The sequence below is a fragment of the Aedes albopictus genome, chromosome 2 (genome assembly GCF_035046485.1).
Source record: "Aedes albopictus strain Foshan chromosome 2, AalbF5, whole genome shotgun sequence".
In the NCBI taxonomy this organism is placed as follows: domain Eukaryota; kingdom Metazoa; phylum Arthropoda; class Insecta; order Diptera; family Culicidae; genus Aedes; species Aedes albopictus.
This window is the reverse complement of record NC_085137.1, coordinates 147,793,710-147,859,324: the sequence shown is the minus strand read 5'-3', so window position 1 is coordinate 147,859,324 and position 65,615 is coordinate 147,793,710. Positions and strand designations below refer to the sequence as shown.

Here is a 65,615-nt window from a genome sequence, read left to right as displayed (position 1 = left end):
CACAAAGAATAATGTATAACTTTTGATTGCGTGCACAAAAATAGCTGATTTTTTGACCAGGAATAGTACATTATTTGTAGCTAATACCATAAAAATTTCATCAAAATCGGCTACGTGTTGGCGGAGATATCGTCGAAACAAGAGACTTACCATTTGAAAATCTTGGGCCAAACAAACACTTTTAAAAATATCATATATTTTACCTAAAACTGTAAAGCCAAAAATACTGAACCGATGTTTTTGGTATAGTGACATTAAAACTGCTTTAACTTTTAAAATGTTCAATCAAAATGGCTGAAATTTTCACTGAGAACAGATTAACACAACGATTTTACACTGTCAAAGTTTCAAAAAAAAATCGGAACAGTGTTGCCAATACTACAGTCAAAATAATGCACACTGATTTTAAAATGTTAAAAATTGCCCAAAATTTGAAAACTCCGTTATTTTGTTTGATTCGTAAAAAAAAAGTGCTGAACCGATTATAATGAATTTTTTACCACTTATTATGACTTACTTGAAGAACTTACAGCACAGAGAACAGACGTCCAAGCTCATGCAGTGCGGTTGTGTAAAGCATTGCAACGGTTGTTTTGAAATAACTGGGAATGTGGCCATTACGAGGCGCTGTCACATTTCGAAAACAGGTACAAATTTGCCGTTGTTTTACCTTTTAGCGCTAGTGTTGTCAAGTGTGCACCCCAATATAGATCCACCGAGAGGTTGTGTTGGATTTACTTGGAAAACAATAATTGTATTATTGTTCAACTCACTTCTAATTGAAAGCGATGTTACAAATTATCAATGGGTTGCCCAAATTTTGTTGTTGAATTAGTGAAATAATCATAAACATCTTGTAATTTGACCAAATACAGCACAGTCTCTGAGTAGGAACATTTAAAGGTGCGCTAGTGAAATATTTCTTTAGTAAGCGCCATCATGATGTCGAAACGAGTTTTTAGGTGGGAAAGTCACCGTCGATGCCGCTACTGAGCTTGTTTTTTTCTTTACACAAGATTTTCAAGCAATTTTGTTCGAGCATGTTCATCTGTTCTCTGTGCTTACAGTCAAATTTTCAGACGTTTTTATGAGCTAACAACCAATGTATAGTTGACTCTCTTCATCTCGATATTCAAGGGACCATCGAGATAGGGAGATCGAACACAAGAACCAACTTGCAATGCACACTAGATTGTAAAATCGTCCGTAACTAGGAAAAACCGTCAATAAACAAATGTCACTTTGCCTTCCCAGAATGTTTTGCACCTAAGAAACGAGATCTAGCAACCTGTAAAAATGGACATATCGACATATGGAGAAAAAATCTAGAGCAAAAACGAACAAGTTAGCATCGAGATAGAGAGATATCGAGATAAGGAGATATCGCCATGTAGAAAGCTAAATTGTATGGGACCGACCAAACCATCGAGATAGGGAGAGATATCGAGATGTAGAACATCGACATGCGGAGAGTCGACTGTATAGCCTAAACAATTTTTAAAATGGAAGCCCAAAATTTCTAAAATCACATTTTATTGTATCGACAATATTTGCGCCAATACTGAACCGATTTTGATGACATTTTTAGGGCATTAATTACACATAACATGCTATTCCTGGTTAAAAAAATCAGCTATTTTTGTGAACGCAATCAAAAGTTATACATTATTTTGAGTGTCTCATTTTTTTCGGGTCCAGTCTTTACATACTTGTTTTGCTGGAGTATTAAGATCGATATGTCGCAAGCCATGTTTCATAATTGTTATGGAAATGGCCACTTCCCCGGGTGGTTCTAGGTTCCCGGAACATCCGGAATTGTGGCCAATATGTCCAAAAACCTATGAATTCTCCTCTAACATACTTGTTTAGCAAAATCATGAAGATTGATATGTCGCAAGCCATGTTTCATAACAATGTGGAAAATGGCCACTTCCCCGGATAGTTGGAGGTTCCCGGAACATCCGGAATGGGGACCAATATGTCCAAAAACCTCTGAATTCTACTCTAACATACTTGTTTGGCAAAAACATGAAGATTGATATGTCGCAAGTCATGTTTCATAAATGTCTGGAAAATGGCCACTTCCCCGGGTGGTTCCAGGTTCTCCTTTGAATATTCCTTCAATATGCTTAGTATTCAAAATTATGAAGAATGAATCATGACAAGCCTGTTTTTTTAGAATTATGTGAGAAAAAATATAAGGTGTAGGGAACGTGTAAAAAGTGTTCTCCGAACGCACCTCAAACGCGACCCGGAACATCCGGAACCAAAACCAGACAATCCCAATTTACTCAAACTATGCGTCTGTAATAATGAAAAGATAATTGAACATGTTTGCTATCATATTGCATGTGTTTCTTACCAGTAATCAGTGGTTAAAAGGAAGTTGGTCCATTTTTTACCCGATTTGACCCATATAACCCCTTCAATAACTCAGACCCCTAGGACCAAAATACCATTTTAATATTTTTTTCCATACAACTAGAGATGTAGCGCGGTCGACAACGGACCAGATCTTCACCGTACGGCAAATCCTCCAGAAATGCCGTGAATACCAGGTCCCAACGCATCACCTGTTCATCGACTCCAAAGCGGCATACGACATTATCGACCGCACAGAGCTATGGAAAATTTTGGACGAGAACAGCTTTCCCAGGAATCTGACTAGACTGATAAGAGCAACGATGGACGGTGTGCAGAACAGCGTAAGGATTTCGGGTGAACTATCCAGTTCATTTGAATCTCTACGGGGACTACGACAAGGTGATGGACTTTCCTGCCTACTATTCAACATCGCGCTGGAAGGTGTGATGCGACGAGCCGGGGTACGATCTTCACGAAATCCAGCCAATTTGTCTGTTTTGCGGATGACATGGATATTATTGCTAGAACATTTGGAACGGTGGCAGAACTGTACACCCGCCTGAAACGCGAAGCAGCAAAGGTCGGACTGGTGGTGAATGCGGCTAAGACAAAGTACATGCTGGTAGGTGGGACTGAGCGAGACAGGACAAGCCTTGGCAGCAATGTTACGATAGACGGGGATACTTTCGAGGTGGTAGAAGAATTCGTCTACCTCGGTTCCTTGCTAACGGCTGACAATAACGTGAGCCGTGAAATACGAAGGCGCATCATCAGTGGAAGTCGTGCCTACTATGGGCTCCAGAAGAAACTGCGGTCAAAAAAGATTCACCCCCGCACCAAATGTACCATGTACAAGACGTTAATAAGACCGGTGGTTCTCTACGGACACGAGACATGGACGATGCTCGAGGAGGACCTGCAAGCACTCGGAGTTTTCGAGTGACGGGTGCTAAGGACGATCTTTGGTGGCGTGCAGGAGAAGGATGAACCACGAGCTCGCTGCTCTTTACGGCGAACCCAGCATCCAGAAGGTGGCCAAAGCCGGAAGGATACGGTGGGCAGGGCATGTTGCAAGAATGCTGGACAACAACCCTGCAAAACTGGTGTTTGTAACTGATCTGCTTGGCACAAGAAGGCGTGGAGCGCAGAGAACACGATGGGCGGACCAGGTGGATCTGGCGAGTGTTGGGCGTGACCGACGTTGGAGAGCTGCAGCTGCAAATCGACTATTATGGCGGCAAATTGTTGATTCAGTATTATCATGAATTTGATGTTAACTAAATAAATGAAATGTAGCGCGATCTTCGTTCCAAATTTCGTAAAAATCGGCTGGAAAATGAAGTCACAGTGATTTTTTGAAATTAAATTCCCAACTAGGACCGAAACGGGTTAAACTTCTCAGTCCGCCCTTCAAGTGAAATCCGAGCTTTTGGTTGTTTGGGTACTGAGCGCTGCCTACAAGATACTCTCTCAAATTTTATGCCGCTGTCTATCACCGATTGCAAGAGAGTTCGTGGGGCAATATCAGGCTGGATTCATGGATGAACGCGCTACAACGGACCAGATGTTCGCTATCCGCCAGGTGTTGCAGAAATGTCGCGAATACAACGTGCCCACACATCACTTGTTCACCGATTTAAAATCGGCGTATGATATTGTGGATTTAGCACCAAATTAGTGTCGGAAGTAACTTCATTGACTTCCGCTGCCTTTCCTATGCATTAAACATAACGTCGGAAGTAGTGCGCTGTATAGTAAATCTGATGCTCTTTACAGCGCACTACTTCCGACGTTATGTTTGACGCATAGGAAAGGCAGCGGAAGTCAATGTAGTTACTTCCGACTTAAATTTAGTGCTAAATCCACAATACAATCGATCGAGAACAGCTATAGGGCACTGCATTGTTTTGATTTTGTATGGAATTTAGAAGTTTCTTGGCCTTGTTGTTTACATAATTTCTATAAGAGTGAAAGAGAAGGAGAGAGTTTCATGCAGTGCCCTATGGCAGATTATGCACGAATACGGATTCCCGGATAAACCGATACGATTGATCAAGGCGACGATGGATCGAGTGATGTGCGTAGTTCGAGTATCAGGGACACTCTCGTGTCCCTTCGAATCTCGCAGAGGGCTACGGCAAGGTGATGGTCTTTCGTGCTTGCTGTTCAACATTGCTTCAGAGGGTGTGATTAGGAGAGCGGGGATAAACACGAGTGGAACGATTTTCACGAAGTCTGTTCAGCTGCTTGGTTTCGCTGATGATATTGATATTATTGCTCGTAAATTTGAGACGATGGCGGAAACGTACATTTGAATAAAGAGTGAAGCCAGGCGAATCGGATTAGTCATTAATGTGTCGAAGACAAAGTACATGATGGCAAAGGGCTCCAGGGAGGAATTTCCACGCCCGCCAACCCGAATTCATATCGACGGTGGTGAAATCGAGGTGGTTGAAGAATTCGTGTACTTGGGCTCACTGGTGACCGCTGACAACCACACCAGCAGAGAAATTCAGAGGCGCATTGTGGCAGGAAATCGTGCTTACTTTGGACTCCGCAGAACTCTACGATCGAATAAAGTTCGCCGTAACACGAAGTTAACTATCTATAAAACGCTGATTAGACCGGTCGTCCTCTATGGGCACGAAACATGGACCCTACGTGAAGAGGACCAACGCGCCCTTGGAGTTTTCGAACGGAAGATGTTGCGTACCATCTACGGCGGAGTGCAGATGGAAGACGGGACTTGGAGAAGGCAAATGAACCACGAGCTGCATCAGCTGCTGAGCGAACCAACCATCGTCCATACCGCGAAAATCGGGAGGCTACGGTGGGCGGGTCACGTCATCAGGATGTCGGATAGCAACCCGACTAAAATGGTTCTCGAGAGTCATCCGACCAGTACAAGAAGACGTGGTGCGCAGTGAACTAGGTGGGTCGACCAAGTGGAGGACGATCTGCGGACCCTACGCAGAGTGCGGAACTGGAGACAAACAGCCATGGATCGAGTGGAATGGAGGCGGCTACTATGTACAGCAGAGGCCACCCCGGCCTTAGCCTGACCGGTAAGGTAAGTAAGGGAAAGGTGCTCGAAAAGATCATCCTCAATAGAATGTTGAGGCACACCGAGGGTGTAAATGTCTCTCAAGCAGCCATTTCGGCTTCCGGAAGGGGAGGTCGACCGTAGGCGCTAGCCTGTCGGTTACAATAACCGCCGAGATAGCGCTCCAGCGTATAAGAAGGGGAATTCGCTACTGTGCATTGTGGTTGTGAACAACCGATAGTCGGAGCAGCAAGCGGTGATCAGTGTAGAGGCGATTACAAAGGTTGGAAAGGCGTTCCCGGTATAGGCCGCGGTAGGTGAAGGCCCCGCTGTCAACAACTCCTCTGGTGCTAACTGATAGCGTGAGAACCATTCGGGAAACTTGCTAAGCGCCAGCATGCATCGTTCCCCAAAACGAGTCATCGATGTTCGTTGCTGCTGGCTACGCAACGCAGCTAACCTTGAGAGTGCGACATACACTAGCTCCTGTCTGAAGCAATGCCTTCTTGGAGGTTCCGGAGAGTAGGGTTTGGTTGTTTACTGGGTCGAGGAGAGAGTTGTCCTGGCTTTTTTTTTGTGTTGTAGAAGACGGTCCTTACTCAACTCTACCTGGACATGGGCCGTTCAAGTGTATGTTGAACAGATTTTCCCCCATAGTTTAGAAGAAAAAAAAAAAGGACGGGCTTTTTAGGCCTTTAAATTTCACAACATTTCGAGTAATTTTGAACAATTTCAGGTTTGATCAACAAATTAGAATTTATGAGTAAATAACATTTCATATTCATGTTTTAATACCAATTTTGTTTAGACGATGCCAATTCTTAAACAAACAGAACGAATTCCAAACATTAGACTCCTCCGGGATTTCTTTTGGTAATCTGCACCAAGTGTTCGAACGGCAACTTCATTGTCAAATCGTGTTTGAACCGAATGTCTTCCGGCTTGATTTTCGAGCTGAATTTAAAATTACGCACCAAATGAACCATGATCGTTTTCATACTGAATGAAGCATAGCGCCAACCTGTAAATAAGATATGAAAACCACTGAAAATAATCTTTTTCAAAAATTCACCTTAAATATCATACCCAAACAAATTCTCGTCCCACCGCTGAACGGAAGAAATGCAAACGGATGCCGGTTCCTAACCCGTTCCTCGCTGAAATTTTCCGGATCGAATTTGTCGGCATCCGGACCCCAGACATCCTTCCTCTGGTGCAAGGCGTGCAAACTCAACCCAAAAACGTTTCCCGGTGGAACCTTGACGCCATCGATTTCGATCTCTGCTGTATTCTCCCGAGCTATCACCGGAACGGCCGTCCAGTGGCGTTGCACTTCGTTCATGAACATCTCCGTGTAGGTTAGGTCTTTGAGATGCTCGTGGGTGATTTGCTGGTCCTCGCTCCCGGCGGGGAAGTATTGATTGATTTCGGCGAACAAGCGGTCCTGAATTTCCGGGTAGAACGACAGGAAGAGGCACGCGTGTGCGGTGAGCAATCCGGTGGTGTCGACGGCCTGTTGAAGGAGAAACGGTGAACATTACGGTTAGGCTCAAAGGTTATTCGACAAATGAATCCATACCCCAGTTATGACGGCGTAAGCGTTATCGGTGATCTGTGCTTGACTAAATGGCTTTCCATCGGAAGAACTGCTGAGTAACAGGTCAACCAAGATCTTCGGCTTGTGGTTGTCTTCCTCAGTTGTATCTTCTTCGTCATTGTTGTTTTCACCCTTGATAAGCTGTTGCTGTTGTAGGAGTTCCTTTCTTTCAACTATCAGCTAATTGAAAAGAAGAAAAAGAGAAACGAAATATCTTTGTTTGGATAACATAACGTTGGATCTTATTGGGCTAAGTGATCATTATAATGGCGTTATGAGGAGTTTACAAACTTTATCAGAACACCACCAATATTTTGTAATGTAAGGAATAAAGCCGACTTTTCTAATTTGCATTACCTTAGTGAAAAAATCACAAACAATCTTCCGTGCTTCCGTTAACTCTTTGTAGTACCGGGTCATCTTGTAGATGATGTCGGGATACAAATAAACAGTCATCATTCTTCGAGCAGCTCCATTGAATGCCCTGAAAACCAATTCATACAGTATTACATCATTAGTATTTTTTCAACACTTCATCCTTTTACTCATCCAATCCACGCTTGAACTCCTCCTTCCCGTCCCTGTCCAGAACATCGCTGCCCAGCGTCGTTCCGCAAGCCATTTCCAACGTGCACAGGGCCGTATACTTGATAATGTCAACGGTCGCCCCATCGGGACACTCGTTCAGCCGGGCGATCATTTTCCGAGCACATTTTACCATAATCGGCACAAATCCGTGAATGATCCGTAGGTTGAAGGCCGGGTTCAGCCGCTTTCGAGCCGGTTTCCAGACGTGATCTGCAAATAGAAGGGCAAATTTCACATTCTAGTTCGATGTTCATAACAGACTACAACTGTACAGGAGATCAATGGGCAAAATTCGTTAGGGAATCAGGAAGTTCCACTAAATGCTATTGTTTTATAACATTGCACAAAAACTTTTTAAAAGATTGCCCCGTTGGGCAATCATTTGTTATAAAAGCAACTATATAAAATAATCTTTCCCTCATTTTCAATTCTCAAGAAAATGCAAAATTTTCTGCCTGCAGAATAACTACTTTTAAAATTTCCATGAGCCTCGCAGATCTCTATCTGCTTTTCGGAACACTTACTTTCATTACAAATAACCAGATCACCCCTGAAATATCCTTTATCTCAATTTCCTTTTCAACTTCCTTTTGAAAATTTCAACTCACTTCCAAAATATGAGGCGTTTTAAGTGTTTTGGGAGTTGTACAATGTACATACATACTAGTCAACGTCAACGTTGTATAAGAAAAATTAAACTTTGATCGCATCAAACTGGAACAAAGCATTTTCAATCTATATTAGCGTCCAGAACAACTGTGCAAAATTTGGAAACGATTGGATGCGTTCCCGTAGGTATTCCGTATTGCGATTGAAATTTGTTTGAAATTCAGTATGGGAAAACGTACTTTTTTGTATTTTACTCATAAGTTGAATGTTATTGTCTAAAACCATGTAACTAATTAAGTTGAAGTGAAGTCTAGGATATGCTGAAAAACTTTGCCGAAGACCGATAAATGATCTGACGCTCATGAAAAAAGTAATACACTTGGTAACTTAGGCCCAAAATTGAGATTATATTATTGATGGTATTCCTTTACGTGTTAAATGTTAAGCACCATCAGACGATCTGAACGTAATAACGTTTTTCACAAGCGTTGAATCACTTTGTGTTTCGGCATATCCTTGGCTATACTTCAACGTCATTAGTTAGATCGTTTTAGACGAAAATTTTCAATTTATGAGGGAAATGCAAAAAATCACGTTTTCCCATACGAAACTTCATGCAATTTTCAATCGATGCTGGGTCATTAGGCCGAAGGCCATTAGGCCGAAGGTCATTAGGCCGAATGGTCATCAGGACGAATTGAAAGTTAGCCGTTGTTTTAACCTTTTCCAACAATTTTTTCCAAAAACTAATTTAACAATGAAACTAGAAAGAATAGCCTATGTTTTAAAGAAGGAAAAATTTATGAATTGAATATCAGCAGTTTCAGCGCCAAAAACTATTTTAGCACTGATACTAAAAAGAACAGCCTATATTTAAAAGAAGGAAAAATTCATGGGTAAAATATCAGTAGATTCAGCATCAATAAAGTATCTTCGTGCCTGTCACACGATACACACATGCAAAATGATCATTTGCAGAGGAAGCTCTCAGTTAATAACTGTGGAAGAACACAAGCTGAGAAGCAGGCTTTGTCTCAGTGGGGACGTAACGGCAAGAAGAAGACCCAGAGACCATTCGGCCTAATGACCATTCGGCCTAATGACCATTCGGCCTAATGACCTTCGGCCGAATGGCCTGACACCTTTTCAATCTCAATGCGGAATACAGGGACGCAACCAATCACTCCCAAATTTTGCACAGTTATTTTGGATGCTAAACTTACTTACTTACATTCAGTCCTGGGCACCCACGGTGGTGCAGAGGGCCGAATTGAAAGGTTTCCATCTGGGCGATTGCCAACCATCGCCTTGACCTGTGACCAGGTCAAATTTCTGTCGACTTGCTTGACTGGAGCTCCACGTTGGAGATACAATTGTGAGGCCACCATGCACGAATTATATGCCGCAGGCATCCATTGATAAAGACCTGCAGCCGTTACGTTTTCTCCGCTGATACACACCAGGTTTCACTGGCGTATAGCAGCATAGATTTCACGTTCGAGTTGAAAATTCGGATTTGGTGCGTCGTCTGATCTGGTTGTTTTCCATACATTTCTTAAACTCGCAAAAGCAGCCCTCGAGTTCTTGATTCGTGCACCTATGTCGATCTTGGTGCCGACATCGGTCGCCATTTGGCTACCAAGATATTGGAAGCTTTCAACATTCTCCACTGATTGCCCAGCTACCGTAAAGCTGAAATGGTTGACCGTGTTTACATCCAAAGATTTGGTCTTGTTGACGTTGATGGTAAGACCTGCCGCTGAGGAGCGATTGCAAAGATCATCGAGCTTGCTCTGCATATCAGAGCGCCGTTGAGCTAGGAGAGCAACGTCATCAGCCAATTCGAAGACATTTAGGTGCTCCATGGTAATCGGCTTCCACAGCAATCCATGGTGGTTCACGGTCAATCGCACCTACCAGGATCTCGTCGATTACGATAAGGAACAGTAGCGGGAGTATACATCCTTGCCTCACTCCAGAAACGACCCGGATGGGATCGGACAACACCGTTGTGCAGTACTCTGCACGAAAATGCCCTGTACTGTGGTTCAATGAGGCCGATGATTTTCTCAGAGAGACCCTTGCGCCTGAGGGCTTCCCACATGTTTCCGTGATTGAGACGGTCGAAAGCCTTTTCGTAATTAATGAACACCAGGTAGAAAGACTCTTGGAATTCATTGATTTGCTTCAGAATAATTCGGAGCGTGACAACATGCTCCACACCTGATCGTCCGGCACGGAATCCTGCTTGCTGCCGTCTGAGAGTTACGTCAATCTTCTCCTGTATCCGGTTAAGAATCACTTGGCAGAGGACTTTGAGAACGATACAAAGTAACATGATGCCCCGCCAATTATCGCATACAGTCAGGTCACCCTTTTTGGGTACCTTTACTAAGACGCCTTGCATCCAGTCGGCCGGAAATGTCGCGGTTTCCCATATGTTGCAGAATAATTTATGCATGTGCGGATACTACCGCCGGGTCGGTCAATAACTGTCCAGTTGTGTCTTTCACGGGCATCGTAGCATTCATCTTAGTCCAACTAAGGCGACGTGAAACATCGTAGAGGAGACGGATGTCGCTGGTGTTTGCGACTTTCTCCCCTTCGCCGGCTAGGGAGTCCGTCCATGCTCTTTTGTCCCGTCTTCATGAGCGTTTCACTTCCTTCTCGAGAGCCGAATAGCGCTGACGTTGGCTCCTCGTGTTTTCGCCCGTTCTAACGCCGCTTTGGCGTTCCTTCGCTCCTCTATCTTCCTCCAGGTATCATCTGTGTCCACTGCTTTCTTCGGTTGCGTAGCTCATCCAAATTATTCTCGCCGGTGGCGATGAAGGCGTTCTTGATGGCGCTCCATTGTTATTCTACGCTTCCACCCTCTGGAATATTCGCAGCACAGTTCTCTAGCTCCTCGACGAAGGACTTTTTCACCGCAGCGTCTTCCAGTCGGTGTGTGTTGAACCGGCGCCCGATTTTCTCCTCCTGTCGCTGGATCCTGGCAATGCGCAGTCGAATCTTGCCGATTAGGAGATGATGGTCGGGCACAATGTCAGCGCTACGTTTGTTCCGCACATCAAGAAGGCTTCGTCTCAATTTTCGACTGATGCAGATGTGGTCAATTTGATTTTCTGTGACGCCATCACGGGAAACCCTTGACACTTTGTGCACTGGACGATGAGGAAAGTGTGATCCCCCAATCACCATGTCATTGTTGCCACAAAACTCTGCAAACAGCTCTCCGTTTTCGCTCATTTCTCCGAAACCATGGCGTCCCATGACTTGCTCATAGTCCGAGTTGGCGGAACCAACCTTCGCGTTGAAGTCGCCCATGAGGATCTTGATATCACCATTCGGAGTCTTGTCCACGACAGCATTCAGTTGACTGCGAAAGTTCTCTTTATGTTGCAATTCGGCAACATCGGTTGGCGCGTAACATTGGATCATGGTAAGGTTTCGAACCCGTGTTATGAATCTGGCTACAATCATCCTCTCATTTATAGGTTCCCACTACATGAGCGCAGCGTGAGCGTGAGCGCTGAGCAGGAAACCAACTCCACGGTGGCGAGGAGCGTGTTCACCCCGTAGGCCAGAGTATAGCAGAATTTGACCCGACGCCAATCTGTGTTCTCCAAAGTTCGGCCAACGGACTTCGCTCAGTCCTACGATCTCAAGCTTCATACAGAATGCTTAATTGGCTAGTTGTGCCAGTTTACCCAGCTGGGCTAGGGTTAATACATTAGAAGTTCCAATTCTTGTCCGTTGTTTCGCGCTAAAAGTCGTTGCCGTTGAATCAGTTCGTAATCTTTCATTTTCGGTGTCAGTAACGGTTGTTGGCCTAAGGTCCCCTATCCACTTTGGGTATAGCTTCCGGTGGAAGAGCATTTCATAGTCAGCCGCTGGATGCCAGAACAGACGCTGTTTAAGCCACACCTGCTTGGTGAACTGACGCTCGGTAGTACCTCCTCAATCTAGCTGAAGTCAGAAGGACAACAGTGCCCAGGCTGCACTACCAGCTAAGCACAGAAACTCTTAGCTGGCGGTCTTTGTCATCGCATGACCCGTGGAAGCATGAGGTAGGGACTTATGAGGACCAGAGCTATGTTGAACGCTCTCCTTATCGACTCACCGTTGGACCTTTGGACGCTAAAATTAATCGAAAAAGCTTTGTTCCAAAAAATCGACTTTGTTGACCCAGTCTGATACATACATATATACATTTATTTGCACAAAATCACAATCATGATAAGACATAATCAACAGTAGTACCACTTTCCATTCTCGGTCACGCCCAATGCTCGCCAGATCCAGATCACGACTCACCTGGTCCGCCCATCGTGCTCTCTGTCCTTCACGCTTTCTTATGCTTACCGGATCGGTAGCGAACGTCAAGGGTTGTTGTTCGGCATTCCTGCAACATGCCCTGCTCGTGATTCAACTTCGCCGCACACCTACACACTAGGCTGTGGCTAATTTTGCAAAAGTTGTTGAAACCGGGAATTCGTAAACTCTTCTGGATTCAAATAACACCAATAGAGAAACCTCTGAGTTTTAGCCCAAAATATTGAGAATTAGAGGTGGCGCAATCGCCTCAAAGTTGAATTTTTGAGTAATAAAAAGGTGTTCGACCGTCCCAATCACGGATACATGTCGGAAAACCTCAGGCGCAAGGGTGTCCCTGAGAAAATCATCGACCTCATTGAAGCACAGTACAGAGCATTTTCGTGCAGAGTACTGCACAACGGTGTTTTTGTCGTTGCTGAAGTGAGGCAAGGATGTATACTATCACCGCTACTGTTCCTCATCGTAATCGACGAGATCCTGGTAGGTACGATTGACCGTGAGCCAAATCGTGGATTGCTGTGGCAACCCATTACCATGGAGCACCTAATTGACTTCGAACTTATATGACTTCATACTGACTGATTAAGACGTTGCTCTCCTAACTCAACGGCGCTCTGATATGCAGAGCAAGCTCGATGATCTTACTAATCGCTCCTTAGCGGCAGGTCTTACCATCAACGTCAACAAGACCAAATCGTTGGATGTAAACATGGTCAACCCTTCCAGCTTTACGGTAGCTGGGCAATCAGTGGAGAGGCACGGTAAAGACTGGGTATGCTGCGCAATTCAGATCCACTAGCCTCTGCCCAGCAACTCCTATCCCTACCTCCACGCGGTACCGGCCGGAAACTATGAGCAACTTTAGGGAAGATCGGGTAACCAACCCCGGTGGGAACTTTGGTCGTAGGCTGAAAGGGAAGGGGGGGGGGGTTTGCTTCGGCAAACCTGAGCGTCTGTTCTCTAGGAGGAGCGGCTCACAACAGCGTCTGATCTCCATGTTAGGGGCGGCTGATCTACGTCCAAGTGCCAGGGAAGGACTCTAAGCTCAACTGTGCACTATGGTCTTCCGGAAAGTAGGGGGTTGGTGTCAGGCCCTACGAGCCAGCCGTAAAAACCATTGTAGCGAAAAATCAGCAACAGAATAATACGAACCGAGACCAACGGCAACGACCCCAGCGAACAAAAAGGACTTGCGATTGGAAACTCGGTACGTGGGACTGCCGATCTCTCAACTTCATTGGGAGCACCCACATACTCACCGATCTACTGAAGGACCGCGGGTTCGGCATCGTAGCGCTGCAGGAGGTGTGTTGGACAGGATCCATGGTGCGAACGTTTAAAGGTAATCATACCATCTACCAGAGCTGCGGCAACACACGCGAGCTGGGAACAGCTTTCATCGTGATGGGTGATATGCAGAGGCGTTTGATCGGTACAGACAGATACAGACAGAATACAGACCTATCTGTAGAGTTTCGTAGTCACAAAATTCTTAATTAGTTATTACGTGAAGCAGAACTGCGTTATGGCTTACTTTTATAGACTCACATTTACGTTATCAATCTATGCCGAACGGAGAATTTACTTACAGGTCGTTAGTAAAACACCGTTAGCCGTTCAGAACGTTTAGTCAGATTATATTCTATATACGTAGTTGCAAATAGCTATGCGTCATTCGCGTTACCGATTACGAACTCAACACCTACCTTGGCTCTTTAAAAAAGAAAAACGACGATAATCTTCCGGCATCCGATTGTTATAATCAGCCCAAGGAAGTCGGCCGTACTCTATATAAGCGCATTTTTTTCTTGTGAACTACAACATGAACACTGCACGACAAGAATTAACACTTTTCAAATGATTAATAGATTTTAGCTAGATAAACAATTTCGATGGATGTTCATGCAAATAATCATATTATGATTAGAACAGAATCATTCAGACGTCGTGCTGGTGTATTTTGTACAACACGTTAAAACAAACTCGCAGGTTATACCGTTTAACTGGGGTGCTGGCGGTAGTGATTGACCACGCGACTAACGAAAGGTAATTTTTTATTGACTTGATAAACTCCAATAAAATCAAGTATATGATTGATAATTTAGCTATTAAAGTAAGATAATTTGGGTAATAACAACATTACAGCTTGGCCATGTTTATTTTTATGTTTTGAATTCTATGAGTGTACTCAGCACAGCCCACGGTGTACAATATTAAGAAAGTGATACCTTCCGGAAATCTGACAGTTTTTTGATTGCGTAACTCAAATCCTTCATAGGCGTGAACATAATCTAGTACTCTTCACATAATTTGTGTAAACTGGAAAAATATTCAAATCTGTCGTATATGGGCTCCTTGCAAAAGGTTCCATGAAACTTTGATTGTAATATTCGTAAAAAAGTTTATTCTATGTACAAGTTTTTCAAAATTTGATAAAGTATTTTTGTGGGTTAGTGAAATATAAGAAAATCTTCTAGTCCAATATGCTCCAGCTACGCACATAAGCAAATGTCTTGGGATTCTTTGGTATATTTAAGCCCAACCCTGTTACACTGCACATACAAAACATGCGTTCTTTGTTCCGACACATGAAATCAAAGTTTCAAATATTGCTCATCTGATAACATTTTATCAAATTGAAAACTGTAATGAATGTTTTGAAACAAAAGTAAAATCAAATATTTGAACATCATTCATGAATCAATTATAAACATTCAACATATTAAATAGATCCATATAAAAGGAAAGAATCCCCTGATAAATGCTTACATTTAAAAACAAGTTACAGACAAAAAGTTTCATTACTGTGTGGCAAACATTTTGATACATATGTAATTAAGATCGTGCAAATTAAAAACCATCAATTGCTCCTCATCAATTTCATCCAAGTAAAAGGACGATAAGGATGACATCACAAGTTTACGTCCAAAATTGAAGTTTTCACTGATAAATGGCGTGCCTCATCTTCTGGTATACCGTGTGCCTCACCACACACACATTGCTGTCCTCGTTTATGCTTCTTAATTTTTTTATTTTTTTTATCTGTATTAACGAGATTTTTAGCCCTGGGCTAGTTCATCTCGGGACCCACGCTTTACTTCCCTTCCGACTCACATTTTGCGAGTTTGTCGGGAGTGGGATTCGATCCCAGGTCCTCGGCGTGATAGTCACGTGCTTTAACCATCACACCAGGTCCGCTTCTTAATTGTTCCACGTAATTGTTAGCAGGACGATGGCATAACTTAAGCTAACCACGTAAATTAAACCTGATGGAAAAATCTGCGATATTGTGGTAGTGCTAAAGCAGATGGCTGGTATGGAAATCGTGCCGGCAAATGTTGATGTTATTGAAAATATTAAACGAATATGGCAATTCACACCGTCTTCAGCCAGACGCTGAACAGACTGAACATTTCTACCACCAAATAACAGACAACACACAGAACATAGTTGGGAATTATTTGTTTCACGAAAAGATTCTCCCGAGTGTTACTCCATGACTTACTACATATACACCTAAACGTTCAGCACCACTAATCGCATGACTAAACCCATGATGAAGCCCACCAAATAAGAAAAAAGGCTAACTAACCACGGCAGACTCCCTTTTTTTCTGTTCGGATGAGCCACTGCGACCAGTATTTAGATCTTTTGTGGCAATACCCGTATCCTTAGTATTTAGTGCATGTCGTACTACTCCAATGTCATTGAGAGGCAATGGAGCATCGATTTCTGTACAGATCTTGTTTTGTTACCTCAGAGGTTCGAGAAATCGAATGTGATGAAAAAGTACCGTTTTCACAGGGAAATGAATCCCAACGAAAGTGCGCCCTTAATCACACATAATCGATTCTATTTCTGAGAAAACAAAACGGTAAAACTGATATTTGTCCATGCATCGGAACTTTGGCTTTATCCGTGTCTTGCTTCTAGTTGAGTCCCAGGACAACATGACAGGGCAGACTCCCTTGGGCTGATCATATAACACAGATACCGAAGAAATAACAAGTGAATATAATGTTCAGAAAACTGAGAAGAGGCCATCAAGTATTTGACAGGTCACGCACGATGCCTTGTTGTTTGCAGTTCTGGATGATCATCAAAATTATGCTCTAAATATACCTCATTTGATAGAAAATCTTTAATTTTGATTTATTTCAATTTTCACCGATAGAATATTTTGAACTAAGGCTTTTCTGAAAGGTTAGACCATAAGCTGAAAGCCCATGGAAAAAGATTTTAGGTTCATGCAAGTTCGATAATATTTAGGTTCCTGGTATGCGTGCGCAGTTCACGCGCAACTCGAACGCGAGTACGATCGCTGCCCAAGCCACGACGTCAAGATCATCATAGGAGATTTAAACGGTCAGGTAGGCCAGGAGGAGGAATTCAGACCGACGATTGGTAAGTTCAGCGCCCACCAGCAGACGAACGAAAATGGCCTACGACTCATTGTTTTCGCCGCCTCCAAAAATATGGCCATCCGTAGCACCTTTTTCCAACACAGCCTCCCTTATCGTTACACCTGGAGATCACCACAGCAGACGGAATCTCAAATCGACCACGTTCTGATTGACGGACGGCACTTCTCCGACATTATCGACGTCAGGACCTATCGTGGCCCCAACATCGACTCCGACCACTATCTGGTGATGGTCAAACTGCGCCCAAAACTCTCCGTCATCAACAATGTACGGTACCGGCGACCGCCACGGTACAACCTAGAGCGACTGAAGCAATCGGATGTCGCCTCAGCATACGCGCAGAATCTCGAAACCGCCAGACGAGGGCGAGCTCGATGAGGCCCCTCTAGAGGACTGCTGGAGTACAGTGAAAGCAGCCATCAACGACGCAGCCGAGAACACCATCGGGTACGTGGAACGGAATCGACGGAACGAATGGTTCGACGAAGAGTGCAGAACGGTTTTGGAGGAGAAGAACGCAGCGAGGGCGGTAATGCTGCAGCAAGGAACTCGACAGAACGTGGAACGTTACAAACAGAAGCGGTAACAGCAGACCCGCCTCTTTCGGGAGAAAAAGCACAGCCTGGAAGAAGCGGAGTGTGAAGAAATGGAACTGCTGTGCCGTTCCCAAGAAACACGGAAGTTCTATCAGAAGCTCAACGCATCCCGAAACGGCCTCGTGCCACGAGCCGCAATATGCAGGGATAAAGACGGAGGCATCTTGACGGACGGACGTGAGGAGATCGAAAGGTGGAAGCAGCACTTCGATCAGCACCTGAACGGCGTGAAGAACGTAGGCACGGAAGCCCACGGCAACGGAGGAAACGACGACGCCAGTGCAGCGGAGGACGAAAATGATCCAACTCCCACGCTGAGGGAAGTTAAGGATGCCATTCACCAGCTCAAATCCAACAAAGCAGCTGGTAAGGATGGTATCGCAGCTGAACTCATCAAGATGGGCCCAGAAAAGTTGGCCACCTGTCTACAGCGGCTGATATTTAGGATCTGGGAAACCGAACAGCTACCGGAGGAGTGGAAGGAAGGGGTAATCTGCCCCATTCACAAGAAAGGCGACCATTTGGAATGTGAGAACTTCAGGGCGATCACTATTTTGAATGCTGCCTACAAAGTGCTATCCCAGATCATCTTCCGTCGTCTATCACCTAAAACGAATGAGTTCTTTGGAAGTTATCAAGCCAGCTTCATCGACGGTCGGTCGACAACGGACCAGATCTTTACTGGACGGCAAATCCTCCAGAAATGCCGTGAATACCAGGTCCCAACGCATCATCTGTTCATCGACTTCAAAGCGGCATACGACAGTATCGACCGCGCAGAGCTATGGAGAATCATGGATGAAACGGCTTTCCTGGGAAGCTGACTAGACTGATTTAAGCAACGATGAACGGTGTGCAAAACTGCGTAAGGGTTTCGGGTGAATTATCCAGTTCATTCGAATCTCGCCAGGGACTGCGACAAGGTGATGGACTCTCATGCCTATAGGCATGAAGAGTATACTCTTCAACATCGCTCCTGGATGGTGTGATGCGACGAGCCGGGCTCAACAGCCGAGGAACGAATTTCACAAAATCCGGTCAATTTGTGTGCTTTGCGGACGACATGGACATTATTGCCAGAACATTCGGAACGGTGGCAGAGTTGTACACCCGCCTGAAACGCTACACACTTCGAGAAAATCTTGTAATTTTGTGTCATATAAGTCCGACATATAAAAGCAACACATTTGACGCAAAATTGTGTGAGATCTTATTTTTACAGGAAATGGAAAATGTTTGACTCTTGTAATTTTACCGCAACAGCTCAGCGCATCGGCTGCTTGTATACATGATTGAGAACTGTGCTATTTATAGCACCGAATATTGAAACAAAAAAATACAAAAAGTTCCATTCGGGAATCGAACTTCGATCCTCAGAGTGTCAGTTTTAGATCTTGCTCTCTCACACCAAAAATCGATTGAAAGTTTCAGCAAACTCGTTTGCTGAAAAACAACCAGCAAATACATGATTTACTGATAAAATCAGTAAATCAATAGCGTTTGCTGAAAATCAGTTAAGTCGTCCGAATTACTGAAATTACAGCTAATTTTTCCGACCGCTCGCCGCCTCGGCCAGCCACTTGTCAAAATAAAAAAATAAAAAAATGGCTTTGTACATCGAGTGTTTGTGAGGCAACGCAAATTCAGTTTTTTTTGTATTGTTTAAGGAATATTTTGAATTGAAGTGTGTATTGAATGCACTATAAAACAAGTTTACACTTTTAGACAGGTATGTATGATAGTTTAAACAAATAACAATATGATTATTTCCGAAAATTGCTTCTTAGGTGATGAACAAAGTCCATGCATCCGTGGAACCAACAACCAACGGCATCTTCTGAAGCAGCTGTTTCCATTTACAACCGACAGGCCGACTCATTTTTTACAAATTTCATATCTTTTTTTTTATTAATTATTTTGAATAAACAATAAAACTGTGGCAACCAAATAAGTGTTTGGTTTTTGTGTGCAATTGATATAAAAGGATTTATTTTATTTTGATTTTATTTGCTGAAATCCACCAGCAGTGTGCTGCTGAACCCCACGCCGGTCGAAATCACTGAATTTTCAGCAATCCGCAAAAAAATGCTGATTTGTTCAGTATACTTCTGTCATTCACGATGACAGTCGACATTGCTGAAATTTTCGGTAATTTTTATTGCTGAACGGATTGCTGAAATTTCAGCTCGGCAAAATTCAGCAAAACTTTGCTGATTTTCAGCGAAAAAAATTTGGTGTGTAGGCTGACTCACCACGTTGAAGAGATGGCAGTCGAAGATGAACAACTTCTACACGGAAAAATATTATAACCCAAAGAATAAGTTTTAAAAACCCAAATTTGACTAAACTGTTTAAAGTTTTAACTCAAAGTTGGGTTGTTTTCTCCCTCGCCCCACCGCAATGTTTTCGAAAACAAAGAGAGAAGCACCGACGCATCCGCTGCTCTTCCGTGGAAGAAGCCAAATTTGGGTTTTCTTGAGTTAACCCAAATTTGCGTCAATTGAGGCTTCCGTTGGGTGAAAATAACTTACCACTGGGTTAATTTTTTTGCCGCTCTCAAACGAGAACTACTCACTCGCCACTATCGCTGTTTGACGCAAATTTGAGTAATTCCACGGAAGACCGGGATTGCGTCAAAACAACTTAAATTTGGGTTCATTTGTAGTTCCGTGTACCATAAACAAACTTGACAGTTCGGCTGTCGCGTCGTCACTGCTGGCGTGTATGTATGTACTGAGACAGCCGTCATCGCAGCCAAGCAGACAAAGCCGCCTTCTGATTGACTGAGCGTGGCTGTTTTCGTTTACCACTGCATCGGCTGATGGCAACGGATTGTCATTTCCAGGTTTGTGGCCAGAGTAGTTTATTAAGGGTACCAAGACAGACGTGTCTGGTCAGGTATGCGTGAGTTATTTTTCGTTAGCTTCACCCGAAAAGATCCGAAGCTGAACCGAAATTTCTTATGGCAGATCCAATCAGCTGTTCTTGGTATTTTTTCAAATCTTGAAACATCACAGAAAAGTAGCAAATACCGTTGTTATTTGCTACCAGATCGCATCAGGTGGATGCCTGTTAGTCATTGCCTCATGATTTCCTGCTTTATTTTCACTTTTGGAGGAATTTTGTGTTTTATAGTGCAAAAAGTGCAAAAAGGGCCCATATAGCCGAGGCGGTAAACGCACGGGTATTCAGCATGACCATGCTGAGGGTGACGGGTTCGATTCCCGGTCGGTCCAGGATCTTTTCGTAAAGGAAATTTCCTTGACTTCCTTGGGCATAGAGTATCTTCGTGCCTGCCACACGATATACACATGCAAAATGGTCATTGGCAGAGGAAGCTCTCAGTTAATAACTGTGGAAGTGCTCATAGAACACTAAGCTGAGAAGCAGGCTTTGTCCTAATGAGGACGTTACGCCAAGAAGAAGAAGAAGAAGTGCAAAAAGTTTGCATAAAAATTTCAATCATGAATAGTTTTCCATAAGAAATTTCAAAAGTTCACCGAGCAACGTGAAAATTCACCGAGCGTCGGCAGCGCGCCGGACCACGCATTGGCTCACCCTTAATGTACCTCCCTGGTTTGTGGCTCAACTCGGTGTTAAATTTATGAGCGGTTTTCATGCTGTTTCACCTTCGTAATAAACAAATTTCCAATCGACTGCAGTCTTCATCTGATTTTGTAAGGTGCTGTTTGACATTTCAACATCAGAATCATTATGTTTCTGTAACATATCGCGTAAATTTACAGCATAGAGAACTAAATTATCAGTTTTGTGATTTAAAATTATGGCTGGAAGAACTCAAACAATATAAACTTAATACGTACGTCACAAAAAGTGTAAAAATGTGGCACATTTATGTTTATGTCAAAGCTTTTTCAGGCAGTTCGATCAATTGTGTCACTATTAAAAATGAGTTTTTTTAGTGTGTATAGATCCGCGATGAATATTACTCTCAATGTATTTTTTTTTTCTAAAAGTCCGATGACATCTTTTCAATCCAACAAACCGTTTTCGAGTTAGATTTTTCTAAGAACAAAATTAGGTTTTGTTTCATACGCCTTTTAGTTTACTTTAGCGAATGACACAGTCTTTCAGTTGCGTTACTAGCAGCTTTAAAGCTGAAAATGTGTTTCAATTGAATAATTCAGTAATAAACATTGGTATTTAATTTCTACTTACATTTCTGTGCAATTCTCACTAGTTTTGGCTATTCTTCTAATACTTGTTGTACGACCTTTTAGTGTTTCTCTATACTGCAAGAGTGCCCACTAATCATACAAACAAAAGTACACATTGCTATACAAATAGGATACTGCAAGATGACGTCACGATGCCGTGCAATGACAGTTCAGCGAGCTTGTTTACATGGACTTAGTCTCTGGCGGAGATCCGGCAAAACTGTTTTTCGATGCAATTTCAGTTAAACGGTAATTAGACGGTTGGTTTGGTACTAGAAGAGTTGAATATAATCGGTATTTCCGTATCATAATGGTTTCGAGACGGAGAACGTAAATTTAATTTTCGCCGCTCGTTATAAATTCTAACACCTTGTCAACAAGCTCACTGAACTGTCATACAAAGTGAGGTTAGATCAGGTGCTTGCAGTACCCTATAGTACAAGCTCAAGCATTGTTCAGTGTGCGTGATGGCTTTTGGTTGTTTCACCACCAACATTTCAATACCGCACAGCGGTTGCGGTAACACTAATGTTAGGTGAAACATATTGCAAAACAAGGACAATATTATATTAGATTATATGGCCGATGCGGTACGCGCTGAGACCCAGCCTTCATCCAAGTTGGTACGTTACGCCAAGAAAAAGAAGAATGTGCTATTATTGAGCTTGTCTACTCGTGTTACCAGCCTAAACATCTTGAACTAAAAAGAACCAGAGTCTGTTATTGTTTCAACGTGTTACAGGTATTCTTCGATATAACGTACCCTCGATATAGCGAATTCGATATAACGTACATTTTGCTTCGATATAACGTACAACATTGAACATTTTTATTTTTCCCAGGCATAACCCTCAGATAAACTACGAAATTACTCGATTCAATGCAGTGTTGCAGCATTAGCCTTGTTACCCAAAATTAGCGCAATTTGGGGAAAAAATTAGTGTACGTTATATCGAAGCAAAATGCACGTTAAATCGAAGCACAAAAAACGAAAATTGTTTTTCGTGAAAACTCATGTTTTTCATTATTCGTTTTGTGAATTTGACCGAAATCATTATTTTGGGTTTATATCTCGTCGAATACATCAACACTCGCATAAAAAATATTAAATTTTTCTCTGCTTCGATATGAGCCTCTGCACGAATCTGTCAAATGTGACTTTTACTGTGCGCGCTGTTTTCAAATTTTCTGTGGGAGTGAGCAGGACAGGGCAAATTCGTACAGAGGCTCATAACGTACACTTCGATATAACGTACAAAGCGAAAACTTTTTTGTACGTTATATCGAAGAGTACCTGTATATCATAATTAACAGCTGCGAAAAATCCAATTCATTCCTCGTACAACCAAGCCTAGTGTTTCTTCACGTTTGTGTACAGCAATCCTACGGGATTTTGATCTACAAACTAAAAACTGTTCTTCTCCATGATTTCCACAGTATAAGTGGTGACACATTGCTCTCTGCAGATTTTATCATTTCAATTACACATGATACAAAACATTTTCAGCTGCTATACTTTGAAATATAAGTCAAACACGTGTCCCCTCGCCCAACCACCTACACTTAGCCGTAAATAGCCCTTCCTCGAATCCGGCAAACCGATACAGGTACGGTTTCTCCAGGCACACCGGACTGGTCAGGATCTGCTGGATCAAATCGGGGTGGCTGGTCACCAGCAGCAACTTAGGTCCCGCCCATACCTTCAGAATACGATCTGCCGAAATGCACACATCGCGAATGGTTTCGAACCGTTCGATTTCGTTTTTCCCGAGCACTATGGGCGCGTTTCCGACCAAAGGGTAAACCGGCCGGAGGGTGGGCCACTTATCCGCGAACCGATATCGAGACCGGAAGTTCCAGTACAGAATCACTCCCAAGAGGGGTATGACCGCCGTCAGAATCAGAGATAACATTTCGACGGATGAAATGGAAATTCTGATCACTGTATGATCCGTTTCGAGTAAAGTTTTACGAACAACTGACGGAGATTGATTGGGCACGAACAGAAGTTGTTAACAAAATTGCAGGGTTTTTGGGTGTCTTCAACGGCTCAATGTAGTAAGGTATACGTGCGGTGGTGATTTTACTTTCTGACTATCTTCATTAAGTTCTTCAGCTCGGAACTGACAACGACATTGGTGTTAATTGATGTGAATTAAAACTGTTGCGAAAATTATTTATATGCCGGAAAGTTCAGCAGAGGTAGATAACATCGCATAAGGCCATCCGAACGGATAGGTCTAGGTAGAGTAAAATGGGGCGAAATTAGCAAAAAAATAAAAAGAAGAAGTGCCATTAGAACATACTTTAGTTAGGTTTTTTTGGTAAAAGAGTCGACTACTTTCATATCGTATAATATTTCATTGAACACAAAAGAAAATTAAAAACAATCTAATACAGGCTCAGAAACCAATAATCCAAAATTCTTTAAGAAAAAAAAAATTAAAACTTAAACGCTATATAGCGAAGAATAAGAAGAATTAATACAAGTATATATTTTTATGCGATAAATTTCGTTACAAAAATTACAAAATTTAGGGAGATTTTGAGTATTTTTATGAAATGGCTGCATAATGCATTGAAACATGGGGGAAAATATCTGGGAACACCAGATATCTAGTCTAGTCAGATCGACACAATTCAAGGTTAATCAATAACCACATACCAATATCAGATAAATGCAGCTTTGACGAGACGCTGCGTCACTCAGGTGTCTTGTAGATGTAGACAGCTTGGTTAATTAACACCTGCAGGTAAGGTGATTCGAATTCGATTTTCAAAACAGTAAGCATTTCTTCGGCAATCAGTTTGAAGCTCAAGCTTAAGTTATGGGAAGAATTCTTTATAATATTGTCAAGGAAATCTATAAAGTTCTTCAGAAAAACAAAATAATAAAACCGTCTATTATTTGGTTGTCGATCAGATGTCGGCAAAGCCGACAAGTTCATATCTTAACTAAGTTTTGTTTGTTTGATAACGTATAGATTCGACTGGATTTTTTTTAGATTTTTACTGGCTCTCGCAGTCTAGAGGATCAAAACGAATAGGTAGTTTTGTTCTGCCCTGTCCGTTTTGTTGATCCCCTAGACTGCGAGAGCCAGTAAAAATCGAAAAATCTTGTTTGTTAAAGTTTTACGTCAGTTATTTTTCAATCTATCAATAGTATTCGAGTTTGACAGTAGCCACCTGAAGCTGAACATAGTACTAGAAACTCAACGTGCAAATGCCGCAAGCCAAAATCTGCAGGGATAAGGACGGGAGCCTCCTGACGAACGAATGTGAGGTGCTGAAAGGTAGAAGCAGTACTTCGACGAGCACCTGAATGGCCAGGTGAATGTAGACACGGGAAGGTAGCTGTTGCGGTGCCGACAGTGAATTCTTAGAGCAGATCAAAAACTTTGTGATGTTTGTGATGATCGGCCTTAACTATAAATACTTTATTTGGCATAATTCATAATTTTACTATAATGTTAACACTAACATACTTATGTACCTTACCGGCCAGTCTAAGGCCTGAGTGCCCTCTGATGTACATAGGAGTCGTCTCCATTCTGCTCGGTCCATGGCTGTTTGCCTCCAGTTCCGCACTCTGCAAAAGGTCCGCAAATTGTCATCTTCTTGATCGACCCACCTAGCCCGCTGCGTACCACGTCTTCTTGTACCGGTCGGATGACTTTCGAGAACCATTTAAGTCAGGTTGCTATCCGATATCCTGATGACGTGACCCGCACACCGTAGCCTCCCAATTTTCGCGGTATGGACGATGGTTGGTTCTCTCAGCTCGTGGTTCATTTGCCTTCTCCAAGTCCCGTCTTCCATCTGCACTCCGCCGTAGATGATACGCAACACCTTCCGTTCGAAAACTCCAAGGGCGCATTGGTCCTCTGCACGTAGGGCCCATGTTTCGTGCCCATAGAGGACTACCGGTCTAATCAGCGTTTTGTAGATAGTTAACTTCGTGTTACGGCGAACTTTATTCGATCATACAGTAGTGTGATCGCGCGGTAGTTCCCGCAATCCAACTAGTCGCCCTTTTTGTAGATGGGATACACGATACCTTCCATCCATTCCTCTGGTAATACTTCCTCCTCCCAAATCTTGGTAATGACCCAAGGTATTGCTCTCACCCGTGCTTCTCCACCGTATTTTAGAAGCTTGGTAGTTGATCTGCTCCAGCTTCTTTGTTGTCTTTCAACCGGCCAACCTACTCCTCAATCTCTTGGAGGTTAGGGGCTGGAAATCTTTCGTCCGGTGCACGTACTCCTAGATCTGTTACCACGCCACCTTCGGTGCTTGAAACGTCGCCATCGAGGTGCTCATCGTAATGCTGCCGCCACCTCTTGACCACCTCACGCTCGCTCGTGAGAATACTCCCGTGCTTATCTCGGAACATGTCGGCTTGTGGTACGAAGCCTCTGCGCGAGCGGTTCAGCTTCTCGTAGAACTTTCATGTGTCTTTAGCGTAGTACAGCTATTCCATCGCTTCGCCATCTCGTTCTTCCTGCTGGCGCTTCTTCATTCGGAAGACTGAGTTCTGCCTGTTCCGCGCCTGTCTGTAACGTGCCACATTCGCTCTCGTACGGTATTGCAGCATTCTTGCCCATGCTGCATTCTTCTCGTTTTTCAACTGTTCACATTCGCCGTCGTACCAGTCGTTTCTGTGATTCGGAGTCGCGAAACCTAGTGCTGTAGCCGAGGTACTACCTATGGCGGATCGGATGTCCCTTCAGCCATCTTCAAGTGTAGCTGCGCCAAGCTGCTCTTCCGTTGGTAGGGCCACTGCTAACTGCTGCGCGTAGTCTTGAGCCAATTCTACGTTACGAAGTTGCTCGATGTTTAGCCGCGGCGTTCGACTTCGATGTGTGGTGATAACTGTCGAAAGTTTGGAGCACATGCATACAGCGACTAGTAGTGATCCGAATCTATATTCGCACTGCGGTATATGCGGACATTGGTTATATCCGAGAAGAATTTACCGTCGATTAGAACGTGGTCGATTTGGTTTGCTGTTTGATGGCCGGGTGATCTCCAGGTGGCTTTGTGGATATCTTTGCGGGGAAAGAAGGTGCTTCGGACTACCATACCACGGAAGGCTGCAAAGTTTACGCAGCGCTGGCCGTTATCATTCGATACGGCGTGCAGGCTGTTTCGCCCGATTACCGGTCTGTAAATTTCCTTCCTTCCTACCTGCGTGTTCATCTCGCCGACAACGATTTTCACGTCACGCGGCGAGCAACCATCGTATGTTTGCTTTAACTGCGCGTAGAACGCTTCTTCCTCGTCATCAGGTCTCCCTTCATGTGGGCAGTGGACGTTGATGATGCTGTAGTTGAAGAAACGGCCCTTAACTCTCAACATGCACGTCCTTGCGTTGATCGGCTGCCACCCGATCACACGTTGTCGCATCTTGCCCAACACTATAAATCCTGTTCCAAGTTCATTGGTGGTGCCACAGCTTTGGTAGAAGGTAGCCGCTCGATGCCCATATCGACCCACCGTTTTGCAGCCCAAAGTGAACGTACGGTAAATTTAACAATTGATCCGTAAATGTTACCAACCGTACAGCAATTTCTCACAAATTTACGGCGATTTTTAGCGAGCGCAAAAAAAAACTTCTAATTTCACAAAAATATCGACCATGGAGGATTGAACTCACGACCTTCTGATCAGGAAGCACACTTGCTGCCATTGTACAAGAGCGCCTCGCTTTAAGGTGAAGCGTAAATTCAGAAAGCACTGATGCTCAACGCATTTCACAGTAATACGGTGAAATAGTCTCATCACCGATCTGTTCAGTGAAATTTTCACAGATCTCCTGTAAATTTGTCTGTTTTCACGGGTTCATCGATAATTTCATAGATTTCACTGATTTTCTCCTGTAATTTTATTGATTTCGGTGATTTTTTTTTTTCACAGAATACTGTAATGTATTCTAATTGTGTATCAATCAGTGTATTAGGGTAGCCAACTGTGCATTTGCCGCGCTAACAGTAGCGAAAGAAATGACTACGCGGTTCAGGATGGTCCCAAGGGGTTTCAGGGAGTACTCGGAGGTCTCAGAGGCGTTTAAGTGGTCTCCAGGACATCTTAGAGGGTCTCAGTGGCTCTTCGGGAGCATTTAGAGAAGTTTCAAGCATCCTCAGGGGTGCTTCAGAGGAAGTCTTAGGGAGTTTCAGGGGTCTTGGAGTTTCAGAGGGTCCCACTGGCGTTTCATGGAGTAACAGGGGGTTTTAGGGGAGCTCCAGACTCTTGTAGCACACATCTTCTAGAAATGCATTTGCTTGATTCTTTTCTTCAGTCCTTTAAAAGGTGCCTCCACTTTTGTAGAACATGTATGCTACTCGGGGAGGGTCACAAAGGTGTTTTAGGAGGTCCCAGGAGGCTTCAGGGTGGTTCTGGAGGCCTGGGGACGCTTCAGAGGGTCTCTGGGGTTCCATGAGGTTCAGAGACGTTTCAGAAGGCTTCAGGGGCTTTTCATTAAAACCCAGGGGATTTCACTGTGATTCCAAAGGCGTTTCAGATGGTCGCATAGGGGTTTAAGAAGTCTCAGGGATGCTTCACGGGTAGTAGTGTTACACACTGTTCCAGGATTGACTGATGGACCATGTAACAGTAGGCACAAGGACTTTTGGCATAAGTGCATTTGGTATAAAGTACGTTAGGCATAAAAACATGATGCATCACAGATGTTAGGATAATGGGCTTTTGAGAGAACAGCAAATTGTTCCTCGTCCTTTATCCCTTTCGGGACGGAGCGCAAAAAAGTGTAATTTCCATACAAATGGCTCAGTTTTGGCTCTCTTCAACTTTCGCAACAAAACAACAATTACTTTTCCACTTTTTAAAGAATCACTCTTTATCTTTCGATTTCTAGCTTTGAATACCTAGATCCGGAAATAAAAAATATGCGACAGATAAAACTTTTTCATGTTTTACGGTTTTTGTCCACTTTTTGTTTACCTTGTTGTGGTAAATATCACAGGCAACGTAAACAAAAGTTTGTTTACACACAAACAAGTATAACTAATGGCTGAATTATTAAAACAGTTTACATCACATAAAATAAAGTCTAAACATGAGCATGAGGAGCATAGATGACCGCACAATTCGTAGTTGCTACTCCGTGATTGATCAGAGCAATCGAAATTGCACAAAGAACCAATGAGTAGAGCTTGGGACTAGCTTACTACTCTCAATGTACACAGTTCGAGAGCTCTCAACTTTAGTAAGGTCAATAACGGCGCCGGCCACGTCCTTACAGTCATCGATAATGGGCGGGAATGTTAGTGAGACAAACGTTGTTATAAAGACCGCGAATCGCTGCATCTCCACGTTTGTATCAGGAAGGAATTTTCGTTAGTAGGGTAGGGCACATTGTCAATTTGGGAGTCACCTATAGTTGGTGATGTGATTTGACAATGGATCAATAAACACTAACTTTCACGCACAAACGACCACTTTCTATACGAAAACATATCTAATAAAAGAAATCCTGTTACGCGTCTCCACCCCATCAAGGAGCAGAAACCTTAAGCCTATTTCACGCAGGAATAAACTGTACGCAACAAACACGCTAAGATCAGTTTTCCTATTTTACAAAAATATGGGTGAATTTTACTCAAATTTGGATAAAGAAAACTCATATTTCGGAAAAGTGCACATTCGCATTTATAGGTAATATTAACCCATATTTGGGTTACAATTACTCATATTTGGGTCCACGTTACCCATATTTGAGTTTTGTTTACCCACAGATAACAGATGTTTATGCTAGTACAAATTTTTCGCAGAATCCTGTGTAAATGTTCAAAACGATATACGTTGGCTCACTACCGCCATCTACTCAACTGATTGCGACATTACATCTAACTTGAATGCAAGAATAGTTCAAAGTTCCACTTTCATTCAAGATCGAATACAATCTTGAATGTAAAATTGCGTAGTGCATGCAATCTTGAAAGCGATCACTGACTATCGATCACTGCGCCATCTCTAAATGATTGCCACATGAGTTTCAGCTGCTCGTTACATACAAAATGGCTGTTGAGCATTTTTACACACATTGCCAATATAAGCATAAACGTCTGTTATCTGTGGTTTACCTATATTTGAGTATCATTTACGTATATTTGCGGTTGTGCACTTTTTGGAAAAAAGGTAAACTGATCTTAGCGTGAAGGTCACACCAATAAACTAAACTATATGCATTCACAACATGGAACAACACAATACTAAACACCCGCGCATCTATTGTTTTCGTTTTCGCGCGAGACAATAGCGAACGTGATCGATTATGCTGCGATACTCACCCCATACAGGAGCAATGCATGCACAGCAAAGAACAACACAATACTCCTTAAAACAAAGTCTAAACAGATGAAAAAAATATGCGAAACTATTACCGCTCAACAGTACAATTGTGCTGGTTCGTCACGAAAGGGTTATACCAAACGTCAATTATACCAGTCGTCTATTATACCCACTGCATTAATGCCTAACGTCCCGCAATCCTTCAGAGGGATTCAGGGGCATTTTAGGAAGTTTCAAGGGAGTTTTAGGGAGTCTCAGGAGCAATTTAAAGACCCCTAGGAGGTCTTAGGGGGTTCCAAAGTTTTTTAGCAAGGTTCAAGGGGTCTCAGAAGCATTTCGGGGGGTCTCAGGGGCGATACCTTGAGGTCTTAGGAGCGTTTCACGGGGATTCAGGTTGAAAATTTAACGGTCGAACAACGAAGCGACCGATCGCTTCTGTCATATCTGCGCAGACGCGAACCTTTTCCTATATGAACACACGATGATTTAGGATCTGAGCTATCAAATCGACGCGAACCGAGAGGTGGCAGCTGTGTTCGGCTAATTTTCTTCATGGCGTCGGGGACAGCAAATTTGAATTTATTCGTTCTAGCTGCCACTTCGGTTCGTCGGTGGTGTCACTATTAACAAGATTGAAAATAAATTGGCAACATCTTACCTTAGAAAAAAATTCAGTAGGTCTCAGGGAGTTTCAGGGGGTTCTAGATGGCCTGAGAGTGCTTTAGGATGTCTCAAAGCTTTCCAAAGGGGCGCTTCAAGGAGGTTCAAAAACAGTTCCAAAGAATCTCAGGAACGTTTCAGGGGATTTCAGGGGGTACTAGGACATCTCAGGTGTGCTTCAATGGGTTCCCAGGAGGTTTCAGAGGTACCGGGAGATCTCCAAGGGGTCTGAAGAGCCAACAGAGGGTCTCAAGGAGGGGCGCTTCAAGAGCGTTTCAGGGGGTCTCCGGGGGTTCCAGGGAGTCTCAGGTGCGTTTCAAGAGATCTCAGGGGATCGCAAGGGGCTCCATTGCGTCTCAGGGGCTTTTCAAGGGGTCCCGGGGATTCCAGGAGCGTTTCAGGGTTTTTCAGGAGATCTCTGGAGCATTTCAGGGCATTTCAGGAGGTTGCAGGAGCTTTTCTGGGGGTCCTAGGAAGTTACACTGGAAATTCAGGGGCATCACAGGGGATCTCAGAAGGTTGCAGAGGGTCTTTGGAGTGTTTCAAGGAGTCACAGGGGCGTTTCATGGGGCTCAGGGGCGTTTCTAGAGGTACTACAGAGTCTCAGGGGGATTTTAGGAGGTGTCGAGGATTTCCAAGAGATCATAGGAGCGTTTCATTGGGTCTCAGGAAATTTTAAATGAGTCCCATGTAGTTTCAGGGGCCTCTAGAGCGTTTCAGGGGTACTTACGGGGTCCCAGAGGGAAGATTTGTACTTCATGCAAGAATAGTTGTCAAACCGGAAGTCCTTGCTTGAACCTGATTTTGCACCGGAAATAAGTGATTCCTGTTGCAATGTTTTGGCGCTATGTTCTACAGTTGCCTTTTGACTACTTTTTCATTATATAGCTGTTTATTCTCGGTACACAGTTCGAAAAAAACCTGTAAAATTATGACGGATCGAATGTAACAAAAGGACTCCGTCATATATGATGGAAATTTTTGTGCGGTCTTAAATTTACAGGGCAGATATCTGTTAGAAAATATAAAGAAAAAATGAGGTCCGAGCAAGAATTGAACTCAGATCCTTGGGGTGTGAGTAGCACGCCTGAGCTCTCTCGGCTATCTCAGCTTGTTGATAAGTAGACAGTCAAAGTGAAACTGCTTCTACCATAATGCACACATTCCCGACATGCTCCGACTGCTGCAGAGAGTACTGTGAGAGACAACGGGGAAACCGCCACAGCTGCGAGCAGCCGTTCGTTTAGTTGATGACGGAGAGTGGCTGGCATGATTTATAGCAGATGCATGTAAATTTAAAGCGAATATGCTTTAAAATCTGTAAACAAGCCGTCTGACCAGCAGCGGGCTGCTCGGCTGACGTTAAATGTTGGTGATTTACATTTTTCTGCCGCAAATTTCAGTTGATCTTCAATTTACGTGCTGTTTAAATTTCATATTTTTTTGCTGTGTAGATCAATTAATGTGGAATCTTAAGCTGGCCTTCAATTTCTGAATGAAACGTGTTCTTTTTTAATTGGAATCAATTTTGTAAATTATGACTGAATACACCAGAAACGCCTAAAAGTATGCAATGAACTTTCAATAATTCGTTGGTTAAAAACACGACCTACGTTTGAAATCTAGGTGAATTAATCAACTGCCGGAGGACGCATAATTGTCCCATGTGCAAAAACAGACAATCGAGAAAATCGCGTGCAAAGTTCAAAAAAGTTAATTGCCTCAACCATGAAGCATAAGTGTTGAATCGTATTATAAATCGACCAATTTTGAATTTGAGCTCTAATTTTTGTTTTAGAGCGCTTTTAATGTACCATAATTTGCAATGAGACGTGGCGCTTATGCGTCCACTTTTTAGAATGTGACAAATCGGTGTTGCATTTTTTCGACAATTTTTGGAACAAACCAACTGTTTTTATTTCCCTATATGATAGTACACTATTAATCATGTTCTTATGCTGCAAAATCTCAATATTGCCAAAAATGCACATGGGACAAATATGCTTCCACTGGCAGTCAAATGAGTAGTGATACTTTTAAAAGAAGAGCTCTGGTATACCTAACAAATTCTTCGTAGACACTAAGTTTCCTATATCATTTTTTTTTTTCAGGTCCAATGATTGTGATCACACAATTGCGACTTAAGGAACAGTGTGCCCCGAGTCCTACCGGGAGTACGCATCTGGAACCAAGTTTCAGATGCAACTCATGCAGCGTGTCAAAGTTCCGCTGTCGCATACGAAAAATAAGCAAAAAAAATAGGCTCCGCAACAAAGCTTGGTTACAGCTCTTTTTTCCGGTGCAAAAACAGCTACAGTGTATCAAACAATCGTCCGTACAGTAAATTTATTATCAAAATAATTTTTCATTCAAATGTTTATAACTTTTTTATGCGTCAATCAAAAACGCTGAAATTTTGACCAATCATGAATCATATATTAAAGCTCCATTGGTAAAATTTTGAGCGAGATCGAATAAGTTTTCAGAAAGTTATGGAACTTTTAGTAAAACTTATAAGATTTTTGAACACATTTTTAAAACATTATATCTCAATATGTACTCGATGAAATTTTTTTCATTTTTTTTTGTGTTACATCTTATACCTAAGGCTTTCATATACAGCTATGTTTGAGATTTTATATTCACTACAAAAAATATGAAAAATGTGCTTATGTAGTTGACGATGTTTAAAAGTTTACCATATTTTGCACATATAATCTGCCAAACGTTTTCCACCAATAAAAGTGCATTAACTGAACGAAAAATCCATAGGACCTACTCTTCATATGTAGTTTAGTAGGTCTTGTATAAAAATAGTACATTAAGAGAGTTTAAAAAGTTGAAAACAATTGGCACTTTTATTGATCGAATATGATAAATTTCCAAATGACACTCTGAACATATACAGATTTTTCATATTTTTTGTAGTGAATATAAAACCTCAAACAAAGCTGCATATGAAAGCCTTAGGTATAAGCTGTAACACAAAATCAATTGAAAAAGGTTCATTAAGTTCATATTGAGATATAATTTTTTGAAAATGTGTTCAAAAATCTTATAAGTTTTACTAAAAGTTCTATAACTTTCAGAAAACTTATTAGATTTTGCTCAAAATTTTACCAATGGAGCTTTAATATATGGGTTATAATTATTGGCCAAAATTTCAGCGTTTTTGATTGACGTATAAAAAAGTTATAAACGTTTACATGAAAAAATATTTTGCCCAAAAATTTACTTTACGGACAATTGTTTGATACACTGTAAAAACATGAACTCCCGGTATGACAACTACCCAAGTAACCAGTAAGCATTTAAAATAGCATTCCTTCAGCATTATAGTAGCCTTTACGACAAGGTGTTTAATGCTAATTAGCCGTATATGCGCCTATAGTGCTACCTCACAGCAGGTTTTGGCAAAATAACGGGCTGTCTTAGTGCTATCCCTTCAGGAACGTCGTGACGAAATGTCAAAGAAGCGTAACGCCTCGTCGAGCAAAAATAAAAACAAAAATAGATTGACGTCTGCTTCTCGTTCTCTCAGCCTGCTTCCCCGCTTCATCGTCCTTCCATATTCCAGCCGGTGCTAGGTGGTACTTTTTTGCTGATTTTTGTAGTGATGTAGGTTTGAACTTACGATCCGGAGATTGATTAATCATATCTGCTTCGGATTCTGTTGCTCCTGATCCACGATGCTAAAGCTGTCCCGGTGGCGTGCGTTGATTTAATCGCCAATATAAAGATTGATTCGATAACAGCTTCAGATTCCACATCCAAAACTTGTTTTCATTGAGATATTTCATTGTGGTAGAGCATTACGATCCCTTCTTTTAAGATTGTTTCTTCCCTCTTTCAAACAATCCTCCACCAAAGCATCCACCTATTCGGCACATATTTTCCGACGAAATGATAAATAATTGGTGATTTTTTTATGGACAAGTTCCCAATCCAATCCAGCTGCAGTAATGTTTTCTTTGGTGTTTTTGGATGAGTAGGGGAAAATGAAGAAACAAATTTGTAAACAGAAGCATAGGCTCTGTAAGAGAGAGACAAAATGTGTTACCAAATGCGTAACATATCTCCCAACCTTTTTGCTCCTAGCATTTAAAGAGCAGTTGAAAAGCATTCTGTATGCTCCCAAGTGAAACCACTTCAAGCAGTTGAAATGCTAATTAACAGCCGAAAGCTTTTGAGCAGCACAGCTTATGCTAACTCAAGGCAGCTATGCATTCGAACTGCTTATGTAGGGCAGCAAGCAGTTGAAATGCGTGATACGGGCTGATATACGGCTTATTCAAATGCTTAGTGGTTACCTGGGTAGGTTTCATTCAAAAGGTAATAAGTCAAAGAAACTTTGAACATGATTTAAAAGAAAGTTTTTCAAAAAAAAAATGTATGTAAACTTAACCCAAAGTTGCCAAATTTTCTTAAAAATGAATATAAAATTACGGCAGTGTCGCTGGAAGTTGGGTCGACCAAATTTTAAGATGAGAGCGGTAATATGACCCATTTTCTATTAGCTTTCAACTGCTTTTTACAGAACTTAGCTAAAAAATCTAGAAAAAAAAGTTATTAAGTAAATTAATCCTTGATGTCATCGACCAAAAGTTTGGGGTCACCCCTCAATATGATGTATCGGCCAAAAGTTTGGGGTCACTTTCGTAAAACATGGAAAAGTGATTTGGTGATATCTTCTTCATCTATAGTTTAATTTTAATTATTTTTGGCTCTTTTCAAAGATAATTAACTAAATTTACGTTTGATGTCTTTAACTTAACGTATTTAACGATTTTTATATATATAAATGTTATGTAAAGTTAGCACATTTTACCACGCTTCAAAAAATGAGGCAACTTTACGTTAAGTTTTAGTATATAAATTTCAACAAATATGTGTGATTCAATGTCTATGCAGTAAGTATCATTCATTTTGTTTCAAATAAGCCAAGAAGAATTAAAATTGAATGAAAGATGACAAAGATATCAACAAATCACTTTTCCATGTTTTACGATAGTGACCCCAAACTTTTGGCCGATACATCATATTGAGGGGTGACCCCAAACTTTTGGTCGATGACATCAAGGATTAATTTACTTAATAACTTTTTTTTCTAGATTTTTTAGCTAAGTTCTGTAAAAAGCAGTTGAAAGCTAATAGAAAATGGGTCATATTACCGCTATTATCTTAAAATTTGGTCGACCCAACTTCCAGCGACACTGCCGTAAGTTTATATTCATGTTTTAGAAAATTTGGCAACTTTGGGTTAAGTTTACATACAAAATTTTTTGAATAAGTTTCTTTTAAATCATGTTCAAAGTTTCTTTGACTAATTATCTTTTGAATGAAACCTAGGGTTTTGAAATCGGATGCAAATTGGCGGAGATATTGGCCTAAAAAAATGACATGTTTTTGAGGGGGTGACCCCAAACTTTTGAACGGGAGTGTACATTTCTAATTAATGCTGCCCGACCCTTGGCATAAAAAAAAAGATTCAGTGTATTAAAACTCCTAATATCAAGTAGAGAGTTGGGTGGAAAATTTCGCATTATGTATTGATATACTACGCTAACCCTCTCTTTATTCAAATACTTTAACAATAGGGGTAGGCGGGGCATAATGAGCAGGTGGGGCATAATGAGCACCTTGCATTTTCACTGTATATCTTCAAATTTACAAAACAAAATGCTTAATTGTAGCTTAATGACCTAAAATCCAATGAATTGATGACGAAACATTAGTCAAAAAAGCCGTTTACCTTGAGAAATTAATCAAAATGCGTAAAGTGGTCATGCACCGGGAAAACACTATAAGAATCAGGTGACCTAAAATAAGGTTTTGGGAATCGAAATAACAATTTTGTGGGTATCTATCAAGTTTATTGATATTCCCTGCGCCAATGAAATGTATTTGTAACACTTTTCAACTAATTGTAAAATTATTTTGTTGAAAAAATATGCTTCAAAGAGTTGGTAGTAGGGTGGGGCAAAATGAGCAACTGGTGAAAAATTGATGAAAATGGTACACATCTTCAACGAACGAATTTTTATTTTGGTTTTCTTTGTTTTGTTGCATATAGTAAGGTTTTGCCATTAACTTTCAATTTATTAGCTTGAAAATGTCAGTATCTGTATATTATCACCGTATAAAAATTCTTCAATAGTAGACTCTTGGAACCCCACAGTCCCCTACAAATTAAACCCCGTAATCCCTTGAAATTCTCATTGTTTGTTGCCGGTATGCTTTTTCATTGACAAGAATAGTCAATTAGCATTTGATTGTGTACAATACTGGGATTGATCATCCTGCCCCACCTAGGGTGCTCATTATGCCCCACCCCCAAAACGCAACTCGCGATTTTATACGTTTTTAAAAACATAAAATTTTACAACATTTATAACTTTATTCGGAATTTCAACGATTAGCTTTTGTCAGTTAAGGTTCAAATGAGGATTGAACGTTTAAATTACACATTGATTGCACTTAATTTACTGGATTTGGTGGTAAAATGCTTAAGCTGCTCATTATGCCCCGCCTACCCCTAATACATATTTCATCCAGCCACCGTCGGACACCTGCCTGGGTTCCGTTTCTTCAGCTGCACCAAATGTTGAAACGGCAGCTTCAGCGTCAGGTCATGTCTAAACTGCATATCTTCGTGCTTAATCTTGGAACTGAAGTGGAAGTTTCTCACCAGGTGAATCATGATCAGCTTCATCCCGAAGATTGCATAGCGCCAACCTGGAGTACCGTAACCAATATTATCAAGGTTTGCAAGATATCTTATTCCAAAAGAACTCACCCAAACAATTCTTACTGCCAGCACTGTACGGCAAAAAGGCAGCCGGATGCCGCTCCTTGATCCGCTCTTCGGTAAAATTCTCCGGATCGAATTTTTCCGCATCTGGGCCCCAAATGTCCGCCCGTTTGTGCATGGTGTACAGACTCATGATGAAGATGTTACCGGGCGGCACCTTGACACCGTCGATTTCAATCTCGGCCGTATTCTCCCGGGCAACGTACGGCACCACCGTACAGTGCCGCTGGACCTCGTTGATGAACATGTCCAGGTAGGTGAGCTTCTTGATGTTCTCCGGAGAGTAGTCGGTGCTATCGCCGGGGAAAACTTCGGCGATTTCAGCGTGCACCCGCTCCTGAATGTCTGGGTAGAATGAAAGGAACAGACAGGCATGGGCCGTTGCCAAGCTGGTCGTGTCGGTGGCCTTGAAAAAAAAGAGATTTCAATGCGTGTTTTATGAAACACAGAAGAACAGGTAAATGCATCTGATATACCCCTGTAATGACGGCGTAGACATTGTCCCGGATCTGAATATCGTTGAACTGTCTACCATCGTGACTAACCCCAAGAAGCTGATCGACCAAAATCTTCGGCTTGTTGTATTCTTCTTCGGCATCAGCATCGCTGTTGTTGCTCTGGTGCAATAGGAATTTCTTCCTTTCAATCAAAAGCTTGAAAAAATATGAAATGATGATGAAGTTGAAATATTGCAAGACTGATAAATCTAACATTCAAGACGCAGGGAGGAAACCAAAAGTATAAATTCCAGGAATCCTGTTTATTTTTCTTGACGCAACGTCCCTCTGCGACAAAGCCTGTTTCTTGTGAAAGCAAATTTTCTCAGAAATCAAAAAAAAATATGAACTGGAAAAAGTTTCCCACAAAACTTTCCACAGTTGAGAAAATTCGTAAAGAGAAGCCGGAAAAACTATGCCCAAACTCGTGGAAAATTTTCGAAAAAATATGTCTGAAAAGGTTATTTCATAAGCTTTAATCGCTGAAATTTTTGGAATGCACTTTTTTTTCGTTTTTGAGTTATGGCCAATTTTGTTGAAAAATGTGTCATAAAAGCCTTTTCTTTGATAAATCATAACTCAAGAACGAAGCATCGTAGAAACAAAGTTTTTTAACGAAAATGAAAGCAAATTTTCTCAGGAATCAAAAAAAAATATGAAATGGAAAAAGCTTTCCACAACATTTCCACCGTTGAGAAAATTCATAAAGAAAAGCCGGAAAACTATGCCCGAACTCGTGGAAAATATTTAAAAAAATATTTTTGAGAAGGTAATTTTATAAGCTTTGATCGCTGAAATTTTTGGATTGCACTTAATTTTCGTTCCTGAGTTATGGCAAATTTTGTGAAAAATGACCATATAATATACTGCCGTAATTCTGCAAAGTGACGTAAGCGACATTGATAGTTTTGGCTCATTTTTTGGTTATTATGCAGAAATCTTTGGTTAATCCTCTAAGTTTCTTTCCATAGATGATAGAATACGACTACACACTTAAATTAAATCGCCGAGCTCAGCAAACGGATTGCCGAGAATCCAACAGCCGAGAATCCAGTAATATTTTTTACTGAATCTCGGTAAAAGTTTTACCGAGATGTCGGTAAAACTTCGCCGAGCTCTCGGTAATCCAACTTTTTACCGAGATCTCGGCAAAGTTCACCGAGACTCGGTAATGGTTTGCCGAAATCTCGGTAAAAATTTTACCGAGAATCAGTAAATATTTTACCGAGATATCAGCTGTTGGATTCTCGGTAAACCGTTTACCGAGATCAATTTCTGAATTTAAGTGTGTAGATCTTGCATTCTAATACAGCAGACATACCACAGTGATATTTTTACACCAGATATTAAATATAATATACCAAAAAATATCGACATTTTGAATGGCGCTTACGTCACTTTGCAGAATTACGGCAGTATAGGCTTACATGGTCATTTTCACATAATTGACCATAACTTAGTAACGAGAAAAAAGTACATCCCAAAAATTTCAGCGATCAAAGCTTATAAAATTACATTCCCAAAAATATTTTTTTGAAAATTTTCACCGAGTTCGGATTAAGTTTTTCCGGCTTTTCTTTATGAATTTTCTCAACGGTGAATAATTTTGTGGAAAACTTTTTCCACTTCATTTTTTTTATTTCTGAAAAAATTTGCTTTCATTTTCATTCAAAAACTTTGTTTCTACGATGCTTCGTTCTTGAGTTATGATTTTTCAAAGAAAGGCTTTTATGACACATTTGGACATTTTTCAACAAAATTGGCCATGGCTCAAAAACGAAAAAATGTGCATTCCAAAAATTTCAGCGATTAAATATTTTTTCGAAAATTTTCCACGGGTTCGGGCATAGTTTTTCCGGCTTTTCTTTACGAATTTTCTCAACTGTGGAAAATTTTTCCAGTTCATATTTTTTTTTCTGAGAAAATTTGCTTTCATTTTCTAAACAAAACTTTGTTTCTACGATGCTTCGTTCTTGAGTTATGATTTTTCAAAGTAAGTAGTGTCAGTAGTTTTCCGGGAAAATACCCAGGTAACAATTTGATGCTGTACAAACGTTTCTCCAACTATTTTAAATCAGCCTTCATTTGAACAAAAGCTGAGCACAACAGGTACAATCCTTTATTCAGCTCCTAAACATCTAATTTTGGTGATTTTATTCAACCTTTAGCTGATTTGAGGTTTATTGGAAGGCTGATTTAAGGCTTAATATGCGCTTAATCAGAAATCAATTAAATTTATTAATTGTGTAAAAATAAAATAAAAACATTTTCGTGAGCCTATTTTTACCATTTGCTGTTTCTTTTTTTTAGAAGAGATGCTTAGGAATGTACAAATTAATCTGTGGGAAAACTGGGAATTGAACTCGGACCTCCTGATTCATAGTCACTCACCTTAGCACTTACAACACACACAATTGTATACATATACTCGAAAACAAGAGCATTACTTGTTGTGTCTGAATAGTCAAGATCATAAGTTGAACTAAGTCTGTATTGAGGCTGAAGAAGCGATGTGGACTTCTCGAAAACATGCTTGGGTAAAGAAAATTGATTAAAGGTTGAACAACAGATGATTAATTCTGCATATTGGTATATATGTTTTAAAGCTGATTACTCAGATGAATAATATGCTATTCAACTTGATATTCGGCCATCTATGTATTGCTGATTAAAGAGGTTGAACAAGCCATACAACAGACCAATATTCAGCTGTCAATGTGTTCAGCCATTGACACCATTAACCAGCTATTGTTCAGCTAATACTCTCACTGTTCGGCATTCATTGTTACTTGGGTAGGCGACCCTGAATTTTCCTCAATTTTTTTTTGTTCATATATCCATGAGCCCTGCCCGTGGAAAAAGTGTCATGAAAATCTGAGACCCTTCGGCCCAATTTGTGCGATAATAAAAAAAATGCCCGTGACTCAAATTTTACCTTAAAATTTTAAAATGTCTTGAATAATTTATTTGTACCTCCCTCAAAATGTTGAATTCCGACCAAAATTTTCATTTTCCGAGGGGGGGGGGGTTGGTTGACATAAGAGAAACTCGAAATTTGTGTCAGCCTTATATTTAAAACACAATTAATCACTAATATCTGGTTTCCAGCAAGGTTTCCAGTTTCTATTTTTTGTTTTCTAATTTCCAATAACTGATTATTGATTAGTTTGTAATTTCTTACTTCTTCTCTCAATTTCTGATTTCTGACTACTGATTTCTAGTTTCTGATTCCTCTTTTTTCGGCGTTTGGTTCTTATTTCAAAATGACTGATTTTTTTCATCTGATTACATATTAGGGTAACGGTTGAATTTTGGACCCCTAGAGGACATTAGTTTGAATTTTAGTCAAAATCAAACAGATTCAGAGGGTATTTACACATAATGATGATGATTGTATGTTCGTTAAAGCCTCCACTGTCCGTGAAAAATACCCACAAGGTCGTTTCTGGCTGAAAATTTGATGAAAATGACTGATTTTTGAAGCATCAGTTTTCACTGTTTTGGACACCCCAATATATTTTGGCCCCTCTTCAGTATATATTTTGGACACCCGGTGTTTAAACTCGTTTGAAACTATTTTGGTAGAATTAGCCGCTTGAATATGCTGGATCACATCCTAATTACTTGATTGACAAAGGCTGATTAGACGAACTTGGCGAATTTAATGCGCTAAAATGATAAACGTTTTTGTTTACATCTGCAAGTGTCCGCAGCACCGCAATCTCTTTTTGTAAACATGATGCGTCACTCGCACGGATGACGAGATTGGCAAAAATTAATTTCAAGGCAAATAAGGATATTTCCAGTGAGGAAATGATTGCTGCCCGTGCAGAGCAATCTTATTTAGCGAATGATACTAAAAATTTCCGTCATCTCATCATTAAATCTGTATAAGTTGAGATAATACGACCCAGGGGGTCCAAAATATATGGGGGTCCAAATTATATTGGTTACCCTATCTATTGCTATTTTATGAGTTTTGTTTATAAGTTTCTAATATCCCATGAGGCCTTATAAGGAATCTCAGAAGGAATCCTGGAAGGAGTTCTTGGAGAAATCTCCGATGGAAGCTTTAAGGAATATCAGAGAGAAAAAAACCTGGAAGGACGCCAGAGGAAACATCTGAAGGAAACCCAAAGAGAATCTCAGATATAGCTCTCTGGGGAATCAATGACGCGATCATAGAATAAATGTGTGGAACAACCACAGAAAGAATTGGTGGAAAATCTCAGGAAAAAATTCTAGGATAATCCTAGATGGAGTAATCCTGGAGGAATCACGGAATTAATTTCCAGATAAATTTCAAAGAAATTGACTTCATACTTCATAGTCATACAATTTATTAGACGTTACTAATTTATTTTACCCGACGTTTCGGCCATTGGATGTGGCCTTTTTAAGAGAAAATGGTTCTGCTTATCGTGTGGTCATGGTTTTGCTTAGTTGTACAAATTTACAACACTTTTCCCTTGAAAAAGGCCACACTCAATGGCCGAAACGTCTGGTAAAATAAATTAGTAGCGTCTAATGAATTGTATGACTAAGATAGCCGCAAATAAAAGTCAATACTAAGTTCCAGTCGCAACTACCATCAAATTTCGATAGGAATTTTGAAGAAATCCAGGAACTCCTGAAGTAACCTTAGAAGGAATTCCTTAAAAAATCCAGAATAGAATCTCTGGTAGAATCCCGCGTACTTTCCCGGGAAGCTTACCAGACTGATAAGAGCAACGATGGACGGTGTGCAGAACAGCGTAAGGATTTCGGGTGAACTATCCAGTTCATTTGAATTTCTACGGGGACTACGACAAGGTACAACATCACCCTGGAAGGTGTTATGCGACGAGCCGGGCTCAACAGCCGGGGTACGATCTTCACGAAATCCGGCCAATTTGTCTGTTTTGCGGATGACATGGATATTATTGCTAGAACATTTGGAACGGTGGCAGACTTGTACACCCGCCTGAAACGTGAAGCAGCAAAGGTCGGACTGGTGTTGAATGCGGCTAAGACAAAGTACATGCTGGTAGGTGGGACTGAGCGAGACAGGACAAGCCTTGGCAGCAATGTTACGATAGACGGGGATACTTTCGAGGTGGTAGAAGAATTCGTCTACCTCGGTTCCTTGCTAACGGCTGACAATAACGTGAGACGTGAAATACGAAGGCGCATCATCAGTGGAAGTCGTGCCAGGGCTCCAGAAGAAACTGCGGTCAAAAAAGATTCACCCCCGCACCAAATGTACCATGTACAAGACGTTAATAAGACCGGTGGATCTCTACGAACACGAGGCATGGACGATGCTCGAGGAGGACCTGCAAGCACTCGGAGTTTTCGACCGATGGGTGCTAAGAACGATCTTCGGCGGCGTGCAGGAGAACGGTGTGTGGCGGAGAAGGATGAACCACGAGCTCGCTGCACTTTACGGCGAACCCAGCATCCAGAAAGTGGCCAAAGTCGGAAGGATACGGTAGGCAGGGCATGTTGCAAGAATGCCGGACAACAACCCTGCAAAGTTGGTGTTTGCTAACCATCCGGTTGGTACAAGAAGGCGTGGAGCGCAGAGAGCACGATGGGCGGACCTGCACACTCAGATTCGTTTTCGCTGTTCGGTAAAAATTTCGCCGGAAAAAATCGGTAAAGTGAAAAAACAACAATTTTTCGGTAATAATCGTTAATTTTACAAAAGTTCGGTAGTATAATTACCGAACCGTTTGTAATTTCTAGCTTCGACAGCATCTGCTGTCAAATATATCACAGTATGTACTGTAAAATCGAAAAATCACCGTACCCGGTAGTTAAAACTACCGAAAAGTTGGTAAACTTTCACTACATTACCGTAAAGTGACCAGATGATCAGAGCTCCAACGCGGGACATTAATTTGGAAAAATGCATAGTAATGTGAAATCATGTTTTTTTGGTAACAAATACGTAACGATTTTTTTGTTCGTAGAATACGAAGCACTCATTTCTTCTACCAAGCATATCTTTCTGCGTTGTGAGCAGAAGTGGGACAAACTCATAAACATTTTTTCTACAGTCTTCAAAAGAAACCTGATAATTAAATCTAGCTGTCAAAAATGGTTTTATTATTTCAACTCTCATTGCTTTCAAAATTAAAATTAAGGTGGTTCAAACTTCGTACACAACTGAAACAAAAATCGTTTATTACAGCATTTTTGGCTGACAAGCATGACGTGAACTCTACAATTTTTTGAGGTTATAATTACCCTCAAAGTGCCTGAAAATGTTAACCAATCCAGCTTCTGCTTGTCCAATTTTGTCATTTTTCTACTATTTCCTCAAGTAGCTCGGATGCTTCTCTGTCAACATTGATTAACTTATTTGATGAATTTAATTTACAAGCGTACTCGTTTGAACCGCCTGCCAGTCAATGAAGGTTTTGATATTCACCCATTTGAAAAAAAAAATAACACAGTCAAAATAAATTTCCAATAAAAGTTTACTATACTGGGCTTGGAAAGATTTTAACTTCGGGCAACGATTTCCCTCCAGATTATTCATCTGACTGTGCGCAGTGCGCACTTACATAGTAAAAAAAAGTAGTTTTCTGTCCTGAAGTTTGAACTTGAGACAGTTTCGTCTACTACTTTTGTAATTGTACTCTTGTCACTCTCTATTTTCTTCACCGAACTGTAAAATGATGCTGCCTGACTGTGGATAAAAATCAACCAAATATTCGAATTTTTCTTCAAAAATAAAAAAAAAGCTAGGACTGCTATCGCTCGATAAAAAACATTTAACAGATGAAACTTTACTGTAACCCAGAATCTTCATGTACTTTCTCGCAAAAATCTTTCAGTTTTTGAACTCTGATGTTGAAAGTTCCGTTAATATGTTTGCTTTGATTTGTGCTTTGTACAAAACTGGTTTGACTATTTTGGCTTTTAAGTTAGTACAATACTGTGAATGCTTGTTGATTTTTTTTTCAAACGCGGGACATTTTTACGATTTGAGACGAACGCGGGACATTTCGCGGGACATAATTTGACGCGGGACATTTGGTCAAAATGCGGGACTGTCCCGCGAAACGCGGGACGTCTGGTCACTTTACATTACCGAAATCCTGTGAAATGTCGAACAGGCTTCGAAACGTCAAACTGCCGCGACGACAGCAGATCAAATTTTCATGTCAGTGATTTTAATTAGAAGTTCTGCGTTTTAAGGTTGCGGATTGGTGGATATTATGTTATTACGCATTAACTGTTGCTGGGTGAGTATTTATAAATTGGATGTGACCATATCTTATATAATAACCAACCAAACATTTCAGCTTCTGTCGTGGGCACCAAAAAGATCAAAAGTTCCCCTCCCGGTAACCCGGTAACCTCTGGCTGACGAAAACGATTGATCAAAATAGTGATAAAATTGTTGTGAAATATGTTCATAAATATAAATAATAAAGTTTTTGTTATTCAATAAAAGCATCGCGACATGGACGGCGTCTTTTCATCCAATAAAAATACCAGAAATCCGTACACCACCTCAAAATAAATAAAAAAAATACCGAAATTCTACGGTAATTTTTCTTCGGAAATTACCGAAGAAATTCGGTAATTCTGACAGCATCCCGAAAATTCAATTTACCGGACGTTCGGTAGTCGTATCGATTACCGAACGCATTACCGAACGTTCAGCTGTTGAAAATTCGGTAAAAAATTACCGTATACTGTAAAAAAATCTTAGTGTGTGGTGGAGCGTGATCTGGCGAGCGTTGGGCGTGACCGACGTTGGAGAACTGCAGCTGAAAATCGAGTATTATGGCGGTAAATTGTTGATTCAGTATTATCATGAATTTGATGTTAACTAAATAAATGAATGATTCCCGCGTGCTCTTGCTAGAGGAATCTTGGCAAGAACTTTTGAAGGAATCCCAAATGGAATCTACATAAGTAGCTCAGAAGAAGCTCGTGGAAGAACCTCGGGAACTTCTGAAGGACTCCTAAATAAACCCCAGGAAGAATCTCACCAAAAACTCCTTGGGAATCCCAGAAGGAACTCGTGAAGGAATCACGGAACAAATTGTGGAGGAATCACGAAGGATTTCTTGGAGAAATCCCGGATAGAATTCCTGTGAAATCCCAGAAGAACCTCGAGCGGTTTCACCGTGCATAAATCAATACATTTTCCTACGCATGGGAACCCAACATTTTGAATTAAATCAAACCACTCATGAAAATCTAGGGACATTTTTCTAGGTCCGAATCGTAAACGACAAGGCTTGCAGTGCCCTATTATAATCATCGGCAACATGTCCAAAGAGCATTACTGATTTTGGAAACAATATTTCCTACAAAGTTGTATACAATATTTCATCTCTCCCTCCCAGTCATTCTATCAGCTTTAACCGTTATGTGTCCGACAAATTTTTTTGTTTTTTTCTACACCGTGCTTTTTAAATTGGCGCTGGGTACCCGGGTACCCTGTCGGCCACATAAGGGTTAATGGAAAAGGAAAATTCACTTCTGTTCGATAGAGTGGAAAAATTGGTATTGGACAAAAGCAGTAACGCTCTTTTGAAATGTTGGAGCTCATTTCTAATTAAAAAATTAAAATTCTATTTTCTATTTTTCTAATCTTTGATTTCTGACATCTTTGTTTCGAATGTTTCATTTTTGATTTCTTGTTTCTAATTCCTAAGCTATGATTTGTGATTTTTTATTTCAAGTTCAAATTTTATTAGACTCCTAGCATAATATGTGAAAAGGACCTAAGTGCTTATTGTAAAAAAATATGTTTCGGTCGCTGTAGCGCCCATCTTGATCCACCCACGCACTCCAACACCCTTATTAGAAAGATTGCTCTTAGAGCAGAACCCATAATCAAAAATAACAAAAAAAAAAACAGAAATAAAAGATACAAGGATACACGTTTTGTATTTTTGATTTCAGGTTTTTCATTTTTGATTATTGGTTTCATATTTTGGCTCTGATTGTTGATTTCTGAATCTGTTTTAAGATTTCTTATTTCCAATTTGTGATTTTTGATTATTTGATTCTAATTCCTAATTTCTAATCCATGATTTTTGATTTCTAGTTCTGATCTCCTTTAGCTGATTTCTGAATTCTTATTTTAACTCTTAGTTAGTTCTAGTTTCTTATTTCTGTTTTTTATGTGAATTTTGGGATATTTGTATTCTGAGTTATCACTTCTATTTAAATTCCAATTTCTGATTCCTAATTACTGATATTGAAATAAAAAACGTGGGCTCTTTCAAAATTATAAGTTCAATAAACAACAACAACAAAAATTCGAAAATGTCTGATTTTTGATTCCCACTATCCCTTTCGGAACGGAGCGCAAAAATCTGAAATTTCCATACAAATTGTTCAAATTTGGCTTTCCAGAACCCTCGGACTTTTTAACACTCCCACTGCCATGCTATAAATCACTTACACCAACTGCCATGCCTCAAAACAGTGGGAACGGTATTTTTTAACTGCTAATATCTCAGCCGTTTTTTATCCGATTTGCAAAATTTTTGAAGCTATGAATTTTTCCAGCCTTTTAGCTGAATATAAAATTTTTAAATTATGGATTTGACCAAAGTTCTATTTTTGAGTACTCAAAAACTCGGAGCAAGTACCTTAAAAAATACTGTTTTTCTGGAGCCATTCCGAATGTAAATTAGTTTCCACGCTTATTTTAATGTTGAATTGCCCATATTAATAAAGCAAAATTGTTGCAAAGAAATTTATGGAGATATTCATTATTTAAGACTATAAAATCTTCACAAAATTACGTATAATACAGAAAATTTATATATTCGATTTGAACTTTGTATTCATCGCGACAACCCCTGTGTTTTATTGCTTGAAAACAATCACGTGTAGATGAGAAAACTTTTTCCGAACGATTGTGAAAAGTGTGTATTTTAGGAACTACAACATTTTCACAAAATCACGTATATTACAGTAAATTTGTCTTTTCAGTTTGAACTTCACGTCCATCTCGACAACCCTTGTGTTTATTGCTTGAAAACAATCACGTGTACATTAGAAAACTTCTTCCAATCGATTGTGAAAAGTGTGTGTTTCAGTAACTATAAAATTTTCACAAAATCACGTATAATACAGGAAATTAGTATTTTCAGTTTGAACTTCACGTTCATCGCGACAATCTCCATGTTATATTGCTTGAAAACAATCACGTGCACATAAGAATACATTTACAGATAAATGAGGGCAAGTGTGATTCATAAAAACTACAAAATCTTCACAAAATTACGTGTAATACAGAAAATTTGTATATTCGGTTCGAACTTTACATTCATCGCGACAACCCCTGTGTTTTATTGCTTGAAAACAATCACGTGTACATGAGAAAACTTTTTCAGCACGATTGTGAAAAGTGTGTATTTCAGGAACTACAACATTTTCACAAAATCACGTATTATACAGAAAATTTGTCTTTTCAGTTTGAACTTCACGTCCATCGCGAAAACCCTTGTGTTTATTGTTTGAAAACAATCACGTGCACATGAGAAAGCTTTTTCCAAACGATTGTGAAAAGTATGTATTTTAGAAACTACAAAAGTTTCATAAAATCACGTATAATACAGGAAATTTTTATTTTCAGTTTGAACTTTACGTTCATCGCGACAATCCCCATGTTATATTTCTTGAAAATAATCGCGTGTACATAAGAATACATCTACAGATAAATGGGAACAAGAGTGAATCATAAAATTACAAAATCTTCACAAAATTACGTATAATACAGAAAATTTGTATATTCGGTTTGAACTTTGTATTCATCGCGACAACCCCTGTGTTTTATTGCTTGAAAACAATCACGTGTAGATGAGAAAACTTTTTCCGAACGATTGTGAAAAGTGTGTATTTTAGGAACTACAACATTTTCACAAAATCACGTATATTACAGGAAATTTGTCTTTTCAGTTTGAACTTCACGTCCATCCCGACAACCCTTGTGTTTATTGCTTGAAAACAATCACGTGTACATTAGAAAACTTCTTCCAATCGATTGTGAAAAGTGTGTGTTTCAGTAACTATAAAATTTTCACAAAATCACGTATAATACAGGGAATTCGTAATTTCAGTTCGAACTTTACGTTCATCGCGACAATCCTAGTGTTTTATTGCTTGAAAACAATCACGTGCACATAGGAAAACTTTTTCAAAGCATTTGTGAAAAGTGTGAATCATCAAAACTACAAAATCTTCACAAAATTACGTACAATACAGAAATGTTGTATATTCGGTTCGAACTTTACACTCATCGTGACAATCCTTGTGTTATATTGTTTCAAAGCAACCACGTGTATATAAGAATAAATTTACAGATCACTGGAAACATGGATTCCTACAATTTTTTTTCTTCTAGGCATTCCTACAGAAATTGTTTCAAGAATTGCTGAGAAAACTTTCCTGGGATTTCCTAAGTAATTCCTCGGACCTGGTGTGATGGTTAGTTAAAGCACAGGCATTTCACCCCGAGGACCTGGGATCAAATCCCACTCTCGAAAAAACACACACAATGTGAGTTCTTCCTTCGGAAGGGAAGTAAAGCGTGGGTCCCGAGATGAACTAGCCTAGGGCTTAAAATCTCGTTAATACAGATAAAAAAAATAATTCCTCATGGGATTGCTTATGAGATTCCTCAATGAATTTCTTCAGGAATTCATCCTGAGATTATTTCTTCTGTGTTTATTTCAGGAACAACTGCAGGAATAATTTTAAAAATTCCTCCAAGAATTCCCCAGGAATTCTTTTAAGAATTTCTTTAGGACTTCCTCTTGGAATTCTTTCAGGAATTCCTCCAGGAATTAATCCAGTACATTATCCAGGAACTTTTTATGGATTCCCTTAGGAATGCCTCTTGGAATTGCTTCCAGGATTCATCCTGGGGTTTCTACAGGAACGCCTGCAGGGATTCCTTCAGGAACTGCTACAGGGATTCATCCAAAAGTTCATCCACTCTTTCTAGAATTACTTCAGGATTTCTCCAAGAATTCCATCTGTGATTTATTCAGGAATTTATCATGGGATTTCTCCACGAATTTGTTCAGGAATTCCTCTAAGAATTCTTCCAGTGATTTCTCTGGGGATTGTTTCAGGGATTCCACTAAAAACTCCTCCAAGGAATCCTACTGCAATGCCTCTAATTTTTTTATCATATTTCTCTAGGAATTCCTTCAGAAATGCGTCCAGGAATTCTTGTAGAGATTCCTCCAGGAGTTTCTCCAGAAATTCCTCAGGAAATCCCTACACGCTTTCCTCTAGGGTATCTTCCAGAAACTCATTCGGGAATTCCTTCTGTGATTCTTTCTGGAACAACTTATTTTAAAAATTCCCCCAGTAACTTTTCTTAGGATTCCTTCAGGAATTTCTCCTTGAATTCTTTAAGGAACTCCTCCAGGTATAAATTCAGTACTTCCTTCAGGAACTGTTTAGGGATTCTCTTGAGAATTCTTTGGGATTCTTCAGGAATTCCTCAAGAGTATTCTTCAGGAACTGCTATAGGAATTTCCCAAGGAATTCCTACAGGATTTTTTCCAGTAATTATTCAGTGGATTCCTCCAAGGTTTTTTTTTCAGATACGCCTACAGGAATTCCTCCAAAAAATTCTCCAGGAATTTATTCAAGGGTTCCTCCAAGAATTCCACTACGAATTCTCCTCGACATTCTTCCAGGAATTTATTCAGGGATTTTCCAGGGATTCCAACTTGGATTCATGAAGAAAATTTTCCAGGGTTCTTTTCAGCGATTCCTTCAGGGATCCCTCCTGATATTCCTCCAGGAATTCATGCAGGCGTTCCTCAAATATAGGAAAATTCTCCAGAAAATTCACCAGGAATTGATCTAGAAACTCCTCCATAAATTATGTCATAAATTCATCCAAGAATTTCTCTATGAAATCCTTCAGGGATCCCTTCAAAAATTCTTCATGGATTATCTCTAGGAAGACCCTTTGAAATTTTTCCAGGGATTCCTTCTGGAATTCTTCCAGATTTTCCTCCAGTAATTGCTGCAGCGATTCCTTCAGGAATTTTGCAAAGACAATTCTTCCAGAAACTTCTTCGGGGATTTCTGCACGAATTTCTCTAAGGATTCCTCCAGGGATTTTTCAAAAATTCCCTTGAGGATTTCTTCATGAATTCCTCCAGAAATTCCTCTAGAACTTCCTCCAGGAACTTTTAAAAAATTTATACAAATTTTTACAAAAACATCTCCCAGAGTTCCTTTAGAGATTCCTCCAGAAATTCATCCAATAACTATTTCAATGGTTCCTCTAGGGGATTCCTCCAGGTAATCTTCCAGATATTCCTCCAGAAATTCTCACAGAAATATCTTCAGGAATTCCTCTAGGATTTAGTCTAGGAATTGCTCCAGGAACTCCTGCAGGAAAATCTCCAGGAAATGCCCCAGGAATTTCTTCAGGAGTTGATACAAAAATTGCTCGTGGACATTCTTCAGAAATTATGTCAGCAATTTCTCCAGGAATTTCTCCAGAAAATCCTTTAGGAATTTCTTCAAAAATTCTTGCAGGAAATTCTCCAGGAATACCTTAAGGATTTTTTAGGAATTCCTTCAGGCATTTCTCCAGGAATTACTCCAAATATTGTTTCAAGAATTGTTTCAATGATTCCTCCTGGGATTTCTCCATGAATTTCTCCAGTGCGTTTCTCAAGAATTCTTCCAGGAAATCCTTCGAAGATTCCTCCAAGAAATACTTCAAAGATTCATCCAGGAAATCGTTCAGAAATTCCTCTAAGAATCTTCTAGGGATTTCTTCAGAAATCCTTCCAGGATTTTTTCCAGGGATACTTTCAGGAATTCCTCTAGAAATTCCCCTAGGAGTTGCTTCAGGAATTCCTCCTGGGATTTCTCACAAATTTCTCTAAGGATTCCACTAGGCATTAGTTCAGTAATTCCTTCGAAAATTTCTCCAGGAATCCCTTCAGAAATTCCTCTAGAAAATCCTTCAGGAATTTCTCAAGGGATTTTTTCAGAAAAAAACAAGAATTCAAGAATTTCTCTACAGATTCATCCAGGAATTCCTCCAAGGATTCCTCCAACACTTCTCACAGGAATACTTCTAGGAATTCCTCCAGGCATTCCTTCAGGGTTTTATCAAGGAATTTCTCCAGGAACTCCTCCGGGAATAACTCCAGGAATTTATTCAGGAATTCTTCCAGGAAATGCTCCTGGACATCTTGCAGATTTCAGATTTTTCCAGAGATTCTTCCGGGAAATTCTTCGAAAATTCATCCAGGAAATCCTCCAGAAATTCCTCTAAGGATTCTTCCAGGAAATCCTTCTGAAATTTCTCAAGGGATTTTTCTAGAAATTTCTCCAGAAATTCCTTCCAGAATTCCTCTGGATATTTCACCAGGAGTTGCTCCAAGAGCTCCATCAGGTATTTATCCAGGAATTGCTACTGGGTCTCATCCAAGAATTCCTCAGGGGGTTACGCCAGGAATTCATTTAAAAGTTGCTCCATGCATTCCTTCAGGATTCTCTCTAGAGATTTTTTCAGGAATTGCTTCAGACATTCCTCCAGGAATTCCTTCACGGATTATTCCAAGAACTTCTTCAGAGGTTCCTTCAGTAATTCCTCCAAGACTTTCTCTAGGAATTCCTTAAGAGATTTCTTCAAAAACTTTTCTAGGGATCCCTCCCATAATTCCTTCAGGATTTTTTAAAGAAATTACTCTAAGGAACCCTCATGAAATTTATATAGGATTTCTTCTTGGAATTTCTAAGAGATTTCTTCACAAATTTCTCGAAGGACTCCTCCCAGAGTTTATCCAATAATTCCTCTTGATATAGTTTTAGATAATGCTCCAGGTATTCCTTCGGAAATTCTTACGGCATTTTTCCTGGAAGTCTTCCAGGGATTGCTCGTGGAATTCTACGAGTGATATCTTCAGAAATTCCTCTCAGGTTCTTTTCTGAAATGTAGTAAGAAGTTCCTTCAGAAATTTCAGAAATTCTTCAGTCATCTTATGCAGGGATGTACCCACGTTTTTCTTCAGGATTAGTTGATATTTTTTTTATTATTTCAACAATTTCTGGAGGAATTTATGCAGCGAATAGTAGGGTAAGTGTACCAATAGTGGCGCTATTAGTAGCTCCTTGTAGAAAAATAATTGAATAAAATTGATAATACCACAAAATGAAAAGTCTAAAAACGTTAATCGGTAGTTTTTCACTTTAGTATGCTAGGAAAAATGTAAAAACCATTGTTTATTTCAGTTTTTGCTAATAAATCACTTGCACCAACTATAGGTACATGGTTCCTGTTATGGAGGTAAAATTTAACATTGGTTCCTATAGTGGCGCATCCCATTGAATTTTTATGCGACCCACCACTATAGGAACACTACCTCCACTATAGGTGCAAAGGAGCAAAAAATTTAAGGAAAATAATTGTTTAAAATAGGTTTTTCGGCAAATCTTGAACACAAAACTGAATTAATGTTATTAATTAGTTATGATGCATCTATTAAAAATGTCATTTGCAAGCATTTTGTTCGAAATAGTGCTAAATTGGCACTACCACCACTATTGGTACCACCTCCACTAAGGGAGCTTTTACCCTATTGGAAGATAATTTAATAAAGATGCATACAAGAACCAGGAAATTATCCAAGGATTCTTTCAGTAAACCCTCCAGCAGTTTCTTCAGAAGTTTACTCAGCGATTCCATTAGTATTTCTTTCAATAAGCGAGACTATTAGTCCTCCAGGGAATCTTCCAAGCAACACACATGCCACAAAAAAGTCACGGCAGGGCAGGTTTTAGATTATGCAGAAGTCACAGTGACTTACTATAAACATCTAGATACTTACATGCTAAAAGTGCATTCATACATTTCTCCAGGGAATCCTTCAGGAATTCACCCAGGAAAGACTCTTTCGGAATTCTCCCATGAATTCATCCCGAAATTTCTCTCAAAAAATGCAGCAGGAATTCCTCCAGGAAATTCTTCTCAAATTCTTCCAAACATTTTTCTTTGAATTAACTCTAGGATTTTTTAAATTCTTCTAAGGATCCTTCTGGAAATACGTTCATTGACATTTCTGTAGGATTGTGCTCTGACATTAGTGCATGTAGTATATGGATATATAATACCACCTTTAGAGAGATTCCAGCAAGGATGTACTCGGAACAATTCAACTGAAGGTTATTTCAAAATAATTATACAAAGAGGATGCCGCTACGAACGTTGTGTTTTCACCAAAAATAAAACAAAATCTGTTTTTTACGTAATTTTGTGAAGATATTGTAGTTCTAATAGTTCCTCATTCTCACAATCATTCTGAGAATGTATTCTTATGTACTTGATTATTTCCAAGCAAAAAAGCAACAAGGTTGTCATGATCAATGCTGAGCTCGAACTTAAAATACATTTATCTTGCATTATACCAGTGGTTTTCAACCAGGGGGAAGTTCCCCCATAGGGGGGAATTTCGTTCTTTCATGCGGGGAATTGCCAATTCAAGAATATTATCTTATGATTTTATCTAAAGAACGAAGAAACAATTTTCAAAATTGAAAATTTTCAGTGTATCGTGAATCATCGTCGTCAAAATGTAAGTGTACACTCTCAGAAAAAATCATGTAAATTTAAGTTCACTTGAATGCACATAAAAGGAGCGGCCCGTTTGACACTATCACAAATAAAGTCGAGCTAGCAATCGCTAGAGCTGAAGCGAAAGATAAAACATGTGTAAGTAAAACTCTGTATTTCACGTAATTTTTTGAAGATTTTGAAGTTTTCAAGAATCATACTTATCATGCGCATGTGATTGTTTAAAAAAATATTACACAGGGGTTTTCGCGATGCATGTTGAGTTCCAACCACAAATACAAACTTCCTGTATTATACGTAAAATTGTGAAAACTGTGCAGTTTTTATGATTCATACTTCTCCCTATCACTGTGGAAATGTATTCTTATGTATGTATGTGATTGTTTTGAAGCAATGAGAGACATGGATTGTTGCGACGGACGTGAAGTGTAAAACTGAAAATACAAATTTCCAGTATTTCACGTAATTTTGTGTTTTTTTAGTTCCGATATTTAGTATTTAGATTTACACATTTCACATTCGTTTTGAAAAAGTATTCTTATGCACATGCGATTGTTCTCAAGCAATAAAACACAGGGGTTGTTACGGCAAATGTGAAGTTCGAACCGAATATACTTATTTTCTGTATTATACGTAATTTTGTGAAGATTTTGTATTTTTTACAATTCACACTTCTCACTTTCGTGTTGAAAAGTATTCCTATGTACACGTGATTGTTTTCAAGCAATAAAACACTAGGGTTGTCGCGATGAATACAAAGTTCAAATCGAATATACGAATTTCCTGTATTATACTTGATTTTGTGAAAATGTTGCAGTTACTAATCGTTCGGAAAAGTTTTCTCATGAACACGTGATTGTTTTCAAGCAATAAAACACAGGAGTTGTCGCGATGAATATAAAGTTAAAACTGAATATACAAATTTTCTGTATTGTACGTAGTTCTGTGAACATTTTGTAGTTTTTATGATTCACACTTGTCCCCATTTATCTGTAAATGTATTCTTATGTACACGTGATTGTTTTCAAGCAATATAACATGGGGATTATCGCGATGAACGTAAAGTTCAAACTGAAAATACGAATTTCCTGTATTATACGTGATTTTATGAAAATTTTGTAGTTTCTGAGATTCACACTTTTCACAATCGTTTGGAAAAAGATTTCTCATGTGCACGTGATTGGTTTCAAGCAATAAAACACAGGGGTTGTCGCGATGAATACAAAGTTCAAATCGAATATACAAATTTTCTGTATTATACGTAATTTTGTGAAGATTTTATAGTCTTAAATAATGAGTATCTCCATATATTTCTTTGCAATAATTTTGCTTTACTAATATGGGCAATTCAACATTAAAATAAGCGTGGAAACTAATTTACATTCGGAATGGCTCCAGAAAAACAGCATTTTTAAGGTACTTGCTCCGAGTTTTTGAGTACTCAAAAATAGAACTTTGGTCAAATCCATAATTTGAAAATTTTATACTCATCTAGAAAGCTGGGAAAATTCATAGCTTCAAAAATTTTGCAAATCGGATGAAAAACGGCTGAGTTATATCAAGTCGAAATTACCGTTCCCACTGTTTGGGAGGCATGGCAGTGGGAGTGTTAATATATCAACACTTTTTCTTTGGCATTTGTAAGAACTATTCTTTAACTTTCGATTCCTAGCTCTGTCCACGTAGATAAATAGAAAATTAAAAATTTGCGACAGAAAAAACTTTTTCATGTTTTACAAGTTTTGCTCATTTTTTGTTTAGTTTGCTGTGGTAAATCGCACACATAACATAAGCAAAAGTTTATTTACACACATGCAAGTATATATGATGGCTCAATATAAAAAACAATTTACATCAGATAAACCAAAGACTAAACACTTGAAAAAAAAATACACAAAGCTGTTATTGCTCAACAGCACAATTGTGCTGGTTCGTCACGAAAGGGATATATCATTTTTCATTTCTGTTTTTTTTTTCTATTTCTGATTTCTGAATTTTGTTTGCTGACTTCAACATTTCCATTACTATTTTTTTCATTCCTTGTTTTTTGGTTGTGGACTTGTAAACCTGGTTTATATTTGCATTTCTGATTTTTAGTTTCATCCAATTTATGATTCTTGGTTTCAGCTGTTTCTGTTTTTTTTTTATTTTTAAAATTTAATTTAAGAGGTGATTGAGGGTGACGGATTCGATTCCTGGACTGTCCAGGTTCATTTCTTGACTTTCTGGGGCATAGACTTTCTTTGTGCCTGCCATACGATATACACATGCAAAATGTTCATTGGCAGGAGAAGCTATCAGAAAGTAACAGTGGATGTGCTAATAAAATAAGCTGAGAATCAGGCTTTGTACCAGTTGCGGCTTTACGCCAATAAGAATAAGATGAAGAATAAGAAAAGGAAGAAGAATATCTGATTTTAGATTTCTGATATCCAATCACTTATTTATTATTTAAAGATTTTTGAATTGTTCCTGAATTGCGTTTTTGGATTCCCAAGTCCTGATTTACATTTTTTTTTTTTGGCTGATCATTGTTTCTCTGATTTCGGATGAGAGATCATAATCTAGTTTCTTCTTCATCTTCACGTGACGTCCTCCTTGGAACAATTTGTGATTTTTGATTTCTATTTTCCAATTTTCAGTTTCAGATTTCATTATTTTTTGTTTGCACTTTTTTATTTCTGTTTTTCGATTTCTTATTCTTGACTACTAACTGCTAAATTCTAATTTATTTGATTAATCCCATTTTTAATTTTTGATTTATTTTCTATCATGTTTTATGTCTAGTTCTTGATTTCTGATTTTATATTTTTGATTGCTTATTTCTTATTTCTGGTTTCACATTATGAATCCTTATTTCTGAATTTGATTTTGGATTTTAGATTTTTATTTTGATTTCTCTCTCTCTTCTTGGCGTAACGTCCTCACTGGGACAAAGCCTGCTTCTCAGCTTAGTATTCTATGAGCACTTCCACAGTTATTAACTGAGAGCTTCCTCTGCCAATGACCATTTTTGCATGTGTATATCGTGTGGCAGGCACGAAGATACTCTATGCCCAAGGAAGTCAAGGAAATTTCCTTTACGAAAAGATCCTGGACCGACCGGGAATCGAACCCGTCACCCTCAGCATGGTCATGCTGAATACCCGTGCGTTTACCGCCTCGGCTATATGGGCTAGTATGGGACACGCTTGTATGGAAAAAATATATCCTCGCTCCAGTCGACTTTTTAGATCCCATTTAGGTCCCATATGAACTGTGCAAAATTTCAGCGCAATCGGTGAAACTATAATTTAGCGCAAGCAATTCAAAGTTTGCTTAGGATTTACTATGGCAATAGTTACACTTTCAAACAAAAAATCCCAGAGGCCGCCCTTTGTCTCCTTAATTCAAATCGATCAACGCTTCTTGTAGAAAAATCATTTATTTAACTTTCCTTCGAAGACCGTAAAATAATTGGATGCTTGTGAAAAAAGTTATTAACTTACTTTTGATTAAAGATCCAACGAACGGCTTTTGGTTTTGTTTTATCAGCAGCACTGCTGCTGCCGTTGTTGCAAGGGGTGGCGGGAGGCATCACTACCCCCAGAAACAGCAGCAGACAAGGCAGCAGCTACAGTGCTGCTAATAAAACAAAATAAAAAGCCGTTCGTTGGATCTTTAATCGGAAGTAAGTTAATAACTTTTTACACAAGCATCCAATTGTTTTGCGGTCTTGGAAGGAAAGTTTCATAAATGATTTTTCTACAAGAAGCGTTGATCGACTTGAATTAAGGAGACAAGGGGCGACCTCTGGGATTTTTCATCTGAAAGTGTAACTTTTCCCATAGTAAATCCTATGGAAATTTTGAACCGCTTGCGCTAAATTATAGTTTCACCGATTGCGCTGAAATTTTGCACAGTTCATATGAGACCTAAATGGAATCAAAAAAGTCGACTGGAGCGAGAATTTGATGTTTGTCCCATACTAATATGGGCCCGTTAAGCCTGTTATTTTGATTTATGATTCTTTTTTTTTTATTCGTACTGTCTGATCTTGATTGATTTTGTTTCTTGGTTTCACATATCTGATTTCTCATTTGTGATTTTTTATATCAGATTTGTATTTTTTGAAATTTACAATTTCTGTTTGCTGATTTTCATTTTTAGTTGTTGTTTCTATTTCTTTTTATTTCTGAGCTGCGTTTTCCGATTTCTGAATATTTATTTCGGACATTTAATTTCCGAAATTAGATTTCTGGTATCTGCTTTCTGATTTGGGATTTTTTTGTTTCTGGTTTTTGTCTGATTTACTTTTATCGATTTTTGATTCTTGACTCTAATTTCTGATTTGGTTATGTGATTTCTAGTTCTGATTTTCGATTTCTAATTACTGGATTTTTGAATTATAGTTCCTTATACCCATTGGTGTATCTGGAATTAAAGCCTGGAGGCCAGGTGTCCCCGCAGAATCTGTCAGTCTCTCCAGAAAAAAATGAATATTTTGTATTTGAAAATAAAATTAAAATCTTAAGGCGAAACTGGAAGCATTTCCTCACTTTTTGGTTTTTGATTTTTTATTAAATAGCGAAGCAATATTTTCAAAATCGGTTTTCGTGCACATGTAGAGTATGGATCAAGGTATCTTCTGTTTTTTTTTTTTGTAGTGGAAAATGTTTTTCGTTTTTGCAGAAACCATTTTTGAACAAAATGTCACAAAAAAAAGGTTTCTGCAAAAATGGAAAACATTTTCCACCTCAAAAAAATTCAGAAGATACCTTGATCCATCCTCTACATGTGCACGAAAACCGATTTGGAAAATATTGCTTCGTTATTTAATAAAAAAACAAAAACCGAAAAAATGAGAAAATGCTTCCAGTTTCGCCTTAAGACCAAAGTATTTTTCAAAAAATCGTTTCAGATTTTTTTTTGCTTTTATATATGAAATTTTTAGCCCGAAGCTGGTTCATCTCAGGGTTTCAGAATTTGCTTTTTTTGGAAATTCTTAAGAAAGAAATTTTGAAGAAATTAATATTTTTTCAAGAAATTTCTGTTGAGATATGTGCTACAACCAAGTAGATTGGGCTGCAATAACGTGTTCTTTGCTTCGATTTAAGAAGACTTCTGTCCTTTCCCCAAACATTGAGTACTAGATTACGTACTGCTGGATTTGAAAACGATGCTTTAATACCGCTTCCAAACTCGTTATCTACTCTTGAAATTACCGCAAATCATTTCCATGCATCACCAAGATATTCTTCAGGAATATTATGTAATCTTCAAGAAAAACAGAAATCTATTTGCTACATTAGCGGCTTTTTTCCAAAGGAACTTCTTAAGAATTTCTGATATAAATACACACATAAATTTAATCAAAGTTTTCCAAAACAAATCCTTCTGAAATTCTTCCAAGAACCTGGAAATACCATCTAAAAATATTTCTGATACAATAGAACTCTTGCAGGTTTAATTGCATCCTCTAGAGATTTTTTTCCAGCTCCTCTTAGTATTCCTTGGTTCTCCAAGAGCTCCTCCTGGGATATATTCAGAAATGCTTGCAGAATTTCCTTCAAGTCCTCCAATAGTGATTTCTTTTCGTTAGAATCCTTGTTTGTATACTTGCTGGGATTCGATCAGGAGTTTCTACTGAAATTCCTCTAATAATGCTAGTAGGAATTCTTCCGCAAATTCTTCCTCCTGGCAATCTTCAGAAATTTTTCCGAGGATTTCTTGTGGATTTTGCCTGACAGCCCGCCAAGTGTGCCTGTAGCATGTTTTCTAGGAATTAGTCTACGAATTTCTCCTAGAATACCTCCAGGAATTTCTGCTGAGATTTATTACCATGAATTCTTATTTTGGTTTCTTCAGGAATGGACTTTTCCATGGATTTTTCTAGAGATTTTCCCAGGGAAACTTCTATGAATTCCAGTGATTTCTTTAAGGATTCCTCCAGAGATTGTTCTTGGAACTCCTCCAGTAATTTCTCCAGGGACAAATCTCTAGGATGTCTTTTAGAAAATTCTACCGTAATCCCTCTAGCGATTCCTGAAAATATTTGTTAATGTTACAAGGCTATCTTGCAGTACGAGTGTCATGTCACGAAGAAGTAGAAGAAGAAAGTGTTCTGCAGTTCTGCTGCAAATGCAAGAGTACATTTCTTATTCTACAAGTCTATTCACTTCAAAAATCAGGTTTTGTCATCTCTCGGTAAGAACTCCAATACGCTCCTAAAGCCCTATCTAGATTCTTGGTTTAAACCACAAATTACCATCCTAGGGTGCATATTCACTCGCCCCTAGCTTACGACACATACTTTGAGTGATTTTTTTTCCACCGTGTATGTCAGATAGGAACATTTTTGAACAATGAACGTTTTTCGAGTTCGGGTAAAGTGTATTTCCGATTAGAATACCGAGCTTGATCGTATTATTCAATCAAAGCTAGATTTCGTCTTTTATTTTAGGACCCTATTTCTGTGTGCTTCAACACTTCCCCCTCAACAAACCTCTCTTTCACAGTTTTTTTTTCGGTATAGACTTAGAAGTTTTTATAAATTAAAAAAATATAAACAAATCAAGTTACAATTTTACCAGGCCCAAAATAATACCAGGGACTGAGAATATCGGTTCACCATAAGTCACAGTGTGACTTATGGTGGAGGAGGGATTGGAAACGGAGATTCGAGATTGCTCGACGACATTTATAAACACTTCCTAATTACAAATTTTCTGTTGGATTATCCTGAGTGAAAAAAATACTCCCGGATATCGAGTCCGACCTGTATCACGCAATTTAAATGGCCTTCACGCAACTTTAAAGTCATCTAGAGTCAGGCTCCCTACCTCAGACCCCTGCCAGATAAAATATTCTAATTATTTCTAGTTTCAAATGTTTAATTATCCATTTTTTGATATCTGATTCTTGGCTTTTAATTTCTGAGTTCTAATTTCTGATTTCTAAGTCCTTATTCCGGATTTCAGAATCTGATATCAATTAAATTTCTGATTTCTTATTACTATGTTCTTATTCCTGATAACTGATTTCTGAATATGTACTAGCTTTTGATTTTTAATTTCGAGATGAGTTATGAACCAAGTAACCACATTGCCGAAGCCTTATTGCATGCTGATATACGGTATATTTAGAGCAATCATTACTTTACATGCAAACTTAAGGTTGATTTAAAGTGGAAATGGGCAATTATAGAATCAAATTACGATTATACTGGTATAATCTTGAATCAGTCGCATAATCGCCATTTACTTACACTTTAAATCCACCTTAAGTGTTAATGTAAAGTAATGATTGCTCTAAATACACCATATATCTGCATGCAATAGGGCTTCAGCGCCGTGGTTACTTGGGGAGATTTTCGATTTTTGATGTTTATGATATAAGGGTGTTGTGATTTTCATGTACGATTTGTTTTTGTTGCCGGAATTACCTTAGTAAAGAAATCACAGATGATTCTTCGACCTTCCATGAGTTCTTTGTAATAGTGTGTCAGCTGATAAATGAAATCTGGATACAAGTGCACTGTTATCATTCTTCTCGAAGCACCGTTGAAAGCTCTGCAACCGATAGAAACAAATGTCACAAATTTAGCATCACATCTCACACCACTTCCAAACACTCACAAATCCAGTCCTCGTTTGAATTCCACCTTGCCTTCGGCCTGCTGAAGCACATCTCCACCGAGAGTTGTACCGGCGGCCATCTCCAGGGCACAAACCGCCGTGTACTTCTGAATATTGACGATTTCTTCATCAGCACACGCGAGCAAGCTCTCCGTCATCTTCTCGCAACACTTGACAAAATACGGAACGAATCCGTGCACGATCCGCTGGTTGAAGGTGGAGTTTAACCGCTTGCGGTTATCCTTCCAAACTGGCACTGCAATAGGAAGGAATAGGGAGTCAGTGGGTTGCCCACTTGAACACATGTCCCAACATACACTTGGCCGTGAAAATCCCTTGCGTAAATCCCGCAAACCGGTACAGAAAAGGCCGCTCCAGACAGTCCGGACTCGACAGGATCTGGTGAACGATATCCGGATGACTGGTAATCAGGAGCATCTTCGGTCCTGCCCAAGCTGTCGTTATCCGATCGCACTCCCCAAAGACCCGCTTGATCTCCTGGAACCGCTCCACGTCGTTCTTCCCCAGCATGATGGGTGCATTGCCCACTATGGGGTACCGTGGTTGAACCGAGGGCCATTTGTCCGCAAACTGGAACTGCCGTCGGTAGAACCAGTACCAAACCACACCGAGAAACAAGATCGCCGACAGAAACACCAGCAAGTACATTGCGATACACAATTTGACACGAAAAACAACTCAGAAGATTCTAGGACCGTTCCGCACCAAGCGCCACAACCGACTAGGAGGAAGCTGCGCCATGGGTTGTAATTTTGTTTTACACTAGACGGGGTCGAAATGTAGGGAGTCCGGGTCGGATTAACCAGAGAGCAGCTTCTTCATCAAAATTTCCATTAGTAAAGCATAGCCATGGTTAATAAGCAGCGATCTCATCAGTGGCCCGAAAGCGTGGCACGCGCTTGGTGCACGCAGTGCACTGTGGTTCAGTGAGCTTATACACAACGGAGAAACTTTGACATCCTCATGAATAAATAACAAATTTAAAAAAGTCGTTTCTAGGTAAATTTCTGAGCTCCTGACATGCATGATACATATTCATTCTACAGTCAGGCTTTTTTTACGAGGTTTTTTTACGCGGATTTTTGAATTAACGCGGTTTTTTTTACGCGGATTTTTGAATTAACGCGGTTTTCATTTACGTGCATTTTTAATTTAAAGCCGGAATTTTTCCATGCATTATTATAGAGTTTTTTCTACATATTTCTGTAGTTTTGGTGCTTAACAGCATTAAAAAGGTAGAATATGATGCAGAGTAATTTTCTGGATATCCAAGGACATCCAAACTGTTCTGAGTTTAGATCCTAAAGTCTACGTCTGTAACGGTAACTTCTTGCATTATACAAAGCAACGATTTGTAATCTATTATACCCAGTAAGTCTTTTAAAAGTTCAGTAGACAGTTTCAGATCAGTCGGGATATCCTAGGTCATCCAAACTATTCTGGAGCTTAGATCCTAAAGTCTACGAGTGCAGCGGTAGCTTCTTGCATCATACAAATCAACGATTTGTAATCTATTATGCTCAGTAAGGCTTTTGAAAGTTCAATAGATAGTTTCAAATCAGTCGGGATATCCTAGGTCATCCAAAATATTCTGGAGTTTAGATCCTAAAGTCTACGGGTGTACCGGTAACTGCATTCTTAATACAAAGCTACGACTTGCAATCTTTCATGACTTACTGAACATCTCAAAGTTTAATAGACAGCATCAGATCTGTTGAGATGTCTAAGGGCATCCAAACCATTCTTGAGATTACATGAACTTTTTTCATTGTACAAATCTACGATTTGTAATCTATTATGTCCAGAGATTATTATTATATCTATTATTGTATCTATCCTATCTATCAGATAATTATGTCTATTATGTCCATTTATAGCTGTTCAATTGGCTGAATTGGAATATATTAAAACTATTTTGGAATAATTATTGATTTAAACCCTGTCTAATTATGTATAGTTACTATTTTTAGCTTGAGAAACTACTGTCATAGTTATAGACTTTAAAAACTGAGTTCCAGAACACTTAGGATTACCTGGAATATCCCAAATTTTTCTAAGAATGCTTTGTGACCTTTAACTATCAACCCTCGAGCAATCGCGCTGTTGTATTTTGTACAACACGTTGAAATTATCTCGCTTTTCGTGTTCAGTAATTAGCGTGGTGCTGACGGTGGTGGGCAACCACGCGAGTTACGGAAGGTTAAGTGAACATGATTTACTGCCTGTACTTCGACACTTATACGACAACTGTGAGATGGAGTCTTACCAACCAGTGTTGCAAAACTTCAACTCATTCATTTGAACATTAACCTTGACATTAACCAACAAATCTTTTCAAACAGTTTTCCTTCTAGGTATTCATGTTAAAAACGATTTCATTCAATCAGGACACCTATCAAATGAGAAGCGAATCCTTGTCAATTGAATACATTGTCACTCGAATGAGTAGCTGGGCACAAAACACGAGAAAACCCTGCAAAATTCCGCCAGACTGAAAAAAATATCGAATGTCGGGTCAAAGTTGGATCAATTTTTATCGAATGTTGAGCCACTGTTGGACCAACATCGATCAAGTATTGGGTCCATGTTGGGTTTGGTGGCCAAAATAAAAATAGGTGAATGATAGGTTGATGTCGGGTTTGACGTCATCAATGATGGTAAAAGCTTTAAACCTTTAAACAATAGCTTGGCAGTTTGTGTAACTTGTAGAAATTTTGAGTGACAGGCAAAAATCTTAAAATGTTGTCTTCAAATAATTCGTTGAGTTCATTTTTTAATATAAAATTAAGAAGGAAATTATTGAGTTAAAGTTATAAAACGTGGTTTTCATTTACGCGGATTTTTTAATTAACGCGGTTTTTTTACGCGGATTTTTGAATTACCGCGGTTTTTTTTTACGCGGTATGTATCCCCCGCGTAAAAAAAAACCTGACTGTATATGTAAAGCAATGTTCATGGTGGAGATCCGCCTTGGTGCATCATGCACTATGGTGTTGCTTTATTTGTTCTCGCTGTTTTGTAAAATATGAGCAAACCCTTGGCCCTTATGTAGCTAGACTGACCTGAAACATCTATGGACGACCGGTTATTGCTGGGCACTGGCAGAAGCAGTAGAAATTTTTGTCCTAATATCGTCGCTGATAAACGAGTGAAATTGACCTCACTGATTGGGGGTCGCTGAGGCAATAGTCAGTCTCCGATTAGTCGCTTCGTATTTAATGAAAACTGCTAATCCAGTACAGTATGCGGCAGGAAAAAAACAAATATACTATATTAATAATATAACTCACTTCCTGCTATTTCTGGCGACCCTTTATCCTGTGCTTGTGGCGCCGCTTGTGACGAACGTGGCAACTATTACACTCCAAAAACGTATGCCCTCCA

The 65,615-nt window shown here is 39.7% G+C and overlaps 2 protein-coding genes across 2 annotated transcripts; both read right to left on the bottom strand.

Moving 5' to 3' along the window:
* Positions 1-6,245: 6,245 nt before the first annotated feature.
* LOC109420947 (probable cytochrome P450 313a4) lies at positions 6,246-23,960 on the bottom strand. The gene is made up of 6 exons (XM_062855088.1): positions 23,296-23,960; positions 7,550-7,802; positions 7,362-7,488; positions 6,987-7,184; positions 6,494-6,920; positions 6,246-6,428 (listed from the first exon to the last, which is right to left on the bottom strand). Exons 1-6 carry the CDS (start codon positions 23,645-23,647, stop codon positions 6,256-6,258), a joined length of 1,530 nt encoding a protein of 509 aa, XP_062711072.1. The 5' UTR covers positions 23,648-23,960; the 3' UTR covers positions 6,246-6,255.
* Positions 23,961-37,246: 13,286 nt separating this feature from the next.
* Positions 37,247-63,166, bottom strand: LOC109429408 (probable cytochrome P450 313a4). The gene is made up of 6 exons (XM_019705360.3): positions 62,528-63,166; positions 62,211-62,466; positions 62,018-62,144; positions 37,992-38,168; positions 37,501-37,921; positions 37,247-37,439 (listed from the first exon to the last, which is right to left on the bottom strand). The coding sequence occupies exons 1-6, from the start codon at positions 62,877-62,879 to the stop codon at positions 37,252-37,254; spliced, it is 1,521 nt and encodes a 506-aa protein (XP_019560905.3). The 5' UTR covers positions 62,880-63,166; the 3' UTR covers positions 37,247-37,251.
* Between the last annotated feature and the right edge of the window lie 2,449 nt (positions 63,167-65,615).

Bases quoted from the DNA above. Each gene is read 5' to 3' on its own strand.
- LOC109420947 (XM_062855088.1), bottom strand. From the start codon at position 23,647: ATGTTATCTCTGATTCTGACGGCGGTCATACCCCTCTTGGGAGTGATT. The intron at 7,489-7,549 runs GTAAAAGGATGA...ATTGGTTTTCAG, and splicing joins TTCAAGCGTGGATTGGATGA to GGCATTCAATGGAGCTGCTC. The intron at 6,921-6,986 runs GTATGGATTCAT...CTCCTTCAACAG, and splicing joins CTTACGCCGTCATAACTGGG to GCCGTCGACACCACCGGATT.
- LOC109429408 (XM_019705360.3), bottom strand. From the start codon at position 62,879: ATGTACTTGCTGGTGTTTCTGTCGGCGATCTTGTTTCTCGGTGTGGTT. The intron at 62,145-62,210 runs GTGAGTGTTTGG...TATCGGTTGCAG, and splicing joins TTCAAACGAGGACTGGATTT to AGCTTTCAACGGTGCTTCGA. The intron at 37,440-37,500 runs GTGAGTTCTTTT...ACGGTACTCCAG, and splicing joins TGGCAGTAAGAATTGTTTGG to GTTGGCGCTATGCAATCTTC.